The 72,089-nt window shown below is 43.2% G+C and overlaps 1 protein-coding gene across 2 annotated transcripts; it reads right to left on the reverse strand.

Moving 5' to 3' along the window:
• Positions 1-8,679: 8,679 nt before the first annotated feature.
• Positions 8,680-55,191, reverse strand: MACC1 (MET transcriptional regulator MACC1). 2 transcript variants are annotated; one of them, XM_060248629.1, is made up of 5 exons: positions 54,976-55,191; positions 30,662-30,760; positions 27,679-29,747; positions 14,261-14,449; positions 8,680-11,033 (listed from the first exon to the last, which is right to left on the reverse strand). In XM_060248629.1, the coding sequence occupies exons 2-5, from the start codon at positions 30,750-30,752 to the stop codon at positions 10,821-10,823; spliced, it is 2,562 nt and encodes an 853-aa protein (XP_060104612.1). In that variant the 5' UTR covers positions 30,753-30,760; positions 54,976-55,191; the 3' UTR covers positions 8,680-10,820. The 2 variants fall into 2 exon arrangements, with proteins under 2 accessions (XP_060104612.1, XP_060104611.1); XM_060248628.1 differs by having other exon boundaries at positions 27,679-29,750.
• Positions 55,192-72,089: the final 16,898 nt, after the last annotated feature.

The raw sequence follows: 72,089 nt of genomic DNA on the forward strand, positions 1-72,089 counted from the left end.
ATGAGCTAAACTCCCATCCAATTCTTTGGCAGTCATCTTGATGTCATACTCATTCTTCTCTTCAACTAACAGCTGTTGACAGACCATGAGTCTAGCACTTCTTCCCCTTCCTTGCAGTTCTAAGCATTTCTGACATTGTTGACACTGTAAGGGTGTTGGTGATCTAGGTGGGCTGGAAGTGGCTTCTGAAGACATGTTTACTGCTTCAGAGCTAGGAGGCATTGACTCAGCTTCAGCTATAGGCTGTGACTTCTGGTCAGCTGGTAATCTGATCTCTTGTTGTTCTTCTGGCTCAGAGCCAGCTGCTGCCTGTTCAATTAGCAGCTAAGGGTTAGGTGTAGGTAACTCTTCATCATAGAAATCTGAGTCCTCACTTAGCACAGAATGACTTATGACAACCAGGATTTCACCGCATCCATAATGAGTTCCTGATCAACAGCAGCACATTTACTAAGAAGTGGCTCACAAAGTTTCTCACTGACATCATGAGAACAGGAAGACTCCCAGAGGGATTTAAGAAAGCAAAGACAGTTCTATTCTGAAGCCTGGAAAATCAAAACATCTGGCAGAAAGTTATAGACTTAATTCCCTTCTGAGCTCCTGTTATAAACTCCTTGAGAAGCTAATCCAGAACAGCATCTGTGACAGAATTAATAAAAATGTTCCTGTAGAGCAAGCAGGATTTAGATCCCATTATAGTTATGAAGACCAGGTTCTCAGTTTAATAAATTTCTTTGAGGCAGGTTATCAGCAGTTTTTGTCAATCTAACTGAAGTTTATGACACAGGCTGGAGAGATGGTCTGTTGTACAAGTTTTTACAAATTTTCCCCTGCAGAGCATTATTTTGACTCCTAAATAACATGCTGAGCAATAGAACTTTCCAAGTAATTATGGATAAGTCAATCAGCAAGTAGAAGAAACTGAATAATGGTAAATCCCGGGACTCAGTCCTCACTCCAGTTCTTTTCAGTCTATACATTAATGCCCCTGATATCCAGGAAGTTTGTTTATGCTGATGACATGGCAATTGCAATAAGGAAGAAACTGATTGAAAGCACTGAGGAAATACTGACTAAGGACCCTGAACTTTTGGCTGACTAATACCATAAATGGTGGCTTGTCCTAAATGCAGGAAAAACAGAATGCTCCTTTTTCTTTCCCAGTAACATCTTGCCAACTATGATCTGAATGTCTACCTTAATGGCACCTGATTTACTTACAACCATATCTCTAAGCACCTTGGCATTACCCTGGACAGAACATTAAGCTTTAAACGTCATCTTACCAATGCAGAAGCAAAAATATTCATGCAGAACAACATTCTCCAAAAATTATGTGTTACAACTTGAGGTGTGTCTGCCAGAATATGTAGATTCTCAGCTTTGGAGTTGGTGTATAGTACTGCGGAATATGGTGCTTCAGTATGGTTCAACAGTCCCCATGTCCAGAAACTTGATGCCCAACTCAATACAACAATGAGAATAATCAGCAGATGTATTAATCCCACTCCATCCCATTGGCTACCTGGTTGTGTCATGTTGCTTTTCCAAGTCACACACACTTCTCAGAGAAAGCTTTTACCCATTTGAGAAAAGACTAGGAGTTCCACATTTCCAAGGTCAAGATGCTCTTCCTCTTGAATATAAAAGATCTTTTAAAACACAGAGTTGCCTATCCACAAAGACATGGCTGACACAGACCTATCCAGATGAAAGATCCAACACCCAGGAATAAGATCATCACAAATTCAGAACTGGCAACTTGACTCTCATAATTTTGTTAGCAACTTTATAAAATTTAATTGGCTGGAATATATGGTCTGTCTGTCTGGAACATAAAATAATAGGCCATCTATGATGTGGACCATTTCCTGATTAAAGATTTGGTCAGCCTTTGTCTAATTTTCTGACTACCTTTTTACAGTGACATCCGCTCCCCCTCCCCTTTTCCCCATTCAGCTGTACTGCTGCAGTAATAAACAAAACTAAGCATATTTGTGGTAGCTCACTGCTGAAATAGAAACAAAGCTTTATTTTAAAATGGGTTGGTATTGTACATTCCTTCAGGCTGGTGTATACCCTTTTGGGGCTGACACTGTTTCTGTGGGGGTTGATGTCTTTAGTTCATAAAACCTCAGAAATTGAAGCACTACAGCTTTTGAACAGCACACAGCATAGATCAATATTCACACAAACACAGGCAGGGTTGGAATATTACAAAGGATGGGCTTTTGTTTCAGTTCAAGACGCTTCACTTTAATTTACTCTAGGCAGATGTTATATTGGTATAGCTTACTTTGTTTGTGGCTTTGAGAACACACAATGTTATTCCACTTCTCCTGCTAATATCTCTTGCTGTTCCTAAGACTCTCTTAGTCTGGACTTCCAGGCAATCTCTATACACCATGAGAATTACTTCCGTTTTACCTGGCCTATGAGACTGTCCTTGCCTTTACCCAGGCCCTTTGGCCAGCTGCCTTTTCAGACTCCTAGTCTTTTCTCAACTGGGTAAAAGCTTTCTCTGAGAAGTGTGTGTGATTCTTTTAACATCAAGGAGCTTTCCTATTTGAGGCTCCTTTTATTTAACTACCCTCTCTCTCTAAAGGTAACCTGCAAAATTTGGTCTCTAGCAACAGTTTCCCTCAAACTGGCTACTTCTTCATAGATCCGCTCTCCAGGTTCAAACGCTCTGATTGACCATCTCCACTAACTGCTTAACTGCCCTCCTTTTTTCTTTTTCTTTTTTCAAATTCCTGAGGATTCTAGGCAGTCTGACTTCACAGTTCTTAGTCATGTGACCTAGCAGCTCTCTTGATTCATTGCTGCTTAACTAAAAAACCCTGCAGTCCATCACACCATCGTTAAAAAATATGCATGAAAAGTTAACAGCAGCACCTGCTTTTGCCCCCCCAGTCGGAAGAAACAAGACAACACGGTATATTGGGTAATAAAACAGGGCAACTTTATTGAACAAAAACAGCCTGGGGCAACCTAAAAAACTCCCGGACAGGCCAAGGAAAACACACCAGACCCTTCCCTGTCCAGACAGGGCGAGCCACCCAGCCTCCAGCAGCAGCCAGTTTGAACTGGCTGGCGAAGGCCAGGTATACCCCTGAGTGGCAATGCCGCCCACCCAGGAACGGCCTGCCAGAGGAGGGAAGCCTATAGCGGGCAACACAGCAGAGAGCCATACAGCCCAGCTGCCATCCCATCCCACTACTTCCCTTGAAACCAGGAAAACCGAGGGTGCACACCAGATACCTAAATACCTAATTAAACTCCAGCCAAATAAAGTTACCAAAACATAAACCCAACCTCAAAGCAAACAGTACAAGGTAGGCGAAACACATCCCAACCATAGCCAATCAGTTGAGATGAAAAAATTCCTACCTGGCCCCGTAAAACTCGGCGACTGGAGAAGCCTGTACTATTGCAGGGTGGGCCGAAACCGCCGTCAAAGTGCATAGCTCCGGGTGCGGCTGGGCTTATAAAGCCCCAGACCACGCCCAGCAACATCCCCAGATAAATTGAGGTCCGTTTGCCTCGGCTCCATCCGGGGAGGCAAAAGCGCCCCCCGCCCTATGCCACCGAACGGCGGCGCGGGCAGGAAGGGGCCGGATTCTATGTTAGTTTTTTATTTTCTATTTTACTTCATTTAAACTCCACTTTTCTCTCCAAAGTATGTATCAAACTAAAATCTGCAGTCTTTATGAACTGTGAAAAATACTAAGGCACAGTACATAATCAATAATAAACCATTTCTTAATGTAAGCTCTCCTTGTATTGTGCTATTATGCAAGAGGGAGTGAACATATAACACAATATATGAATTTATATACAATATCAAAAAATTCACACTAAGTTTCTATTTGCCAAAATTCATAATGCAACAAAATGTCTTTGAACAAGAAGTTTGCAAGGCTACAAGGTATCTATATTCCTCAGTTTAGAGAAGCTTGCAAGACAACAGGGGGGGGGGCAGTCACAGAGATCTTGTTTCTAAGACTTCATCAGGTCTTACAGCTTCAGTGAATTTGTCATACTTTCAGGAGTATAATATAAGGACTAAAAAAGCTTTACTCAGCTCAAAATGTATAATATTCCTGTACTCAGAGGGAATGACCAAAAAGTTTCTAAACATGGGCACAGCCTACTCAGATACTCACAATGGCAAGGTTCTCAAGAGTCTTTATGATAATCAGTTCAACACATCTCTTAAATTACCGCATAGATCTCATTGGATCATGTATTCATTTTGATTGGATGGAGAAGAACAGTGGATCTTCGGGTGGATCTAGGATAAACTTTCAGCTGATCAGAGGCATTTCTCCCAGCAGAGCAAAATTTTCCTTCCTCCTACCACAATCCATCGATCCTGTAGAACAGGGGATCCTCAGGAATGGCATAAGAGACAAACTGGTGGTCTACAGCAGGAATGGGGAAATTACACCTTTCCTATTACTGGAAAGTTAGTCTGAATCCAATCCTGTGGTTTCTCCTATCTTACAATTACAGTGCATGAAAACACCTACATGGAAATCATAAAAGATGTCAGAATGGTTTTTATTTTAAACTAAACTTAACCCCCATGGCACAGAGTGGTAAAGTTGCAGTACTGCAGTCCGAGCTTTCTGTTCATGACCTGGATTCGACCCCAGTGGAAACTGGGTTCAGGTAGCTGGCTATAGGTTGACTCAGCCTTCCATCTTTCTGAGGTCGGTAAAATGAGTACCCAGCTTGCTGGGGGGAAAGTGTAGATGACTGATGAAGGCAATGGCAAACACATAAAAAAGTCTGCTGTGAAAACGTCGTGATACGACATCATCCCAGAGTCGGAAATGACTGGTGCTTGTACAGGGGACTACTTTTACCTTTAAACCTAATTTTACTTCTGCAGAAATCTAATGTTAGACACATAAACTGAAAGACCATTACAATGAATATATCAGATACAACAATGACAACGTCCCTGGAATGCTGTTCATCATCAAACTGATAACATAAGAAGTATAGTAAACTCACTTTGCAGTCATTTCTTTTTTACACTAACAATAGTAAGACAGACAAATGCTTAAACTGAGATTTAGGCAGCCAAAACCAAATGTTTGTGAGGGCCCACACAACAGTGATCATTTCATGCAGCGGATAGATACATACTATTCTGAGAATCATGTGAACTAGCAAAAATGTTGAAAATGACACCTGAAGCTCTAAGACACTGTTTTGCGGTGAAGCACAAATTCCCAAACTGTATATTGTGTTTTGGCCAGAGTTCTTTCTACTATGTAAGGAAGGGATTAGCATCTTTAAGTGGGAGCAATAATCCTTCAGCAGTAAGACTAGCCTGGTTCTGTGAAACCAGAGACCATTCTAGAGAAAATTTTCATTAGACCAACACTCAACTGAAGCAGCAGAAGGCATTGTTCCAGAAACCACAAGTCCACAGATTTAGGATCAGGTAGCTGTTAAAATGTGCAGACGCCAACCAACAGGCCTTGTAGACACAACCAAATATCGGTGGATTAATTCCAGGCAACTGCTGGTCTGCATTTAGCTTTTACCTTTTGTCTTCCAACAAAAATTAACCCCATATTCACCATGTGAAAGTATCTGTGGGCAAAGATGAGACTTCCTTCACTTTTGAGAAAACCAATTACACTAAGAAGCCAGAGAAAATATACGTTTGCACTGTATATTCAGTGCAAAGGCACATATTTCTGGTGATGTAGCACATAGACCCAATCTTAACTAACTGTAGAAAGAACTTGTATGTCTTTGTAACCACACACTTATTAAAATGTATGCACCAAAAACTGGGTGTGTAACAGCTGACACTGGCAGTATTTCAATACATATTGCCTGGTTGTATGCTTATGAATGTCTAGAAAACCTTACAAAGATCTTGTTAAGCAGTCAGATTCTAAGGCTTAGCTTTAGTTGCAGGTAACCACAGTTAAGATTTGAACAATCAGTATGCTTCAGAGCCTACCCATTTAAAGGATACAATCAGTATGCTTCAGAAACTACCCATTTGTGGGGAGTGGGCTATCAAATCCACTCTTGAATCCATCAGATTCCTCCTGGCCAGTTTCAAAATTTGTATTCACACTTGCTGTGACAGTGAGCAAATTATTAGGTACAAGTAGCAACTGCTTACTCTGGAGTTTAGTATTTCAGCATACCTTCGGAGTGTAGACAGGACCAAACAGAACACTTTCAGTGGCATGAAATCGCTAGGTGAACTATCAAATGAAAACGCAATTAATCTAGAAGAAGAATCCAGCTGGGTTAAAACAATGGTCCATCTAATCCACCATCCTGCTTCAAATACAGGCCAACCAGTCACCCCTAGAAAGCCTACTAATAAGGCACTGAAGGCTAAAACTGCCTCCTGTTGTTGCGCCCAGCACCTGTTTTCAGAGGATTTCAGATTCTATTTAGTCATTGAGGCTAGCAGCCTTTAGAGAACCTGCTCTCAATGAATTTGGCTAATCCTCCACATCCCACAGCTGTTAATTCCACAAGCCAGTCAATCCTTTTGTCAGTCTGGAGTATTACATACCACTTCTTTCACACATGCAGTTGTACGCATGGCGCAGAGCATAACATCCACTTATATGTAAGATGCCAATGTACAGCTAGATTTGCTAAGGCACTAGCCTAATGGATTTAGAAATCACAAGTGTTTAAACATGGTATTGCAGGTCACTGTGTCAATAAAGTAATTCAGAATAGGCATAATAGCTGTTGTACCAGTACATCATTAGGATGTGTAGAATCACCTGGAATGTTTTGGTGGCATGGGAGAATAGATCCTTGCCACAAATGAAACAGGAAGTTTGTTTCATGGCTCACAAATATGTTAAGATAGTGCATCCCACTTTGCCATGCACAGACTACAAACTCCTATCAGTTAAACACACCATTCAGTTAATCATCATAACTTCTTTTGATATATTTAGAACCAATAGATGGCAGCAGAAGAAGGATGGCATCGATGGAGACACTGACCAGCATTTGTGGCAGCACCAAGACTGTGAATAATCTCATCCTGCCCATCAGGCATAGATTCACAGCCAGAAGTGAAAACATGGCATTGCTTTGATATTACCACTTCTCCATTGGTCCCGTTTCAAGGCTAATGGTTAATGCTTTCTTTACATGTGGAGAGAAGCTTTCAATTCTGTGCATCTATGTGTATGTGTGACTGTTTGGGAAGTATGACCACACAAAGCCCAGCATCCTCTCTACCCATACATCCATTTGAATCTCTGGTGGGGGGGGGGGGAAGACATGGAAGATCAGGTGCAGGATTTTTAAAGTTTCGAGCAGGTTAGCAAATTTGCCATGTCCCATTTCTTCTTTTCTTAGTCCACATCCTAGTCCTGTAAACTGTATTTATTCTAGACCTGTACCTGTAGAATAAAGCTGTATTAATTCAGAGATAAGTGGCTACCTTGATTCCTGCTTACACACCTCACTGCAGCTGATGCTATGAAAGCACACACACACACACCCAAAAAAATTGGTGTTTCTCCTGACAACACACTAGGGAGCAGTGCTGGATTCAGCCCTGTGGAGGCTCCTAGGCAGTCAAAATCTTGGGGGGGCCCTCACAAATTATCTCAAGAGTTGGAGCATCCACCCCACCACCTGCAGCTCCATTGCAGCCTGCAGGTACCTTCTTAAAAGTCCCTTTTACAAAGCTGTAGGGTGAGGAGGCAGAGAGAGGCAAACTTGGGGAGTACACTAGCAGCAGACGCACCAGGAAAATCGGACAAGGAGTGGTTCAGTTGCTGGCTACACATGCAGGCTGAGAGAGCTGCAAGCAGGGGGAAAACTGGTGCGGGGAGCTGGCCTGGAGCCCCTAAAGGCATGGGGACCCATAGGCCAGTGCCTAATTTTCCTAATTGTTAATCCAGCCCTGCTAGGGAGGGGTGGGCAGAGGCAGGAGGTAGTGGCAGCCTACCTTAGGAAAAGATTTTGAACATTCCTTAACAAGGGATTGAGGAACGGTAAGGGATTCTGGCTGAGTTGAATGGATTCCCTCCACCAAAATGGCTTATTGTCTAGCTTCTGGGCAGGGCTGCACCTCACCTCTCTGACTCGGTCTGTTTGCCTGAGGAAGTTGGGCTGTCAGGCACTGCAGCAAAAGCAGTACAGTTAGGTTCTCTCGGGGCTTTTTTTGTTAAAAAGAAAAGGCCCACCAGGAACTCATTTGCATATTAAGCCACACCCCCAACATCACCATTGTTTCACACAGGCCTTTTTTGTAGAAAAAGTTCATCAGGAACTTATTTGCATAGTAGGCCACACCCCCTGATGCCAAGCCAGCTGAAACTGTTCCTGTGCATTCCTGCTAAAAAAAAAAGTCCTGGGTCCACTGCATTGTCAGACATCAACAAGTTGAGCCTAACCAGGGTTCCCTTCCCTTTTTTTTAGCAGGAGTACACAGGAACACAGTTCCAGCTGGCTTGGCATCAGAGGGTGTGGCCTACTATGCAAATGAGTTCCTGATGGGGGTTTTTCTACCAAAAAAGTCCTGAGCCTAACCATTTTGTCTTCAGTGTTGGGTGCTTCCACACAATGGCAATAAATTAAACTATTTGCAGATGGCAGTTCATTGGGTTATTTAGATTCACAAAAGATGCCTGAAGTAAAGAAGGCTATTTGCCCAAATTAAAGATGAATAAATCCATTTAATCAAAATACATGATACATTTTCTTTTTGTAAAAAAATATATATACATATTAGCTCAGACTTTTAAAAAGCCATCATCATCTCCAAAAACTACAATTTGAAAACACTATCTCAGAACAGAACCACTCAGCGCATCATTGAGAAGACCCATCTCCAACCTAGAATCTAAAACATTTTAACTAAAATTTCTTACATTAAGGCAAAATACTGACTACTCCAACATTCCTATGCAAGTTCAAAACAGCCACTGCACAACATTCTTAGCTGAAAATAGTAGTCGTAACAAACCTATCAAATTTTGACAATGAATTAAGAAAACTGGCTAGAATAAAAATGAATAATAGCCCTAATATAGAACTATAGTTATTAGTAGATACATAACCTTGATGCCAAGTTATCCTTGAAGGAATACCATCCCCACACAGAGATATGCAGTCCCATATAAATGGCTATACATACATACACATACAAGTTTTATCCCAAAGGTTGCATGAACAGGCAGTACTAGGGGTTCAATAGTTATGCATACAACTACATTTATTTTATACTAGCAGCTTTTTTCAATGGTAGAAGTGTTCAGTTGTATGCATCATTTCCCCCCAAACAGAGCCTTCAACCTTTTGTTGCTTTGTAAACTGCTGTTTTCTGCCAGTTGCGGAAGTGGCACATTAGATGGAACAAATGCCACATTTCTTCTTGCATTAATTATTTACCATCAACTTTTCTTGTACAGAACAGGGGAAGTTTCCAAGGCACAAATGTGTACATCCTATTTATTTTCCTCTTTTACAGGAGAAATGAGTTTTACAACAGGCAAGTAATAATGGCCTGCACAATAATATTTATAAATCAACCTAAAAGCAAATCTTCCTTTCTATAGCTGCTTTGGCTAGATGCTCTAAGTGTAATGAATAGCACCAGCCTTAAAAAAAAAAAAAGCATCTAACTAATGCCCTGCTTGTACTTCTGTTTTTAAAAAATCAGCTGAGGAAGAGGTATACCAGCCATTGACCCAATAGATGCTGTTGACCTTTCAGATCTGTCTTTGCTTGAATTAGAGCCCATTCAAATAAAATATAATGAATGGGAACAAGAGAGAATTATAGCTATACAAAGTTTCTACTTACAGAGTGTCACAGCTGTAACACCTGCTTCAGGAAGTGCATGAGTGAATTTGAACAATTAATTCCCACATAAATATTATCTGTTCTAGTTATGAAGTGTGGATTCTGCAGCTGCCGTTTTTTGGATGAAAAACTATTTACCTTCTCAAACTGTGATGACTGATGAGCGTTTTTTTTTTATTACCTCCGTATTATATGTAGCCTCCATTGTATCTCCTGCTCCCCCAATTTATTTACCCACTTGGTCCTACAAGAACAGACCAAGAGCAGAGAATAAAAATAGTTTTGAGAATGTTGCCAGTGCTCTAGAACAATAGGTAAGGCAACAACAGGAAAATCAGAAAAGTGCTATGAACTGCTAGGATTGAGAGAAACATTGAAAAAGCCCAAATGCCTAAAACTGAAGGGACAAGAACCACAAATTGACCAGGAAAGGGCTATTTCACTGTAGCTGGCAACAGATTCAGAGTGAAACTAGTTGTTAGAATTACTAGAAATGGTTGATAGGGTTGGCTTACTTACTTGTGCCAATGGCACAACCTCTCTTTGTTCCTGCGGAACTGTGAGAACAGGCTAAACCCTATATGTTTAGTTCCACAGCAATCCCAAAACCCAGTGACCACTAAATCCCACAAAATACATTCAACTAATATATGCAATTATATACCATCCTTAATTATCTCACAGCAACCATATAAATGCACATGTCCATATGAGGTTTCTCAACTGATCTTTATCAGAAATGAGACTAGAATCAGTAGGGAGGAATATCCCAAGCTGGAGTTGGCAACCCTATTTGAAAAAAACTGCACTTTAAATACAAGAATATGTAAAAGAAAGATACAAGTGATGCTACTGTTTAAAATAATTTTTTAAAACTACAAACTATTAAAACCAACACAGTAGGTGTCATTTTCACAGACGGAAGCATTCATGGTTCGTAATGCAAATGCTCAGTTTCCCTTCTGAGAGCATGTTCATAAATCAGACAGATATTATTCTTCATCTATCCTTGAAAATGCATTTGCTCGGAGGACCTCCATGCAGTTTACCAGAATCAGTGCTCCAGTTAACTCTCGCCACTGTTTGGTTACAGGATTTTTCAGTTTGTCCAGTGCAGACTGCAGGTCTTGCAACATGTCCCTGTAGCTGTCTCCATAGTGAGCTCCCCACGTGTACAGAAAATCATATGCTGGCTTCCACATCATCTGTAGCATGAATATGTAAAAGTGATTGCATGTTTAGATTTCACAGCAACTCAACAGTAAATATGAAAACACATACTCTCTCTCTTTTTTTAAAGATATTTATTTCCAAGCATACTGAAAGTATTCTTACAAAGCATATTCCAGTATAAGAGGCCAGGTCTAAACTCAGGTTTACAAGGGTCATTAAATTCTTAATGGAATCAGTAACCACAAACAATTCTAAAAGAGTTGAAGGATATATCCCCCTCCCCCCCTCCCCGAAAAGTACCATTATATTTGTAGGTAACAGCTGAGGTTTCTTCAACACTTCATTTAGATTAGTTCTCTAAACAGAATCTTTCCAAAAGATTCAGGAGCATAAATTTGGTCACTCACCACCCTTATGCTAATTTCAGAAAATGATCTTATGACTTTGGATGAAAGGAAGTACCATTTGGCTTGAGAATGAATGATCAAGAAGATTGCAGTTGCCTTTTCTGCATGTATTAGTTATTCTTTTGAAAAAGTTGCCATCACTTTTTCAGTAAATTTACTCTTTGACATACACACTTCATATTCTGCTGTTGGACAGAACCATGCAGAAGGGGCTATACAGTAGTACAACATAGGCTTTTTACAAGTGGAGGTCCCCAAGTTCAGTCCTAAATTATCTCTTTTCAACAAAGCTTCAGATAGTAGGGCTGAGAAAGAAATTTCCAGTCACTAAAAAATAAGGAGGACCAATACAAGATCTTGTAAAATATATGATATACTACAGAAAGAAAGAGAGCATTGCCTTACAGTTTGTATGCCAAATAAAGCATAGCCCATAAACCAAACATAAATCTGTTGAGTCTTCATGTGCATCAGCAGAATAGTCCTTTTAGCTGGTTACTGTTAGCTTCAACTCACAGCAGTTCTCTAATCACTGAAAACAGGATAATCCAGAAATTATCTGGATTCAGTAGGCAGAAATTAGTAGTATCTCTCATCCATAACAAATGCTGGATTACTAGACATGAACACTAAGATCTTGATGCTGTATTAACCCTTTGCAGCAGTATACTGGAAGGTGCAATAGCAGCAAAAATGGAAGAGATCAGCAGGCAAAGAAGATTGGGAACAGTCATGCAATGCAAATCTGCATGATAATACTTTCTCTTAGGTTTCAGCTTCAAAAAGACATGTTACATGAATGGTTCAAAGAGCATTTATTTCCAAGATCTGATCTACAAGAGTGATGTAAAGAGTAACTGTAAAGGATTTGGCTTAAAAATACTGGGAGGGGAGCATCTAAAAGTTGCTATTTCAAGAATCCATGTTTGGAAAAACATATTCTTTTTAAAGTATATCTAAAAAACCACAAGTAGAGAGTGGGATTATTACCAACAGTTATAGAGTCAGAATGTCACTCTTATTGCTGAAGACATACTAAAGACCTGTGACTGAGAGGACTAAAAATAGCACTAAACCTCTCAAGGACTTCCTGGATCAAGTGTGTTCGGTTAAGCTTGATTTGCAAATAAAATGATCAGCTTCCTTAATGGCAGTTCTGCAAATTCAGCCAGGGCAGAAAACCAAGCTGTATTTTTTCTGTCTTCATCTTCATCAGTTTTACAATTAGACCCTAAGGCAGGACGGAGTGCTACTCATGCTTAGCTCTGTTCTGAACAGCAATGAAAAGCTACAGAGGGTCAAAGAAATGTGATAAGAGTCTCTACACACATAGACTGCTTCAGTAAGCAGTTCTTTTTTTTAAGCCTTTTAGAGAATTCTCTGAGAAAGTTTTTAATTGAAGATACTTGCACCACAGCCATTAAGATTTTTCTGACAAAGAATCTACATTTATATGCCACTGTTATTAAATGGTATGAATGAGGGATGATCACAGATGAAAACTGTGAGATTAAAGACCATAAAGAAAGGATATTTGTTCACATGACAAACTAATTGTTGACTGGTAGGTTCTGAAATATTGCAGAGGGAGTGACCACTTATCCATCTGGCTATGAGTCCTGGTGCAAGAAAGTTACTCAGCAACAGCCTTTACTCTTTACTGTGTCCCTTGTCACAGAATGGCTTCTTTCCATGGTGGAAAGTTACTTCACTCCTCTCCCTAATTTATGAAGTCATACTTCCCTGCATACCTTGGGAGTTCCAAGTATGGAAAAATCTCCACCTTACCTGTGATAGATGATTTTTCAGGTTTCATTATCAAAATGGAGTTGAGATACATTTCTATGAGACATCACAAATTGGGGGGCTGCAAAGGTATATAGGAAGGGGCAACATTTGAACCCCCCCCCCCAAGAATCTACTCCTGAAGGATTCTTTAAGCTCTCTTCCCTTTAATTGACTCTAGTTGCTCTCAATATTCCACCCCTCCTGGATAATTTTCAGTTATCTAATCTGTTGCCAGGGGATTAGTTCTAATTCGGGGAGATCTCCAGGTTCCATCTGGAGGGTGGCAACCCTATGTACAGGGAGCCTAGGGTCCAACATCTATTCCACTACTACCATGTTGGAGCAGATAAAGATCCGCCTAACAAGGATAGCACATAGATCCTGGCTTTTTGCTGGAAAAAGCCAGCCAATAAATCAGAACCACAGAACAATGAAAGCACTATGCACAGAACCATCAAAGTTCAAGTGATAAGCTTTGCATGCTGATAGACCTCCAAAGACCTGTAGTTGCTGCAAATATTTCATTTAATTATTTCCATTGACAGCTTAACACACTGCTGTAGCAGTCTATATGAGATTCCTATGACTGTTTGTGACAAACAGCTCTAAATAAAAATGTTGCTAGACTCACAAAGAGAGGATATCATTGTGAAATTTCGCCTTTTGCATGACAAAGAATACTTTGTGTGTAATGCACAAATCGACCTAAGAATAAATATCCTTCAGAGTTTGAAATTGGTTTAAAAGCCAGGCTGTGCCATTATAACCACACGAGGCCTAGAATTGCATAAGAGAACGTAAGTTTGAAAGCCTAAAAAGCCATTCTGAGCCTCTGAAAAAACAAGGTAACTTTCTTAAACCAGATTTCCCTTTTGCAAACAGGTCTGACATATTGTGTTATCATTTTAAAAATCTGAACAATATATTTAGCCAGAGGCCACTGAGGGCTCAAAGAAACTTGTGTACTCTCTCTCAAAACACTTTCCACTCTTAGAAACTTTTCTGACTCCCAACTAAAAATGCATCCTAGCCCTTTTAGCAAAAGAAAGATCATGAAGTCTCACCTCTGGAGGAACATCCCCATTTTTCCCCCGGTGGGGAATTTCATAAGCTTCAATTTGTTGTTTTGTGAGTCGGGCTAATTTTTCTGCCAGCTCTCTCCAGCCTTTCCCTAGTTTTACAGCTGCAGTAAACACAACAGTGTCCTGCGTAATGCGTGCTAGTAATCCTTGGCAATCCAGCTTCAAAAGCGCCTGCAGACACAAATTTGATAGTTATATTCTCCAGCAGTCTTTAACAACAAATAAGCCTACAGCTCATCATCGCAGCCATTCAGAAGATTAATGCTTAGAAACAATTTTGTTCCCTTACTAAACCATTTTTCTTATGTTTTCATTTTTTTACTGAAGAGATGAAACATTAAAATTGACATCATATTGCTTTCCTATTTCAAATCTCTGTTAGATCCAATAATATGCAGCCCTGAAGAAAAAAAAGTGATTTTTCCAATTTTTTTGAGATTTCAAATTTAACTGCTTAAAATATACAGTGGTTATTGAAAATGCTGACTTGAATTATCCTTTTATTACTATTGGCAAACAAGGAGCCTTCCATTGGAAAGAGCTAGGAAATGTTCAGCTATAGTAAAATATTTTGTATGGTGGATAAGAATATAAAATTTCTAAGCTTCAGAAGATTGTTATTTCAATATTATTCTGTGTTAAGGGTTGGAATGGGGGAAAAAACCCTCAAAGACATGAAGCTGTCAGAAAGTGATGGAGATGTGGAAATCTATCAGCACTGTGTGACCCAAATCCCAGGTACATGCATTGCTGGGGATTAGGCTTCCCAACCCCCCCCCCCCGCCCTGGCGGGGGACCCCCCATTTGCAGCCTCCTCCCCCGCTCTCCAAAAATCCGGAAGGGGGGGAGAACATGTGTGTAGGCATCATGTAGTTGTAGAGCTCCTGATCTGTTTGTAAAATGTGTGCCTTTAAGGCTGCACAGGAAACAGGAAGGGCTTCATTGGAAAGGGTCAGTAATAGTTTCCATGGAGAATGGCCCCTTCCTTTCTTTTGCTTTCGTTTTCACAGCAAGTAGAGTTCTGCAGGAAGAAGATCTAGTAAGTATTTGTGTGTGAGAGAGAGGGAGGGGGCAGGGGATTCCCTGGTTTGGAGGCCCTCACCCCTCCCTTTAGAAAGCGTGGGTGGGGAGGGAAATGTCTACTGGGCACTCTATTTTTCCCTATGGAGAACGATTCCCATAGGGAATAATAGGGAATTGATCAGTGGGTATTGGGGGCTCTGGGGGGCTATTTTTTTGATGTAGAGGCACCAAATTTTTAGTATAGCATCTAGTGCCTCTCCCCAAAATACCCCCCAAGTTTCAAAACGATTGGACCAGAGGGTCCAATTCTATGAGCCCCAAAAGATGGTGCCCCTATCCTTAATTATTTCCTATGGAAGAAAGGCATTTAAAAAGATGTGCTGTCCCTTTAAATGTGATGGCCAGAACTCCCTTGGAGTTCAATTATGCTTGTCACACCCTTGTTCCTGGCTCCACCCCCAATGTCTCCTGGTTCCGCCCCCAAAGTCCCCAGATTTTTCTTTAGTTGGACTTGGCAACCCTACTGGGGATGCCATTGGTATCATACACCAAAACTATAGGATCTTAGCGTACAGCTGTGTGTCTAGAACAGATATCTTTGGAAGGGCTTCTTTTAGTTCCATGAACTAAATACTGGACTACTGTCACTCCTTTGTGATTGGAAACACTGCTTTTGAACTGTCTTTTGTTTATGTTTTTTTTTTTGCTACATGCTTTCTATTTGAAGTTCTATGTGCAAGTTTTGTCAGTACACAATTGACCTCTAGATTACACAGTCTTGTTTAAAATTTATGGTGTCTCTTAGCGGTTTTTTTATTTACACATTGGTATCATACAGGTTTCCAACAGCTGCTTGGAACAGATGACTTGTTTGTGATATTACTTTGCTCATATGAAACATCTCCATGCCAACATCATCACACCCTGAGCAGATGAAATGTGAATCTTATTCAAAGTCAGACCAGCAGTCTACCTAGTTCTGTGCACTATGCTCTGATGGGCAGCTGCTCTCCAAAATGACCTCCAGAGACATCTGGATTGAGGCAGATCAGCATTGCTGTTATTGTTAGATCTGACAGCAGCATTCAATATGGTTGATTATGATCTTTTGATCTACTGCCTCGCCGACATAGAAGGGGACTGCCTTACAATGGTTTTCCTCCTTCCTCCGAGGTCGGGAACAGAGGGTGGCAATTGGTGACACGGTCTCCCAGCAGTACCCATTAGAATGTGGAGTGCCACAGGAAGCAATCCTGTCACCAATGTTATTTAACATCCATATGTGCACCTTGCCCAGTATGGAGATATGGGTTGAGTTGCCATCAGTATGCCGATGACACCCAGCTCTATCTGTTGATCGACAGCCACCCAGACACTGCCCTGGAAAATCTTGGCTGTGCACTTGAGGCCATGATGGGGTGGCTGCAACAGAACCAACTGAAACTAAATCCATCTAAGATGGAAGTCCTGTGTCTGGCCCGGGGCGGAATAAGGCTCCCAACCATTGGCGGGGCGCTTCTGTTGCCAGTGCCAATGGTTCGGAGCTTTGGGATGATCTTGGATGCCTCATTGTCTATGGAGGCACATGTCATCATAGTAGCCAGGTCTGCCTTCTACTATCTACAGCAGGTGAAACAACTGGCTCCCTACCTATCCGTCCAGGATCTGGCCACAGTGATCCATGCAACAGTCACTTCCAGACATGATTACTGCAATTCGCTCTACACAGGCTTGCCCTTGAATCTGATTGAGAAACTCCAACTGGTGCAGAATGATGGAGCACGCCTGCTTGCTGCAGTGCCTATACAGGCACATATGCAACCTGTGCTCTGCCAGATGCACTGGTTACCAATTGAGTACAGGTTCTAGTTCAAGGTTTTGGTTCTGATCTTCAAAGCCCTGAACAGCCTGGAACCAGCATATCTGCAAGACCACCTCTTCCCGTATATGCCCTGGAGAGCCTTACGCTCCATGGATCAACATCTGTTGGTAATCCCTGGCCAAAAGAAGTCCATTTAGCTTCAACCCGGGCCAGGGCATTCTCTGTCCTGGCCCCTACCTGGTGGAACAAGCTCCCATTAGAGATTAGGGCCCTGCAGGAACTGTTGCAGTTCCACAGGGCCTGTAAAACAGAGCTGTTCCACCAGGCATTCAACTCAGGTGGTGGACATTTTGTTATTCTGTGGCCTTCCTGCTGCAGGGACACTGAAGATATACTCTATTGACCCATTTATCTTATACCAGCTGGGGAATGTATGGAAGGAGTGGAGGCAACTGATACTACCAACTGCAGAATTGGAGTTTGTTATATTGGAGACTGTTATATTGCTTTTAGATTGTATTTTGTTTTATTATATGTATCTGATTTTAACCTTGTATTATTGACTGTTGTTACCTGCTCAGAGCCCATTTGGGAAAGGGTGGACTATAAATTTTAAAAATAATAAAATCTCAGGCAATTGCCCTTTTCTGTTCTGTACTGGCGATGAGATGGCTGGACAGCGTTACTGATGTAACTAACATGAATTCGAGTGGACTTCAGAGGATGGTGGAAGACAGGAGGGTCTGGCGTGATTTGATCCATGGGATAGCAAAAAGTCGGACTCGACTGTATGACTGAACAGCAACAGCAACCTGAAGACACCAGGTACACATTTCATGCAAAACATATGCTCAACCACAGGGCCGGATCTAGGCGGAGGGCAGAGGGGGGTGCTTGCCCCGGGTGCCGACGAAGGGGAGGTGCCAAATTGGGTATGGAGTCCATTGTATTCTATGGGACCATAAAATAAAATGGCCCATAAGGGGGTGCCATTTCTTAATCCCCCCCCCCTCAAAAACATGTAGATCCAGTCCTGCTCAACCACTGAGCAATGTTTCATGAAGAAACATGGCAAACCACTCCCACATGTTCTATCTCATCATCAAAGTGTTTATATTTACAATCAAGGAATTAAAAGCACATGGCCCATAGGGGATCCATACAATGTTGTATTGGGAAAATATCTGGTAGCTCTCTTCAGCCACATAGATATTATATTTTAAATCCAAACGGATATGGATTTTCAAAAGTTTACATAAATTCAAATGGCTGGGAACTTCTCCCAACAGCACACTAATTAAAGTCTGGCTACTAGATAATACTAGTTTGCAAGCAGAATAACAAAGAAGAAACATTAAGGTTCTTCAGCATGAAGGCTACGCCTGTACTGTCAAAAACAGGTGTTGCTCCTGGAGTGAAAAGAAGATTGTTATGCAATAACAGACTGCATAATCACATTCAATCAATAATAGTATTTACTCATTATTCGTGATTAAGGAGATCCAGGCAGTGCCGCCTATACTAATTACCCAAAGAAAACTCCAATAGAAATCATTGAGAGTTCTGCCTTGAGTAATGACTTTATAACGATGTCACAATTGAATAAGCTTTGGGTTTTTTTTGGGGGGGCAGGGGGATGTTTGTCAGTAGTTTGGCTTTCAGGGCTTCCATGATCAATTAACACAAAAGAAGAAAAAAAGTCTTCAATTATTTACCTCTCTCTGAATGCTTTCTACCACTTTGTAAATACATCATGGGAAAAGTCAGCTTTTGCTCTGCTGGGTCAAAGACCCAATAAAAAGAACAGCATTCCAACTGAGAGAGATTACAAGTCTTAAATTCTGCCCCTTGAAATAATTCACTATTCAGTGCATCTTATAAGAGACATATAAAATACTCCTCTGACCACTACAAAAATGGCCAATGGATGGTTTATGAGAAACTGCTGTCAACAGAACTCTCTTTCACCTCAGCTCAAGTATTAAAAAGAGGGCACTGCCCTTCACAGAACTGTACCAGTCTATGGATTCTGTAAGATATAAAAGGTATTTCTGGCTGGTAACAGCAATACAAAAGAACATAATTTAATAACTGCATCACTTGTAAAAAACCAGCATTTCTTGGTGTTCTTCATAATTCCTCCCCTGTGAATACAATTACAGCTATCCTAACTCAGGAGAACACTGTTTTAAGATTTAATTTTGTCCCTTGAGGCTTTTCATTTTCATCCATGCTAACATCCTCACAATATTTCCCGAATTATCAAGAAGGGGAAGGGAGCATGATATACAAGCATGAGGATACCATGCAGGGCTTTTTTTGTAGCAGAGACTCATTTGCATATTAGGCCAAATGCCCCTGATGTAGCCAGTCCTCCAAGAGTTTACAGTAGGCCCTGTAAGAAGAGCCTGTAAGTTTTTGGAGAATTGACTACATCATGGGAGTGTGGCCTAATATGCAAAGGAGTTCCTTCTACTAAAAAAGCCCTGATACCATGGATGAACTGTGTCTTGCCATACCTTTATCAAATAAGATTACCAAACAGAAGAAAGTGGGAACAGTAGCCCAAATCCAATCACTCGGTAGCAGTAAATCACCTTCCACCCTCTATAGAATACCTTTACTTCATCAACTATTGCCCTACCTCTAAAATGGGACTACTTATAGGGAGTTACAAAGCATTCCAACCAAGGCTGGCCCTAGGGCAGCCTCACTGTCCTGCCGCCTCCTGCAGGGTGGCACTGCCCCCGCAGCACCTCCTCCCTCCCTTCTTCACAATTTACTGCCCAGGAATGGGCAGTGAAGTGCTGTATTCCTGGGCTCCTTAACGGCTGACCCCACCCCCCGCCAATCAACTGATTGGCAGAAAAAACCGTGGAGGCTGGCGGTTCCTATGCCCCTCCAGAGTGCTCATGATCAGTGCTGGGGGCAGCAGTGGTGAGCGAGCTGCTGAAAAAGTGACACCACTCTTGCCTCCTCCCCATTTCCTTCCTGGGCATAGGGAGGAGGCAAGGGCGGCACTGGTCTTTCAGTGGCTCGCTTGCTACTGCTGCCCCCAGTGCTGATTGTGAGTGCACCAGAGAGGCATAGGAGCCACCAGTCTCTGTGGTTTTTCCCGCCAATCAGCAGAGCCCAGGAATGCCACACTTCACCACCCAATTCGGGCATTAAAATTGTGAAGAAGGGAGGCTGAGGAGGCAGACAGGGATTTGCCTAGAGGGCTGGGCAGGGGGGAGGCCAAATTTGGCACCCCCACCCTGCTGGCACTCTAGGCAAATGCCTAGTTTGCTTGGTGGGCGAGCTGGCCCTGCCTCCAACCACCAATTAACACTTCTGTTGACTCTTTATTATAACACCATCAGTTAAGCTCCAGCTTTGATGATATAAAGATGTTCATGTTTTTCTTCACTTCTGCTATCTGATTTACAAGGACACATACGTTTGATTAATGCTAGAAAGAGAGGTCTGAATTATACCTGATGCTTATTTTTTGAAGGGAAGCAGCAGCCATTTTTTGTTTATTTAGCCCTGCAGCTTTTGGTTCCAACTTAACATCTGGTTTGTACCCATCATCATCTAATTTATTAACTGAAACATTATAACAAACCTTTCTTACTTCTTTTACTTCTTTTTAAGACTACTTCAAACAAGATATGGGGTTTTGACATCATCTCTGGAAACACTCCTCTACACTCATCTTTCTTTTTATATTTAGTACTGAAAATCCACCTTGCTGAAATGGTATGGGAAACTGAAAAAGTTGGCTTATGACTTTGTGACATTTTAGCTGTATCTAATAAAAGTTATTACAATTGCTGTTTTATTTTTTTTTTCTCATGGGCCAGCACAGCCACAAATCTTTGTCTGTAGAGTTTTAATTGCTATTCTTAGGCAAGAAGCTGTGGTATGCATTTTTTAAAAAAGCAGGGACTGCTCACTTTATCAAAAGCAACTGCATGTGGATTCTGAAAATAGCCTTGGAAAAGAGAAGCTAGAAAAAAAGAGACAGAACTTTTAACTGTGAGCCTATGTTTAAATTTACAACTGCAGAGAAATATGAGAGGTCTTTGTGGTAGCATCTCAACAGTGACAAAAACCCATTATTCCCAGTGTTTGCCATGTTCTAACAATGTGGGTTTTGTCATATTAGGCCACCTGCAAATGAGCACAGAAATAGGAACAAGTCTGGGGCCTGGGTATGTCTTAATCCAACCATGATTCCCTACGGAGATTTATTCCCATAGAAAATCATGGAGAATTGATCCGCGGATATCTGGGGCTCTGGGGGGGGGCTGTTTTTTGCAGTAGAGGCACCAAATTTTCCATATAGCATCTAATCCCTCTCCCCAAAATACCCCCCAAGTTTCAAAAAGATTGGAGCAGGGGGTCCAATTCTGTGAGCCCCAAAAGAAGGTGCCCCTATCCATTATTTCCAATGGAAGGAAGGAATTGAAAAGGTGTGCCGTCCCTTTAAATGTGATGGCCAGAACTCCCTTTGGAGTTCAATTATGATTGTCACAGCCTTGATCTTGGCTCCACCCCTAATGTCTCCTGGCTCCACCCCCAAAGTCCCCAGATATTTCTTGAATTGGACTTGGCAACCCTAACAAAGGGTAGAGTTTGAGAGGAAACTTCCATTCCTTCCTTCTAAGGGTCAGAGGGAACAAAGAAACAAGATGGAGTAGATTAGAGCTAGAAAGATGAGTTAGAGTGTTGTTTTCTTTCCAAGTAATCCTTTCCCTAATTTTGGAATAAACCTTTTCTTAGAAGTTAAATAGAAGTTCTACTGGAGCCTTCATTATCAATGGAGGCCCAGATTGCAGCCACTGCCAAGTCAGCCTTTTTCCACCTGAGGCGGGCAAGGCAGTTGGCTCCCTTCCTAGAGCGCCAAGATCTGGCAACGGTACTTCACGCAACGGTCACCTCGAGACTGGATTACTGTAATGCCCTCTACATGGGGCTGCCTCTGTACCGAACCCGGAAACTGCAGCTGGTGCAGAACGCAGCGGCCAGGCTACTGTTGGGGCTCCCTAAATGGGAGCACATACAGCCTGGACTGCGCGAGCTGCACTGGCTACCAGTTATATACCGGGTTCGTTACAAAGTGCTGGTCATTACCTTTAAAGCCCTATATGGTCGAGGACCTGTCTACCTTAGGGACCGTCTCTCCCCATATGAGCCCCAGAGAGCACTGAGGTCAGCTGGAAAAAACTTGTTGACCACCCCCGGACCAAGAGAGGTGAAGCTGCAATGCACCCGAAATCGGGCCTTCTCCTCTATAGCCCCGAACTTATGGAACCAACTTCCAGAGGAAATGCGGGCCCTGCGGGACCTTGAACAATTCCGCAGGGCCTGCAAGACTTTCCTCTTCCGACTGGCTTTCGCTGACGAGGAAAGTAATTGCTAATGAGACCGCCATCATAATAAAGAACAAATAGCAATAGCATTAACATTTTTATTAAATTAATTAATTTTAAACCTATTAGAATTTTTAATGTTGAATGTAACCTGTCTCTGTATAATGGAATGTTACTGTTAGCTATCTATCTATCTATCTACCTACCTACCTACCTACCTACATGTGTCTGTGCTGTATTATTCCACTGTGCTTCATTTACTCTGCTAAATATTCAGCAGATGTCACCAGCAAATATTAGGACTTATTTGGTTCATATATGCAGGGGTGGAAATCTAGCAGGAGCTCCTTTACATATTAGGCCACACACCCCAATGCAGCCAATTTTCCAAGAGCTTACAGGGCTCCTTTTTGTAAGCTCTTGGAGAATTGGCTACATCAGGGGTGTGGGCAAAGAAGCTCCTGCTAGAATTCCACCCACGCCTATATGCATCACTTTGCACTTACACTGGATCTCACTTGCCATTTAGTTGCCCATTTGACTGGATCTAGCTCAATATAAACAGGAAAAAACACACTTATTTCCTGTCTAACACTATAGATCCTTAGAGCAACACTCTGTGTTTGTTTCAGCTATATAATGAGGACATGTCCCTGATATAATAATAGGGATCCCCCAAGTCTCATCTCAGTGCATTTATATTCAAGACTGTATAATATATATCAAAAAAAGTATATATGCCCTAGTTAACAGACATCAAAATAAACAGGTAATGTGAACTTTTTATGGAACTGATTTCTGGTGTCAGAGTATGCAGCATTTTGAGTTACACAAACATGGCTGTTCAGTATTCATATATAGTTTTTTCTCTCCTGTCAACATCTATATAACACTAAAGTCAAAACATTCACAGAAACCTTTCAGATAAGTCAACCATTCACTTATAAACAGTTTTTGCTTGCCATTCTGTCTTTAAGAGTTGTCAGATCTGAGTTGGGAAATATCCAGAGATTTTTAGGTGGAGCCTGAGAGGGCGGGGTTTAGGGAGGGAAAGAACCTCAGCAGCATATAATACCATACTGTCCACCCTCCAAAGCAGCCATTTTCTCCAGGAGAACTGATCTTGGTCATCTGAAGATCAACTGTAATAGTGGGAGATCTCCAGGTACCACCTAGAGGTTGGCAACCCTACAATAGATTTATGTTAATCATTATGAGCCCAGAACATTTCCAGGTCTTGATCACCAGGGATAATTTCTACTAACTATATATGGATAGCAATATAGCTGTTTACTGTGGGGGGAGGTCTCAAAGACAGTTCAAGACTTAGATGTGTCCGGTAACGGCACGGTGCTAACAGACGTGTCTGTAGGAGCTCCGGCTCTGCAGCGTCTGTGCTGGTCTTTTTGGGGGGGTTCTTCAGTTGGTAAGAACTCGGTGGTGCCTCTGTTGGAGGGGCACTCGTGCGGAGGAGTGCTGGGTGCTCTGTGCCGGTTTTTCTGAGTATAGAGCCCGTTCAACATATTACTTCAAGCCCGGATAGACCAGACGCCTTAATGGCGAATTAGCTGTGACCACCGGAGAAGGAGAGTAGGCGAAGCGGCATTTGGAGGACAGAATAAATGGTGAAGAAGGGGGGGGGAAAGTATATCTGACCCTAAACTGAAGATATAAACGAAAGAAAGAACTTACTAAGTGCGTTGTTTTGCCCCTACTCTCAAGTGGAATCCGACGCTGGGGGGAAAGAGACCTGGTTTGGCGAATGCACAAAGGTAGAAAGCAGAGGAGTGGTGGAGGACTACCTTGGCAGCAACGGCAGAGGTTGGGAGTCGTAGACTGGCTATGATTGTAAAAGTTTGTGAAGAGCACTGAGACAGAGGAGGTGAAGAAGGGGGGAAAAGAGGAAAGAAGCAGGAGATTTCTGACGATTTAAAGGGAGCCTTCACGAACCTCTTTTCCTCTCCCTTTTCCCATATGCTTGTGCATGGCGATTTTCTTAAAGAGACAGGGAGCTAAATAAAGGCTCAACAGTGGTTATAATATACAGGGTGGAAAGAAAGTCACCGGACCTTTGAAATGAGTTGAATCTGAAGATGGGAGACTTTTGATGTAGTATAGAGTTTCCAGGAATGCAAGGGCGGAGGTGAGGTGGAGAGGCTGGAATTCCGTTGGCAGAGATGTGGAAGAACAGGAATGGATTTACTGAACTGGCTTTTTGAACTGGTAGCAGAAGAGAGGAGCAGAAATTGAGATTAAGAAGAGGAAGAGGAAGAAAAAGGAGAAGAAGAAGAGGAAGACAGAAGGATAAGCGGTTGGGAAACATTAAGGATTCAAAAGAGACAGTTAACAAATAATTAATGGATTGAATAATTAACTATTGTTAATTTGATTACCGCTGATTTTCTGTATGATTTTCTATATGTAATGAGTTAATGTGAATGTTCAGGTGAAGGGTGTTTGGTGGTAAAGAATAGTAATTTAAGGATATAAAAACCAACTGGTATGTGAGAGTGTTAAAGGAAGGTGATGTATGAATTTTGAGTGAAGTAAGGCGAAGTAGTAGTATATGAATTGGAATTGGGGTGTCAGTAAGACCTTGGATAAAAGAAAAATGAGTATGACATACAAGTAAGACAAAATAGATAGGTTAGTCCCACTATTGGCAACTTTAAAACTGATGGAGATAATGTCCTTACAGGAAGTTATAGAGGAAGTGCAGAATTCTATGCAATTGTATTTTATGAATGCATTGAGTCAGGTGCAGGCAAATCTGACAGAACAATTAGATGGAGTAAATAAGAAATTAGATGGCCTGCAAAAGCAATTGACGGAAGTAAAGGAAGAGATTCATGGCTTGACACAATCTGCAAAATATGTGGAAGGAAAGTTGGAAGTAGTGAATGAAAAGTCTGAGGAGATTGAAAAAGTTCAAAAATACAAAGGGGACAGATTAGTGAGAATAGAAACGGTGCAGGTAGAGCATATTTCAGGAATGCAGAATATTCCAGAGGATAGGTATGACCATATAAAGGAGGTGATAGTAGAGATCTTGACACCAGTTCTTGGTATGAAGAAAAAGGAATTGGAGAAAGATTTAGAAAATGGCTATAGAGCTTGCCTTATTTTTTTCAAGGAACACCGCCTGCTGAGAGAGGTTTATATAAGGTGTATTAGGAGGAAAATGAAGGAATTGGTCTGCCAGACAATGAGAGACAAATCATTAAAGTTATATCGTTGGCATATTACACCAATAAAACTGAAGAAAGTGTATTCCGAAACTGCTGGTTGCTTTGTTGCAGGGAAACAAATTGATACCATGCAATTCACAAACAAAGTAAGATGATTTGAAATGCCAATGTTTTTTTTTTCTTCTTTTTTGGACCACAGTTTAGAAGAAAGAAAGTTTTCTTTTTCGTTAGTTCTAGACTTAGCTGAGGTAGATACTCTGATGGAGATACTAAGAGAAGAAATTAACAATTAGATAGAAGGAAAACGGAACTTATTGTATTAAAGTGTATTCCAAACTTGCTGGGGGTTTTTTGTTGTTGTTGTTGCAGGGAATTAAATTGATGCTGTGTAATTTATAAATAAAGTAAGATGACTTGAAATGCCAAATGTTCTTTTGGATCACAGTGTAGAAGAAAGAAAGTATTTTTGGTTGGTTCTAGACTGAGCTGAGGTAGATACTCTGATGGAGATATTAAGAGAAGAAATTAACAAATAGACAAACAGAAGGGAAATCGAACTTATTGTATGAATGGTTATGGGGGAAAGATAATAAGAATATAGTGTAAAAAGGGGTTAACTGTAGTATGTATGATTTGGTTTAGTTTAGAACAAAGGATTTGTATTCTAATGATATAAGTATATAATGCATCCCGCTGTCTACATCCCTAAGTTTATGTTTTGTGTATATATATATATCGTTATTGTTGTTGTTAAATGTAATAAAAAGTTAAAACTCAAAAAAAAAAGACTTAGATGTGACTACCGATACTGTACATGTACAGAAGAATAAGAAAACAAGAAGTGCCCTCCCATTTCATAAAAGGTCAGCATTCCCAGTGGAAAAAAATGCCACACCATTGGCTTCAGTATAGTGGAAAAGGTTTAAGTGTGCACACTGGAAGCAAACATGGGATAATTCCAAGGTGAAGATGGGCAAAACATGATGTGATACAATGCCAACAATTATATCATGTCAGAGATAGATTGGAAGTTGCTTGCATGATCCTGAAACCCAGGGTGGTATGATACCCTTAGAAGAACCATCATGGGAAACAGCATTTCACAGGGAGAGAGGAGATGCAGGGATGACACAAACCAAGTGTGCCAGCAAAGAGCAGCACGATCTGGCTGCAAGTGATGATCATGCAAGCCTGAGGAGAAAGAGCTTCCACACATTACAAAACCATGGTGCATCTAACTCATCAGACGATTACAGGAATCTGTTGCCAACTTTAGATTCAAACAGCCTACCTAGCTTCACGCAGGGCCTTGAAAGCATATGGAGCAGAGGTTAAGAACCTATTAACCACCATTAGTAATTTTAAAATGTAACAAAACATGAGAAGCCACTAATCAGCAGTGACCCACTTTCCAGTGGGCAAAACATAAACCTTTTTCGCACACAGCTTACCTCGCAGTCACAATCCTGTTCCCTCTGCAGCGTCTGTGGGATTTCCCACCATCTGCGCCAGAGTTACAGGAAGTGCCACGGCTTTTGTGTAGCAAACATAAACTGGGTTTTAGCGGTTTACGTTTGCTACGCAAAAGCTGCGGCACTTCCTGTAACTTCAGCGCAGATGGTGGGAAATCCAACCAGACGCTGTGGAGGGAACAGGATTGTGACTGCGAGGTGAGCTGTGTGCAAAAACGGTCATGCTCTGATCATTTTTTATTTCTTCTGTTATTTAAGAATTTACATGTTTTTCACCTCCAGGTTTCAAAAAGATCTTGATTGTGAAGCATAGAGGAGAACCAAGCAGGAAGCCAGAGGCTTCCGGAAAGTTTCCATTGCAGCTGCTTCTTGCACTACTACAAAACTTCTCATTTTCAAACAGCTTTATTGGGTTAAGTCTACCTGCCCAAAGGCCTTGAGGTGGTTGGGGAAACCTTAGCCAGAAACAAATCACCTAAATTTATTAGGACCAAATCTCTCATACATGAACTAAGGAAATCCATCTGACCATACTTACAACAGAAAGCTCATATAGGAAGCGTCTCCTGCTTCTGTTAGTGTGGCAAACTTCCTTCAGCTTTTTCACAACATAAGCTACTTTTTCTGATTCCTTCTCAGTCTGTGCCTCACTGAAATCGGCCAGAGACATGTGTGAAAATCCAAGGGCATCAGCCAAAGCTTTCCAGTCATACATTTTTTCTGACACAGTGGATAAGATTGCTGAATAGATGTAGGTCAGTTTTTTAAAAGGCAATGTAATTTGTTCAAGGAGGCTGCTGGTCATGATTGCACTGTCTTCAAAATCTATAGCTTGATCTTTGGTTATAATTTTGATATTTTTGCAGTGTATAAGGCCAACCTTTCTTCTAAGAACTCCCACATACCACTCTTTTATTTTAGCTTGTCCGATAGCTTTTACCTTATCTTCTCCAAGTAGTGCTATTGTATCACCCTTAAAATACTCCAGCAAATAATCAATTTTGGTTTGACGTAACACAGTTTTTAAAGCTATGCCATAGCTGGTAACATTTAGAGGCTTATTTTGAAAGGCAGGGTATTTAATTATTGGCACTGACAGCAAAGGTGCAGATTTGATCTCTTTGCGTTTTTTAAATCGGTTTGCCTGCTTAGCTATTCCAGGGAGTAGCTTTAGAGCTGGCTCAGGGGTAGTAATGTAGAAGTGGCAAACCAGGTTGTTGTTTGGGACTTTAATCTGAACACGAAAGACAAACAGATGTATTTTCCTTGTGTTGACAACAGAAAATGGAAAATGTCGGTGAACTACCTCACCGCCCCCTTTCAGCATTTCCTGCTTAATTTCTTTGCTTTGATCTTCTTCCTTCACTTCAAAGTCAGAATCACAAGAGGCCACAAAAATGCTCAGGTCTTGTGGCTTCTCAAGGATAAATGTGTACTTCCCCCATAACTGGAAGACAACAGGGGGCATACTCTTTCCACCTCTTTTAATGTCACACACTCTGAGCTTTTCTGGCACGTAATTGTGACTAAACAACGCAAACACAGCAGTGAAAGATGGGTGGATATGTTTGGGTCCATAAATCCCAACTGAAAGTTTTCTGTGGATATATTCCCAAACACTTGCTGAAGGAGAATGAATGGTGTTTGTTTGGGCTACAGCCACAATGTACATCAAGTGACTTAACTCTGTCAGCTTCACTTGTATAGTATCTTTGTAAATATAGCAGGTGTGTATTTTTTCAAATGGACCTTCTTTACTGCCACCACACAGACAAAAAATTTCAGTCACAACCTGACTAAATGGGTCTTTTTTCACTTCAGCTGCAATTTTCATTTCTAATAAAATGGCTTCTGTTGTATTGAGATTACTTAATGTAAGTTCTATCAGGGGGCTTATAGTGGTTGAATGTTCATGATTAAGTGATGATGGAGGGTCGAGGAGAGCCTGTAAGCCAACCTCTTGAAATTCTCCAAGTGCTACATGACCTTCAGGGAAATGAACAGCAATATCTGAGTCTGGAAGCTGCACTGAGCCACCTTCATGACTCACTTTACATACTATATGAGTTTCTACAGACTGGGTTTGTGCCCATCCTGGACTCTGATTCATCACACTCAGATCTAGGCATGATCGGGCCAGCTGTCGTTGATTCAGCCATGCTGTTTTATAGGCTTCTCGATCAGTCTGAAGTGATTCACTATCTAGAGGCAGGTGATGATTGGATGAAACTGTATTAGGAGGTTCAAAAACCTTTGCCCCAATGATATCCAAAAGATCTGAAGCACTCCTGTATTTTGCAGGTCTCTTTGAAGTTTTGTGAAGGAAGAGAAAATCAATATTTAATTCATCTCCAGACGAAGCAGCAGAATCCCTGTTATTTGAATCCCCATTATTTAAATCCCTAAAAAATAAATAGGGGTCTTCTTTTAAGATAGATATACTCTTCTTGTTTTTTTCTTTGTGGCTTGATTGAGCTACATCATCAAGAAAAGGGTTGGATGCAGATAGTTCATTCCAAAAAGGATTTGTCTTGAACATGCCAGGGGCACCTTGCTGAAATTCTCCAGGCCAATGGGACTTCAGACGTAATTCATTTTGTTTGTCATCTGCTAAAAATAAACACAGAGAATAAATATTCCCATTTTGGTTCTTATCCCACTCTAATTGGTATTTCACTTTTTCCAAGTTACTTCTGTTCCCCCTACTAATTAATTTTACAATACCAAGAGCAATGTAAAGAAAAACATCAAAACTTGTAAGTTACAAGTTGTAACCCTTTGACTTGCACTGATCCTAAACATCCATGTTAAAAACTGGCCACAAGAAAGATTGTGATTAGTAAGGTTTCCATTTTTAAAATTTAACACCCATATAATATTCCTATTGTTCATAACCTATTTCTGACAGAACTTGCTGATATTTTTGAAGGTTCTGATACTTGGCAAAGCTTCATAAAAATCTCTCCTAGTTTAGATTTGAAATATAGGAAACCAAGAAGACTTTCTTATCCTGTTGTTTCAAAATTCCTTGAGGAATTACTTTTATTTTATATTTTAAAGAAAAAGGACGTTCAGGGCTTGTTTTACAGCAGGAACTTCGTTGCATATTAGGCCACACACTCCTGAAGTAGCAAATCCTCCAACAGTTTACAGGGCTTTTAGTACAGGGCCTACTGTAAGCTCCAGGAGGATTGGCTACATCAGGGGTATGTGGCCTAATATGCAAAAGAGTTCCTGCTACAAAAAACCCCTGGACATTGTAGTATAATACTTTGGATTATTTTTTTCCTCACTTGGTAGTTTCCAAAAGATTAATCTAGAGTAGCTCATGTTTTTTCATTGTTTGTGCTATATTCTATACAGTTTACAGACTTCTGTCTTTTGGTATTGAGCTTCCCATGTACAGGATATGCTTGAGAAGAAGGGGACTTTCATAAAGCCATTGTCCATCATATTATTGTGGAGCACTTCTTAAAAAACACAAACTAGTGACTGAACTGCCTGAAATGCTAGCCACATACCTGTCCAGTTAGGGCTTCCATCATCCAAGTCAATCAGAGATCCTTCTGATTTACTCCATGAAATCTCCTTCATATGACAGGAAACAGACATTTTTCTTCCTAATGGATATAAGACATGTTAGTTCACAAAGCAAGAAATGTCAGAAAGAACGAACACCAAATTTTGTGTTGTTGTTGTTGTTGTTTACAATCCACCTACTCACTGAGACTAAATGCAGATTACATGATGTAACTAAAGTAAAACCAAGAGAATGGCGACATCCAATGAACAATACAGTAAGGTTTGGACTACAGCAATCTGAAAACAAACAGAAATCTCAAAAACAAAGCTGAAATGAAGCATGAGCTTTTAAGCATAAGATTTGTCTTTTCTTTTTAAGTCCTCATTCTTGTATTAGCTGCTATTTACCGTACTTCTGGGTTATTCCCCCAGTGAATAAATGTAAAAGTAATGAGAATTATTATTATTATGATTTATTTATTATTATTATTAGAGTTTTATACCACCTCCCTGCACAGTGGTCTCATGATGGTGGACAACTAGGGTTGCCAAGTCCAGCTCAGCAAATATCTGGGGACTTTGGGGGTGGAGCCAGGAGTAGGATATGACATCACCTTTGTGATTTCATATCCTGTGATGTCACTTCCAGGTCAAAGATCAAGTGATGTCACTTCCACTTCTTTTGATGGTGTCACTTTCAGCACACTGCACCCAAACGCCTTCCCTTCCTGTGATGTCACTTCCTCCTTCCAAATTTAAATTTATCTCTTTACATTGCTTTCTGCTACTCAAACATTTGTTGAGTAGCAGATCTCCAGCCACCACCTGGAGGTTGGCAATCTTAATTTATATCCTACCTTCCATGGGAACCCAAAGCTGCTTCCATCAGAGGTTGAGAGTATTCCAATGTTACCCAGCAAGTTTCCTTGGCAGAGTGGGGATTCAAATCCAGATCTCCCAGACCTTAGTCTAGCACTCTAGGTTAGACTTTACCCTTTTAAGCTTAGGATCCCCAGGTAGTTCCCTTCTTTAGTTTCCAAATAGTTAGCAAAACTGATTTACTGTGTCTCTCCCCACTCACCCCTCTCCAAATGGTTGTGGAATATCTTTGTTGGCCACTGGAGAAGGGTGAGCTGGGAGGTAAACATGCCTATCACCTTCTCCTCTCCACATGATTTGGTACTCTCTAAACCGCTACACTAGAGTGTTGAACCAGCCCTTTATGTTTTATAAACAGTATTCAGAAATATGGAGAAGGCCATTTAATAACAAAGAAATCAAAGAATGCTAATTAGACATCAGCCCACAGAATAAGCTGTCCTATTAATTCTGAGATTCTCACTATATGGATTGAGAAGTCACACCTTTGTATGCATGGCTAAGAAAGCAAGAAGAGGAACTGCTAAGTTTCCTGAGACAGTGAAATCTTGAGAAAAAGATGACATAGCAGAGCCCTAAGAGCCCCGTGGCACAGAGTGGTAAAGCTGCAGTACTATAGTCAGAGCCCTCTGCTCACAATCTGAGTTCGATTCCAGCGGAAGCTGGTTCAGATAGCTAGCTCCAGGTTGACTCAGCCTTCCATCCTTTGGAGGTTGGTAAAATGAGTACCCAGCTTGCAGGGGGGGGAGGGAAGTGTAGATGACTTGGGAAGGCAATGGCAAACCACCCCATAAAATGTCTGTCATAAAAACGTTGTGAAAGCAGTGTCACCCCAGAGTCGAAAAACGACTGGTGCTTGCACAGGGGACTACCTTTACCTTTTTAATGAAATCCACCGCAATATGCTTAAACTTTGTTAAGTTCATTCAGTAGTAATAGACTTAACACTGTAGCCAATATACTGTTGAAGTAAATATAGGAATGGCTTAAAATCTATTGCTCTTCAGTTACACATTTTTTAAATTTCCATCTTCAGTTTAACAAACTTTTAAGAAATGCTAAATATATAATTAGTATCCCATAAGTATTTCAAAAGGGAAACCAATAGTTTAAAGGTTCATTTCATTTGTAATGAAATAGTAGAGAGTGAGGGTGTCATTTTGAAATAAACTTTCCTCTTCTAAGCATAAATAGAGGCACCTTAAAGTAGTGTCTCCTCTCTACTGTATTACCAGAAAACTCAGTTGCAAAAATGATAAAACTCTTGAAAAGGATGTACAGAATTACTGCACATACCAAGACCTTGGTGTGTTTTTGGTGTTGTTTCTCCTAGAAGGCTGGCTGCATTAGTGAATATTTGATTTAAATTACTAGAAAACAAATTCATCTGTGGACAAAACATCCTTAAAAAACAAAGATAAAGGAACCTGCATAATATCAATTTATAATGGTGTGTTCTCAGCAGCTATTTCTGGCAGCTGAGAGGGCACAAAATATAGTAGTCCAATTACCAAATTAAAATGTACAAACTACAAATTATAAGCATTCCTAATTTCAGAACACATAGAACTTTTAAAACACAGAGAGACTAAAAATGAACACAGCCAAATATACTGAAACAATTTACCATCCATGTTTACAGTCTCTCATCACACCAGAACATTCACAGAAGAGGGGGTGGGGAGAATTTGGTTAATCTTAAAAGGTGCTCCTGCTGTTAAGTAAAACACTGGCTGGCACAGCCTTCCCTCACCTCCAGCAAACACACAAACACGGAAGAGGAGGGGAAAAGTTTGTTGATCTTAAAGGAAAGGTGGCGGGAAGCATGCACAGTCTTCACCCCCAACACACAGAAAAACTCAAGGAGGGGGGGAAGCCTCCTTGATCTTAAAGGTGCAGTGCTGCTGGGGAAAACAATCACAAGGAGAGTGAGAAAGGATGGCATTTATAGCTCCCCTTCACCTCCAGCACGCACTCGCTCGCTCGCTCACAGATGAAGAGAGAAAAAAAACTTTGTTGATCTTAAAAGTGCTCCTGCTGGGTCAAATGCGATGGTGAGGAGGACAGACCCAGCCTCCCTTCCCCCACTTGCAACGTCGGTTGAGCGGACAGCTGCTCGTGCTTGTCCCATTCTGTGGCTCTCTTTCCCCCCCTGCCTCCACCCTCCCCTTCTCTCATTTTACCTCAGAGGCGGAGCAGGTGACGCTGCTGTGCTGCCGCCTCTTGTCGGCTTCACACCGTAGCTGCTGCACTGAGATGGGCTCGGAGAAGGACTCGCTGTTTCCCCCCTTCCCCGCTCCCGCTTTTAGATTTTTGGAGAGCGGGGGATGGGGGTGCAATTCCAGGGGTCCCCCGGCAGGGCGGGGGGGTTGGGAAGCCTATGGACAACAAGTTTAAACCACATACATCATAATTTAAAGGTCTACACAACAACAAGGTTCCAAATCCTAAGGTGCCATAATTATAGGTCTCCTAACCCAATCAGCAGGGGAGGGAGGAGGACTAACCATACCAAATCTATGTTACTGAATTAAACACAGCAGAAAGCATCTATTCCCCAAATGATTATGATTTTAAAATTACAGTGTTTCTTCCTGTAATTGATCACACTATAAGTGAACTTACGAGAAGATTTACAGACAATTGCAATGTTTTAAATTGGGTTATTGCTTTCAGGCCCAGGTGATTTACTTTCATAATCCAGAAAAACTCAGATTTGCAAGACATTATCATTAGGGCTGCCAATCCCCAGTCGGGGCAGGGGATCCCCTGGTTTGGAGACCCTTCCCCCCTGCTTCAGTGTTATCAGAAAGTCAGGGGGGGGAGAGAAATGTCTGCTGGCATTCCACTATTCCCTATGGAAAATGGTTCCCATAGGATACTGTATCTAGGACTTTGTGGGGACTGGTTTTTTGTGATAGAGGCCTCAAATTTTCAGGATAGTATCTGGCGGTTCTCCTCAAAGCACGCACCAAATTTCAATACTATGAGCCCCAAAAGAAGGTTCCACTATCCTCCATCATTTCCAAATTGAGAGAAGGCTTTAAAAATGTGTGCTGTCCCTTTAAATGTGATGGCTAGAACTCCCTTTGAAGTTCAATTGCTTGTCACGACCTTGTTCGTGGCTCCACCTCCAAAGTCCCCGGATATTTCTTGAAATGTACCTGTAAAAGGGGCATTTGACTTTATTCCCAGGGATCTTCTCGGGAACAAATTGGACACCATGGGTCTGGATAAACACCTACTTTTTCTTATTCGTAAAATGTATTCCTTTAATAGCTGTCAAGTGCGATATAATGACCTAGGTGCTCTAACTTCAAAGATCATTTCCAATTGGGAAGTCAAACAGGGTTGTATTCTAGCCCCTTATTTGTTTAATTTATTCCTGAATGATCTGGCCCCCTCTCTAAATGCTATTGATGGTCACTCCCCTAAACTTGGGCTGTTTGTTATCCCTTTATTGCTCTATAGCGGCCCTGTGGGACAGAGTGGTAAAGCAGCAGTACTGCAGTACTGAGGTCTGAACTCTCTGTTCATGATCTAAGTTTGATTCCGGCGGAAACTGGATTCAGGTAGCCGCTCAAGGTTTACTCAGCCTTCTATCCTTCCAAGGTCGGTAAAATGAGTACCCAGCTTGCTGTGTGGGGGGGGAAGTGTAAAAGACTGGGGAAGGCAATGGCAAATCACCCCATAAAAAGTCTGCCGTGAAAATGCTGTGAAAGCAACGTCACCCCAGAGTCGGAAACAACTGGGGCTTGCACAGGCGACCTTTCCTATTGCTCTACGCTGACGATGCAGTTGTACTGTCACATTCGCAGAAGGGCCTCAAGCACCTGTTACTCGCTTTTACTTCATACTGTGAGACAAATTTCCTGTCTATAAACTATGTAAAATCCATAATTATAGTATTTTCAAAGTCCTGGAAACCACAAAGCTGGTGCCTCAAGGGAAATAATACTAAACTGGTGAAATCTTTCAAATACTTGGGAGTCTTTTTCCAATATAATCATAACTGGACAGTACAACGCAAGCAAGTGGTTATCTCAGCAAGGTGCAGTTTGTCTGCGGTGGTTAGCTTTTTTTACAAGAAGGGCAACTAATTTGTCCCAGCTGCCATTCATGTTTTTAATGCTAAAACAGTTTCTCAGTTGTTATATGGGATCCCCACTTGGGTCTGCACCCTCAATTTCCAACTTGAGCAAATTCAGGCAGCATTTTTACGCCATATTTGGGGGGGGGGGGGTGTAAGCTATGTGGCAATGTGCCTAGAGGCTGGAACCCATTTGATTGAGACCAGGGCATGGCTACATGGCTACTAACTATAAAGTTTTGGCTATGCCTACACTTTAGGGCAGACCCTGCTAGTTATATCCATATGATGCTAGCGGATTCCTTAGTTTCCAATTGGTATAGTTGGATCCAGAAGAAAATATATTCATAGGTGTACCCCTGGACAATCTCTGTATGCCAGGCCTGTAGCCATGAGGGGGCCTCACAGGGCACAGCCCCCTGACTTATGAGCAAGGCCCCCCGACTTTCAAGCCCTACCTGTCCCCCCAACTTTTTTTTAACCACCGCCACTGCTGCGGCACCTTGCACCACCTCGTTGCACTGAGCCATTCTCTCAGAGTCAGCCTCCCTCTCCCACCCCCACAAGTAGCCTGTGTGTGACCAGTGGCTGCACTCTCCCCACCTCAATCAAGGCTTGCAGCTTCATAGGCACCGGAGGCTGCTACAGCCGCTGCCACCTGATTTGCCTCCCAAAAATCCATATAAAGCCTGCCCCCCCAAGCCCTCCTCTCCCATGCCAAATTGCACTGCCTGCGGTCAGTGAAGAAGAAAGTACAGAATATTTATTTAATGAAAAAAATCCAAGCCTCTCACACTTCTGTTGTAGCTTGCAAAGCAGCCCTGCCCCAGCAAGAAGGAAAGTCCCACCTCCAAAGCGGCTCAGAATCCAATATGTTGCTCTGTTGTGCCCTTAGCCCTGCCTCCAATCGAATCACATGCTGCTGCTTCTGTTCTGCCTAGTGAATTTTGTTTGCAGCAAAAAAACTTCGGCTGCCTGCTCTCTTTCTCACCACTCTTGCCCACTCACCTCTAGTGCATAAGCCTTGTAAGTTGATCCCAGGCTCCACGTGGAACCTGGGGATCCCCATTCAAAAGGGGGGAGAGGGGGTTGGAATGGGATGCTGCCAACTTGGTGCCAAATTGAGGGTTAGTCCAGCCTCCAAGGCAGTGTAAACTGTACTCCAATCTATCCCAAAGACTATCTGTGGGGATGCCAGGCTCTAAGTGGGACCTGGGAATCCCCATTCAAGGGGGGGGGGGGTTGGAATGGAATGCAGCCAGACTCAGTTCAGTTTCAATCTCCTGGGGATCCTCATTTTAAAAAGTCATCAAATTTCTGCACTGGAGGGGGGGAGGGTTGGAATGGGATGCTGCCAACTTGGTGATCCCCATTTAAAGAGCTGTGATATTACTACTATTAAGCTGACTTCTGTTGAATCACTCCACTGAGCCATCAAAGTCTGTATTATGTGCTCAATTGGCGGGGGCTCTCCAGGGTCTTCATGGGGGAAAGGGGAAAAGCCAGATTTAAGCTTGGAATGCCAGACTTCAATTCATGGCGTGCGGGTGCTTTTCTTGAGTTATTGTGTCTACTGCTACAGCTGGGTTTTCCCCACATTTTCAGCTTAGTGCCTTATCTGAGGGGTGACATGATAGAGGTTTACAAGATTATGCACGGAATAGAGAAGGTAGAGAAAGAAGTACTTTTCTCCCTTTCCCACAATATGAGAACTTGTGGGCATTCAATGAAATTGCTGAGCAGTTGGGTTAGAACTGATAAAAAGAAGTACTTCTTCACTCAAAGGGTGATTAACATGTGGAATTCACAGCCACAGGAGATGGGGGCAGCTGCAAGCATAGACAGCTTCAAGAGGGGATTGGATAAACATAGGGAGCAGAGGTCCATCAGTGGCTATTAGCCACAGTTTATTGTTGGGACTCTTTGTCTGGGGCAGTGATGCTCTGTATTCTTGGTGTTTGGTGCTAAGGGGGGGGGCAACAGTGGGAGGGCTTCTAGTGTCCTGGCCCCACTTATGGACCTCCTGATGGCGCCTGGTTTTTTTAGCTACTGTATGACACAGAGTGTTGGACTGGATATGCCACTGGGCTGATCCAACATGGTTTCACTTATGTTCTTACGTTCTTCTGCCTCAAGGACACAAAGTCAAATCAGAAAGTGCTAATAGATTTAAAAATGCAGCTTATGTTTGAAGTCTCCAAAGTTTACATGGTGCAAATCCTCCCCCTCCTCCATTTTTAGTGAAAAGGTATGCTATATTGCCGGGAAATTGACAGGTTCATAACCAGACGAGTATCCACAGCTATATGTGAGGCAGCATTCTCTTGCCTTAGTCATGTTTTGAAACTACAACAGCTGTTGATATCCCATCAGCAGAAACACAATCTAGTACTGCTGCACTCACAAATAACATTGATAAGGACCAGAGCCAGAAACTTTTTTGAGAAACAAATATGACAAGTAATGCAATGGTAGCATCTTTGCAAAAAAAACAGATGGGTGAATGGATGGACAGACAGACAGATATTTGACAAACCAAAAGATCTGTAATGGTTAACATTTTGAAATAAACTGGAAATGTACTTGATTGATAAACAAGTGGAAAATGACTTAATTATTTATTATTTATAAGTCAAAGTCTAACGGGGGGGGTTGCCCCCCGACTTTTAAAATCTTGGCTACGGCCCTGCTGTATGCTAAGTGAAATGCAAGCATTCAGAATCCTGAAACAGAGGATTTTAGATGTTGAGAAACAGTCCCTTTGTTCTTCTGGACATAAAACTTGTTCCCCTTTAGCATTTGATATCCTCCCAGATCATGGGCTGCTTACTACCTACCTTTCCCAGATTACTTAACCCCAGTTGCACCACTCCTTTATGTTAGTGAGATTGAATGTTCTACCGTCAGCGGTACTGTCTGGGAGGTTTTACAATATCCCTTATCAGGATAGAGCCTGCCCATGTAATGGAAGGCACCTTGAAACAGTCGCCCATGTCTTTCTTCACTTTGATTTTTATGGGGAAGTGCAGAACTGTATAATCAAACCTATTCTGTCTAATCTTTATGGATTACCTGAGGTGAAGTTGGTTTTCTTTCTACTATCTGACCTATGTTCCCATATCACAAGCCTAGTTGCAAAGTACCTTTTGGCTGCCATAACAATCAGGGGGCAAAAGACTAGCTCCCCTTCTTGATGTTTGACTGGTTTTTTATAGCTGAAACTCCATGTAAATTTGCTATGCTGTACTTTTTATTTCTATGCCAATAAAGGTATTTGGATTGGATTGGAATTGGACCTGGCAGCCCTTCTGCAAGGTCCTGAGGTTAATTTGCCTATATATGTTTTTGCTTTTGTATGTAAAGTTGTCAGCATCTTGAACTTTCCTAGGGATTCCTAGAGTTTATACTTCAGTTCTTAGTAGTGATTTGGACCCCTTTTCCAACTTAGCTAAAATTTGTATTTTCCCTGGCAGATTCAAACAATCAAGTTTTTATCACCTGTATAAATGGTGTAATATTAGCACAGCTCACCAACACAAGTAAAAGAGCAAAAAAACCCCCTCAGAAACACGTTATTATAATGTTATTTTTCCGAATCAGTGATGCATGGCTGCGTTTACAGACTGTCCATCACCAATCCAAAATACTCACCTGATATTACAATATCATGAAGTCATCAGGCTTTCATCTTATATAACATTAAAAAGCCTTACAAGAGACACTTGGTTCCAGATGGCTTGATTTTTATTGCTATGACTCTGTTAACCCTAGTAAAATATTTCTGACATAAATGGATAGGAGATTGGAAAGCTGGTACTATGAAGCATCTCCTGGAATTTAATCTAGTTCTTTGTGCCATTACATCCATTTCAGATTAAACGTGGGAAGAAAAGATAGGGAATTGTTCAACTGTTCTATGTGATGAGTAATCCATAGTACAGAGCAAGAAAGTGAGAAAGAACAGGAAGAACGATGTGCCAGCCAGTACTGTCTTGAAATGCTAAGAGATTGCAGAGAATAAAGGGCTCCACAATGGTATTCTGCGCAAGGGAAACAGGACATTGAACAACACTATGACAGACTTCTGTGATATACCCAGGTTTGAATCCCCACTCTGACATAGAAGCTTGTTGCGTGACATGGTGAGGCCAGTCCAACACTTTCAGCCTAATCTACCTCACAGGCAGGGCTTTTTTTCACTTTTTTTTTTTTTTAGCAGGAATGCAGTTCTGGCTGGCTTGGTTTCAGGGGGTGTGGCCTAATATCCAAATAAGTTCCTGCTGGGCTTTTTCTATTAAAAAAAAAAAGCCCTGCGCTGTGGTAAGGATAAAATGGCGGGGAGAAGACAATGTAAGTCACTTTAGGTCTTCACTAGGGAGGAAGGAGGGGTATAAGTGAAATAAATAAGCAGAAAGCAGAAAAACAGCTGATTATGTACGATAGTCTATTTAGATACAGATTTTTCTTCTCATACATACTCTTTGTAAACTGTCACACAAGGGACAAAAAACAAAAATCTGAAACAAAGTTTGCTGGAGGGGGCTGTGGCTCAGTCTCAGAGCACCTGCTTAGCATGTAGAAGGTTCCAAGTTTAATCCCTGGCATCTCCAGCTAAAAGGATCAGGTGGCACTTGGTGTGAAAGATCTGAGAACCTGGAGAGCTGCTGCAAATGCGAGTAGACAGCGCTGACCCTGACAGGCCTGTGCTTTTCCTTCGTTTCTGTGGCCAAGGTCTTTCCCCGTTTTTAAATTTTTTTCCTGATTTATAAATAAGAACCACTGTGGTGTAACGGTTAGCCTGTTAGACTAGGATTCGGAACGATCCAGGTCCAAATCCCCACACCATCATAAAACTTCCTGAGTGACCATGGACAAGCCTCTCTCTCTCTCTCTCTCAGGCTGATCTAACTCACAGGCTGGTTATGAGAGGTGAGGTGAGGATAATTATATATGACATCCAAGAGAGCTCTGGATAAGTAAAAGAATAATAAAGCTGATAAATGTTTGACCACTTGTGGCTGTTTAAAACCATGTTTTACATCATTCAAGCGGCACAGTTCCTGAGGGAATTTCTAGGGAAGTTCACTAGTATGACATTTAAAATCATTGAATTTACCTCAAAAAGTAGAGTATGCTTAACATTTTCTCATCACTTAGAAAGCTTTTGAAATAGATATCATGTCTTTAAAATGCAATTTCGGGTGGTTATTTTTACTCTTTGAACACAGAGAAACACACATGAAACTGCCTTATACTGAATTAGCCCATCAGTCCATCCAGATCAGTATTGTCTAGACTGGCAGCAGCTCTCCAGGGTCTCAGGTTGAGGTATTTTCACATCACCCACTGGGGCTGGGGCTTTCAGCTGGAGATGCCAGAGACTGAACCTGGAACCTTCTGCATGCAAAGCAGAGGCTCTTTCATGGAGCCACAGCTCCTACCTTTAAACCTTTATGTTTTACAGGTTGCATTTAAATAAAATAATCTGTGATATACACAAGAATCTTGGTGTGGTAGATAAAATCCATCAAAGGAACTACACCAAACCATTGGCATAACTGTAACTAGGAAGCATTCCCTGCACTGGTCTAAACTTTTTAATTGGATGGGTGACATCAGGCTGACAGACTTGCTATCAAGTTTGATGAAATGGACAGTACTTCCTCACAGTGGAAGATATTTCCAAAGTAGTGCAGCTGAAGACAGCAAGAGGCTCTTGGCCTGCTTGTGCTGCTGTGGCAATAATCCATCAGCTCAACTGGCCTTTGCCAGAAGCTTCAACATGACCATGCAAAATCCTGCAGGACATTGCAATACAGACTGGCTCAAATCTTTAGGAAAGCTGACATAAATGAAAGATGTTCCATGCAGACATTAGAACATCCCTATCAAGCTCCCAAAGCAGAATGGCTAAGAATTAGAGCAAAATTAGTCAACAAAGAAACCTGGCATTGAAAACAGAACAATTACCCACATCTATGCAGTATTATAGCTAGCAACAACAGAATATCAAACATTGTCTCCCGGTGTTACCAAATACAGATTTTACCCCCTACAGAAAGGGATTAATGTAGCAGGGGGAAAAACACTGGTACACAAATTGCAGGATGCCAGGAAGGCCTATCCAATCTCATCTCAGTATCTCTCAAAATGAAGCAGATAGTGTGACAACTTTAAAAGTGACATTATCTACTAGCTATGCACAAGAATGAATACAGTCAGTCCAAATATTGTACCATTAGATAACAGTACTATTTTCTGAGTAGAAAAGCTCTCTGCTGATGCATTCCAGCTAAAGACATAGTGGTAATTTACAACTGACAAATTAATTGTTAACGCACTGATTTTACTAGTTTTAATTCTATTGTTCTTATTGTTCAATTATGTTGTAATCCACCCTGAGTCCATTCCCGGGGCTGGGCGGAATATAAATTCCCTAAATAAAACATATAAAAACTTGCATACTAAGTACAGGTTCAAAATACACGAGCTTGAGAATGATAAGGCAGGCCAAGCATCACCTCCAGAAGGGCTGATAATGAACGATGCTACACTAATCTCCACTTCTCCCCTTCTGGAGATAAACCATGGGTTTATTTCTATATTGAATACTCTACTCCAGGGGTGTCAATCTCATTTGTTATGACGGCCGGATCTGACACAAATGAGACCTTGTCAGGCTGGGCCATGTCATAAAATGTAATGCTAGGTAGCAGAGATATAAACTTTATAAAGGACACAAACAAACATAATTAAAGATTTTTTAAAAAACTTAAAACGTTAGCATTAGAGCTAGTTTGGTGTAGTGGTTAAGTGTGCGGACTCTTATCTGGGAGAACCGAGTTTGATTCCCCACTCCTCCCCTTGCAGCTGCTGGAATGACCTTGGGTCAGCCATAGCTCTGGCAGAGGTTGTCCTTGAAATGGCAGCTGCTGTGAGAGCCCTCTCAGCCCCACCCACCTCACAGGGTGTCTGTTGTGGGGGAGGAAGATAAAGGAGATTGTGAGCCGCTCTGAGACTCTGAGAGGAGGGTGGGATATAAATCCAGTATCTTCTTCTTAATGGTGCTTTCTTTGTATCTCTCCCATGGGATGCAGGGAACTGGGCTCTGGCTCTTTCCTTCCTTCCCCAGGGGACCAGGAGGGGGAGAAGCTTCAGCCAATAGAAAGAAGAGAGGCTTGTCTCAATAGCTCTGCTGTGTGATTGAGAGATCCTGGCAAAGCAAGCTCCTTTTCCCCTCTTCGTCCCCAAGGGAGAAAATAGAGGTTTTGCTCTGTGGCTGTGAAGCAGAAGGAAGCAAGAGAGAGGGAGAAGGAAGCAACAGACAACAGCCCATTGCTCAGGGGCCTGATAGGAGCCCTCCGGGGGCCTGATTCAGCCCCTGGGCCGCATCTTTGACACCCCTGCTCTACCCCATTGGCAACCTTCTGTTAAATGGTTGTTTGTTTTCTGAAGAGGCATGGCAGAGTGAGATGGGCTGAGTGGAATCCAGAAAGCCCAGGTGTGCTGCTGATGGCATCTCTGCAACCCTGAAGAGCTTTGTGGCCATATCCTGGAATGTTCCTCTTCTACGGAAGCAGCAGCACCACTTGCCAGCAGCAAGTCAGGGGACTGGAAAAATGAGCAAATCAGAGGCATTTTCCCTATCCTCCTGTCTCCTCTTATCATCCCTCTAAACTGATGCTGAAATATATGAAACAACTTAAGCAAAATGGGAAGATGAGAGAAGAACAGCTCCGCATGTCCTTCATTCTAGCTTGGAAAACATGTAACAGTGCAGAATTTCCTTTTTGTTGCATCTCCATGTCAGGAAAAGCATCACCTATTGGGCTTTTGCCTGCCACGTGTCTGTTAATGGCAGAGGAAACAGACTACAGAAAGTAGCAACCCAATGTGATGTCTGTCTGTCTGTCACTCTCCTCTCCCCCACCGCCTGCTTCCCACAGCAATTTCAAGAAGTCTAGGCAACGGTGTATACCCTGCCCCTTCCACTTTATTTTTTCTGCTTTAGAAACCTTCCTTGTTTTTCACTGGAAGAGAAATTATTGCCTCTTATTAAATGGACTATGTGCTACAGCTCAGTGACTTTAAAACCAGTTCCTGCCAGTCCTACATAGCTCTGCACTTTACTGAGTCCTTTACATAGTAAATCTATCTTCACAACAAAAAACGGAGGCCTCAGCATGACTTGGTTCTGTTTCTATGCCCTCAGATTCTTTCATGCTAGTACTTTACATTTATAAATAGTTAGGAGCTTGGACAAATGGACTGAAGATCCAAGATGTTCAGAAGCATAAAGTGGGACTCTACAGACTCTTCCATCATGGCTCCCCACCACCACACACACAGCAGCTATGCTCAAGGGGGCAGAATGTGGCTCTCTTGCATTCAAGAGTTGTGGCACCACTCCTTCAAGCATGTCTCCTGTTACATAATAGGAGACTATAGGCCCTCCCTAGGAACATCATAGAGAACCTCTGTGATGATTTTCCATTGCCTAATATGAATGGTGCTTTGAGGAAGCAGCCGAGTGCAATATTCTCCCATCACTTAACTGGCCAACTGCCTGTCACTGGCAGCAGACCCCCTGGCAGCCTGGCACCTTCCCTGGCAAGCACCAACCATACTAGCCTCCAATACTGATTCTGTTGCCAGCTAATTTTGGGACATTCAGCTCATTTGCAAAAGAAATCGCTGGGATTTAGCAATATAACTGTTACATATTTTGCTTTAATCTAGCAACCTCAGCTTTCAGAAGGCTACAAATACTGAACTGCTAGATCAAAGTATGCTTATGAAAGCAGGGCCAGCCCTGCCACTAGGCAAACTAGTCAATTGCTTAGGGCACTGAATTGGGCACCCCGCATGTAACTCAGTGACATTATCAGTGCGAGGGGGTGTGCCAGAAGTTAGCCTTGCCTAGGGTGCCAGATAGTCTAGGGTTAACCAACAAACAGTTGAAAGTTAACCAATAAACAGTTGGCTATATAAGAGCTGGTTTCAAGTTTTTCCAATCTCATAGGATACTCAGTTTATACACTTACTATTAAATTTTCAGACATGTCACTGTGAAACTTCTTAATGTTTATGCATACATTTAAGAACCTGAACCAACAGAAATGATTAAATCCCCTACCTTTTATTGGCTTTATTCCACCAGGGCTCTTTTTCTAGCAGGAGCTCCTCTGGCCATGCCCCCCTGATGTAGCCAATCCTCCAAGAGCTTAAACAGCTTTTATTATGGGGCCTACTGTAAGCTCCAGGAGGATTGGGTACATCGGGGGCGTGGCCTAATATGCAGAGGCGCTCCTGCTAGAAAAAAAGTCCTGATTCCAACCATGGGTCAGGATTTGAGATTTAAAAGCCAAATTGGGAGAACTTCTTTGTTATCTGTCAGGATAAAATAACTCACTCTGAACTGTGTAGGGAATACTTACATTTCACTGGCAGGCATACTTTAGTTTATCTATGTTTTTAAAGTAATTTTCCCAAAACATTGGTTGTCTTTAACTGTATTCATGATAAATAAGAATAGGAGCAAAGTTCACTGAGTCAAAACCATGTTTAATTATAATATCATTGTGAGCATGTTTAATACATGCCTGCACAATAGTAAGTGAAGCAGGTTTGCCTGGAAGCAAACTAAGAATATTGCATCACTTGAAACATAGAGAATGTGGTTTTATTGCGAAACCCTATCAAGAAGGCATAAAGTGAATGAGGAATTTAAGATACTGAAATATAGATATATACAAAGAAAAAGATAGAGAAAGGGTGTCAGTCTTAATTGTTTAAAGAAAGAAAATCATTTCAAATTTTAGAAATCTATGCACAGACAGCAAAGGCATAACAAATTTCATTGTGACATGTCAAAAAATTTAAACAATGCACTGTGAGCTGGGCATTCCAATAAGTTCTGAAAGGTTTGAGAGCAGCTCTTCTATCCCCAAGTATACCTTAGTTAATGGAAATTAGGATTCATAAAGAGTTTATTTTGATCTAGCAGTTCAATCAATTTTGATGATGGACCCTAATTACACAAGGAATGGAGTAGCCAACTTTTCTAGATATTGATGCCTGCTGGACCAAAATCAGGAACAGCCACAGACGGCATATCAAGATCCTTGGTAAAAATCTTGATTTTTTTTTTTAATTAACATGTGTCAACACTAGTAGACAAGACAAGAAGGACAGTCAAGAAATGAGCCAGATGCACAGCATGGGTCACACAGGATGAAACACAGAATTCACTGACAAAAAAATACCCACACAGCTAGATTCAAGTCCTGTAACACTTTAGAGAACAATAAAATGTTGGGGGTATAAGCTTCCAAGAGTCAAAGTTCCCTGATGAAGGGAGTCATTGGGAAAGGAAGCTTTCTTGTACCTCCAAAATTTTATTGATCTCTAAGGTGCTACTGGACTTGAATCTAGCAGTTTTGCTACAGACCAACATGGCTACCCTCTGAAACGAAGAAGACAACGGCATGGGCAGGAGCGTGTTTCGGCGCTGTGTGCCTCAGGCCTCTAGGCAAAGTGTTTTAGCAGGGTTGAGGCTGTGAGCGGGGTTCTTTGCGCTCCGTGCTTCTGGTCCTGTTGTGATAAGCGTGTTCACGCTAATTGGAGCTTATCTTTCTGATCAGCGCTTTTGGCCCCAGGCAGCATCCCGATCGGTGGGGCGAGGGCGGGGAGCGGCGGCTCCTCGTCTAGTGGGGGTTCTTGCTGCTGCCTTGAGTTTGTTGGGACGGCGTTGGACGAACGGAGGCTGGCATCATTATATAAGGCCTAGTATCCATGGGGGGGGTTGTCTACCTGGTGGGGAGGGAATCACACAGGGTGGGGGAGTTGCCCCTCATTTTCTCCTGGGGAGTGGTTCCCTTATTTTTCTGAGGAGGGGTATTTTTTGGCTCCCGGTGGCTCTCATTTGTGTGCCATTTCATCCCCCCTCCCCCCCCCCTTCTTGTTAGTCTTCTGGTGGCACAGGGCTGGGGCAGCCATTTTATAGCCCTTCTTCTTCTTGATCTGTGGGCAGCCATTTTGGTGACTGTCTGTGGGTGGCCATTTTGTAGGATCGGTGGTTTGTTCTAGTATTTGGCAGCGGTAGGTAACCAGTGTGTGCTGCAATATGTCAGGAAGGAAAGGGGCTGGAGAATCCAAGGGAAAGCAGCCGGCTCCTAAAGCCCCTGCTAAGAGGCCACCAGTTCAGAATTCCTCTTCAGAGGACGAGGTGGATGAGCTGGTCAATGCTAGCACTGTTCAGAGGCTCAGGGCTTTGGAGGAAGCATCAGGTATGCCTCCTGCTGAGGGGGTTGGTGCTGGAAAAGGGTCAAAAAGGGTGGTTCAAGTGAATCTTTTAACCCGTTTGTCCATTCTTAAGGGCAGGTCCAGTGTGCTCCTTACTGGCGGTGTCCAGGGTCTCGGCGACGCAGATGGTGGATCTGGGTCGTCGGCTGGAACAGTTGGAGCAGGGTCATTGATGGTGCCGGCTGGAGTGGTTGGTAAGGCTGGTGACATCTCTCAGGAGTGTGCTGGGTCTGTGTGGCCTTGGGGTCCTTGGAGTCAAGTTTCTCATACTGGGCAGGGCATCACAGCAGGGGGTTCAGGCCTGGGTCCTCCCACAGGTGGTGGTGCTTTGTCCAACTGGGCTTGGCCAAGTGGGCAGGTTGGCCCATGTGGATTGTGGCCGGGTGCGGTGCAGCAGAGTATGGTGGTCCCTTTTGGGGGGGGGGGGTGGGGTGTCCCTTCTCCTTATGGGGTGGTTCTGTTTGCCACCTTGCCTTTCGGGGAGGTGGCCTTGCCCCTGGGTGATCATTTGCTGCCGGCAACCAGGGAGAAAATTTTGAAGGGCGAATATGTTGACATCTTTTCCCTCATTTTTCAAGAGTTGGAAAAGAAGGACAAGGAGGAATTGGGTGAGAAGGAAAAGTAAAAGTTGAAAAAGCGGAAAGTAGAACGGACCTGGGCCAATTGGCTCCCTGGGTTTCTCATTTACGCCGGGGTGATTGCGCGGGCGCAGCCTTGGAGGGCTGCTGCCCTTTTTCAATACTTAGATATAATCTACAAGGGGTATACGACTTTTAGCGGACCTGCGTGGATACAATACAACGAGGAATTTTAGATGAGGGCCGCCTTGTATCTTTCTCTACAGTGGGACCGTATTCATCAGCAGCTCTGGCTGCAGGTTATGTCCCCAGCGCAGCCAAATTTGGGTGACTAATCTGATAGTGGTCATTTGGTTAGCAAGTCATCCGCTAGTTCCTCATCATCCTTAGGCTCTCCCCGTGGTTCAGTGGGGCAGGCGGTTCAACCCCGCTTGCTCTGTTGGGAATTCGGGTCCCAGGGGGTGTGTGGCAGGAAGGCCTGCCAGTTCAGGCACAAATGCTCCATGTGCGGTGGGTCCCACGCCTTTAATAACTGCCCTAGAGTGCGGGGATGAAAGAATTCAAAGAAGCCTGGTGGGGGTGGAGGACCACATCAAGCTGGAAAAGGGGGCCAGCCTGATAAGGGTGGGGCCTCTTGAGCATTGGCTAAGTTATCCTTGAAGGGCAGACAGTTTTTATTTGTTGGAAGGTTTTAAAGTTGGTTTTAGGGGCCTCGGGTCCCATTTATGTCTGGGAACCTTGTCAGTTAAGGGCTTAGAGCAGGTCGTTAGAAACAAGATTGCCAAGGAGTTGGCAAAGGGTAGGATCTTGGGTCCTTTTCGCAACCTCCAGTATGTACTCTTAGGTTTTCGCCATTGGGCGTGGTGCCAAAAAAGGCACCTGGTGAATTTCGGTTGATTCACCATCTCTCCTTCCCCAGGGGGAAGTCTGTGAATGATAGGATTCCTGAGCACTTATGCTCAGTTAAGTACACCAGCTTCGACCAAGCTGTAGCCATGGTGAGACGCTGAGGGGTGGGTGCAGAGTTGGCAAAATGCAATATTAAATCTGCATTTCTCCTTCTTCCAGTCCATCCTGATGATTTTGAGCTTTTGGGGTTTTCTTTTGAATTTTACATGGATAGAGCATTGCCTGTGGACTGCTCTGTATCATGTTCTGCTTTCGAGCGTTTCAGCACATTCTTGGAATGGGCTGTGCGGGAGAAAGTGGATTTACAGGATGTTGTTCATTATTTGGATGACTACCTTTTTGTGGGTCCCAAGGGGACTGATCGTTGTAGGCAGTTGCTGTCTGGCTTTATTGAGCTGGCTGCAGAGCTTGGGGTCCCTTTGGCTCCAGAGAAAACAAAAGGTCCGACCCAAAAGCTAACGTTTTTGGGGATTGAGATTGATACCGTGGCGCAGCTGTCTAGGGTACCTCTACAAAAAATAGTTGAATTGAGGACTAGAATTTTTGCCTTTCTTTGTAAAAAGAAGGTTACCTTGCTAGAGTTACAACAGCTAGTGGGGCACCTCAACTTTGCGTGCAAAGTGGTTGCTCCTGAGAGGGCTTTTCTTAGAAGGCTCTGTGATGCTATGACAGGGTTACGCCCGCCTCAGCATAGAACACGGGTTACCTGCAGCATGAGGGATGATTTGAGGGTTTGGCAGGAATTTTTGGAGTCCTTCAATGGAGTCTCTTTCTGGAGAGAGGATGAGGCTCGAAGCTGAGCTCCAGGTCATGTCTGATGCTGTGGGGTCTTTGGGTTTTGGAGTCTATTTTCGCGGACATTGGTGCACGGATAGTTGGACGGACTCTTGGAAGCAGGTGGGAGTGAATCGAGATCTTATGTTTCTTGAGTTCTTTTCCATTTTAGTTGCGGTTTGGCTGTGGGGGAAGGATATGGCCAATCACACCATTCATTTTTGATGTGATAATATGGCGGTAGTCCATGTCATTAATTCCCTTTCATCCAAATCCCAGCGGGCTATGAGGTTGGTGAGGGCTTTCACTCTGTGTTGTTTGCGGCTTAATATTTTGTTTTTAGCCAAGCATATGCCTGGGGTGAGTAACAGGGTGGCTGACGCTCTCTCATAAACAGACTGAGAGGTTTCGTCAGCTGGCCCCAGATGCCAACAGAGAGGCGGTGTCAATGCCCCAGGAGTTATGGCTGATTGGAGAGCTGAAGCCTGCAGAGCGATAGGCCTAGCCATTGCACCAAGCACCAGGAAGTCTTACAAATGGGCTGTGCAGCAGTTTGAAGACTTTAGGGCTGAGGTAGGGTATCGCATTGTTTGGCCCCTCCCGGTGGAGCAGTTGCTCCATTACTGTGTTTTGCTTCGAGGTAAGGGATTGGCCGTGCGATCCATTAGGGGACACTTGTCTGCATTGCCATTTGCCAGTAAGGCACTGGGTTATAGGGAAGTAACAGCTGAGTTTCATCTTCGAAAGATGCTGAAGGGGTGGGCCAGAGAGGCAGGACCCAGGGTAGATACGCGAAATCCTATGTCTCCATTGATTCTGCAAGGTCTGAAGGGGATTTGGGACGTGGTGTGTGCTTCTTCTTTTGAAGCATGTTTATTTCATTCCACGTCTTTAGTAGCCTTTTGGGGGGGCCCTCAGAGTTAGCGAGCTGGTGGCACAGTCCAGAAATGATGTTTCTGGTAAGGCTCTGTTGTTAAGGGACCTGGAGCTATCTGTGGGTAAGGCTGTGATTACTGTCCGTCGCTCTAAGACGGATCAGTTGCAAAAAGGTACAGTACTTGAGCTAGGTAGTTGTTCAGAGCTTGAGCTGTGTCCAGTTACCGCGTTGGCTGCTTATTTGGCAGTCTAGGGGCTTAAGGATGGGTTTTTGTTTTGCCATTATGATGGTAGCCCATTGACAAAACATCAGTTTTGGGCGGTGACATCACGGGCTTTAGGTGAATTGGGGTTGACTGGGGTGCGGTTTGGGACCCACTTCTTTAGAATTGGGGCAGCCTTGACGGCTGCCGCTATGGGGTATCCTTCCTCTTCCGTTCAGCAGTTGGGCCATTGGTGTTCATCGGCCTACAAGTCTCACATTCGACCTTTTCTCAGGCCTTGAGTAATTTTGTTGGATGTTATTGGTTCTGTTCTTGTTTAACTGTTTTTTCTCTTTAGATGCTGTTGTTCCTGGCCAGAGGAGCCGAGTTCTTGTCTGTGGCCATAGCCACGTGTTTTGGGCCGCTCATCAAGTGCAGAGAACTTCGGTCGGCTCTCAGCTAAGACTCAGCCAACATGTTTGCATTGAGTGGCGGGGGCGCCGGAGCCTTCAGTGACCGGGCCTGCTGCCTTTGTTATTTCAAGATAGTGTGGGTCCTCCTCCTCAGGTTTTAATTGTTCACCTGGGAGGTACTGATCTAAGGCTTTTAAAGGGCAAGGCCTTGGTTTGGCAGGCCCATGATGATTTTCAGTATATTAGGGAGCGATGGCCTGGGACCACCATAATTTGGTCAGCCATGCTGCCCTGCCTGGTTTGGCGCTGACCTTGGGACCCTGCTGCTATTGAGAGGGCCCTGTATAAGGCTAATAAGGAGATTAGCAAGGTGTTGAAAGGGGGGTTGGGCCACTATCTACCCCACCCAGATATTTCTCGGAAATTTCCAGATCTCTATAGAGGGGATGGGGTTCATCTCTCAGAAAAGGGTAATATGCTTTTTCTGAAAGAAATAGTTTTATTAAGCAAGCAAACAAGCAAGCAAATAGTAAAAAAGAAACAAATACATCCAAAGCAACAATAAACGAAGAAATACAAAAAAAACAAATCAAGAACACTATAAAGCACAATAAAACACTATGAAACACAATGAACACAATAGAAAATACACAACCATACAATTAAGAAGAAAAACCACTACAACTACAAACTCATTCACACTAAGGAATGGAGAGGATCAATAAACTTCTGTTACTCCAAATCAACACCTTTACTTTTTACCCACTTGTATATGGGATCCCATTCCTCCAAACATTTTTGCACATTACCATCTCTTAATCTTATGGACATTAAATCGGATTCTGCGGCATCTAACAGTTTGGTAATGAATTCCTCTCTGTTGGGGATTTTATTGGTCTTCCAATACTTGGCATAAAGTATTCTGGCAACAGTAACTATGTATAGTAATAGTTTTAGTTTTGTCGTAGGGAGGTTTTGTCTGCAGATATTCAAGAGGTATAGTTCTGGTACATGACTAATTTTTATTTTCAAGATTTTTTGTGCCCAAATATTGACTTGGGCCCAATATTTTCTGGCATCTTCACATTGCCACCAAATATGAAACAAGGATCCTTTAATTTCTCGACACTTCCAACATTTGTTAGAATATGTAGGATATATTCTAGCCAATCTATCTGGTGTGAGGTACCATCTGTATACCATTTTGTACAGATTTTCTTTAAAATCTGCTGGTTTTATTAATTTCAAGTTCTGTTTCCATAATTTTTCCCACTCAACCAAGTCTATGTTAAATCCAAAGTCTTTCAACCAACGGATCCATGATTCTTTTACAGTCTCATCTTGCATCTTAATTTGGAGCAGCCAATCATAAACCTTGGAGATAATCTTCTGCTTGGCCTCTAAGGTAATATGCTTTTTCTGAGAGATCTCTGGCAAGGGCTGCGGGTGGCCTTGGGGCTCCCGGTGGGTACTAAGGCCTAAGTAGAGACTTGGCCCTAGTGGTGGCAGGTTTTCCTGGGTTATGGTACTATGCGGCTAGGGGAGGACCATGAAGCATCCCCCTTTTGGGGAATTAGGGGCTTGGCATGATCAACCCTGGGGTGTGATGCCCTGGGGTGGGGAGAATCCAGACTGTCCTGGAGGCTCGACAAGATGGTGCCTTTCACTGAGACGTGCGTCTGGGGTTTGGACCCTCTGGGGCGGGCCTCCCTGCTGGGCTGGCCTGGTGGGAGCTGTGTCACACAGCTCTGGCTGGGGGCTGGGTCTCTCGCCCGCGAATGGCAGGGCAGCGGTCTGTTGAGACCCCTAGCCCTGACCAGGCCGCTGTTGGGTGCCTTGCTGGGGTGTTATGAGTATAAAAGTGGCCCATAATTTTTATCAATTCATTTGTGTCCGACTCTTTATTCCGACTTTGGGAGGCAAAGGGCTGCCAAGCCCCCACTATAGCAGAATACCTCCCACTGGCAGCCTTCTTTGCCCACCACCACTTCAAGCAGTGGCACTGGTGGGAGAGGAATTAAAAACAGTCACATCAACTGTGTTGCTATGTCACTCCCAGGAAAAACCTGGATATGATATAGGGTAGTTCTAGGAACTGCTGCTGGCCAGCCAGGCCCCAGAGAGGCCGCTGCAGAGCGTGGCTGGACCCCACAATCCTTGCCGGCCAGCCAGGCCTCAGGGAGGCTGCCGCTTGGCCTGACCTGGCCCAGCAATCCCTGAGGGCCAAACCAAGTGATCTCAAGGGCCGTAAATAGCCCTCGGGCCTAGTGTTCCCCACCCCTGTCATAAATTAACTTGAGGTGAGCGGAAATTTAAATTAATAGAGATAGGGCTGAAAATTAAAACCACAAGGGCCACTCTGATGTATAATAGGGAAGGCAAAATACAATTTTTGAAATTTTCCCTATTCAGACCATTGGTGATAACTTTTCAACACAATCTTCATCTGCCTTATCCAGAAATCAACCTATTTGCATTCAATGGGAATTACTCTCTAGCATGTATCAGAGTAATTCTAAACAGAGGTACACCTTTTTAAACTCCTTGACTTCAATGAATTTATATGGGTCTAATCCTGTTTAGCACTGCACTGTATGTTTAAGATTACAGCCTTTATTCATTAAATTGCAAGTTACCACACACTACTTTTGATATTTCCAAAGGGTTCATGTATGGAGGTTTTAGCTGTACATAGATTTATAACTAATGTTTTTGTAAGCCATCTTGAAATTGTAGAAAGAAACTGAAAAGATAAGAAAGGCCTTTTCAATAAGTAAATAAATTACATTGATCAATTTAACTGGTAAAAAACAGCAGGTGATTACATCCTTCAGTCAGTTGAGTCCCCGGGTCTACATTTCCAACATTCACCTTGTTTTCATGTTTTATATGTAATGTCACATGCCATATGGAATACACTGCCACATCTGGCTTTGTTTGCAGCATATAAAAGGTGTAGCAATAAATAATGCATAAACTTGGTGATTTTGTTTAGTTTGGGTTTTTTTCCCATTCTCTTTTCTGGTGTGAGATTGAGCCAGATAGCAGATTTTAGGAGGCCTGTTATTTGCCCAGGGCTGAGTACTTACATTGACTGAAGCAAGATAGCATATTTTAAGAACACAGCATAGAAAATAAAAATATGAGTGAAGAAATACATCCATAGATAATATTATTTCTTAAATCAGAGGTTTTTAACCTATGAATCATGACTCAAATGGGTCACAGAAACACACACACCCTAACACGCACGCATACCTGGAGACCCTATAAAGCAGCCAAAGTTAGGTCTGGAAAGGTTGAAAATCAGAAACAGGCCCATAAAATGCTATGGTTTTATGTAGTTTATCAGACTCTCCTCTGATCCTGATTAGAGTGTTCTGTGAAGCAGGAACTTTCTTAAATTAACACAAGCTTGGGTGTGTGTCTTGCTCTGCCCATAGTTTACAGAGTTGGGCCTTGTTTTATAGACTATGGCCTTGTTTTATAAACTAAAGCCCTGTATAGTTTTTGTTTTGTTTTTTTAACATTAAGCAGGTAACATTGATTTATGCTGGAATTTCGCGTGGGCTGACTGAAACCTAATACAGAGATTCTTATGAAGAAGAACAGGCGAAAAGAATGTGAAATGCTCTCCTGTGAGTTAATGTATTGCTCTTTCTTTCCCGGTATAAGTTGAAGTATTTGAAAACAGTTGGAGTCCAGTGGCCCTTCTTTGTGCACGCACACGAAAGCTTATACACAGAATAAAACTTTGCTGGTCTCAAAAGACCCACTGGACCCAAAACTTTGTTCTGCCGCTTCAGACCAACACGGCTGCCCACCAGAATCTATGTGAAAATAGTTTTACAATTGATACAAACATACTGTAAGGATTAGTTCTACGCCAGGGGGGGCGGAGGGGGGGTGGGCATCCCAGAACTAAAATTCCAATTTGTGATACCCAAAGCTCCCTTCTGAAACAACTAGTTAAAATTTCCACAATGGCTTAGAACTTGGAAGAGATCAAGAGAACGTGACCTCGTTCTTTAAAATCTCAGTAACACACGCAACCTGCCCCCCCCCCCCCCACGGGATGTTTGGGCTTTACATGTTTCTCCTACAACTTTGGTTGTTCAAGTCCCTTTCAAAGTGTGAGCCGGACGCCAATTTTTCAAGACGCGATTTGTACCCTAAGCCCCCTTTCTGTCTTCTTATGGGCAGATCTAATTAGTTCTTCCTCCTCTTCTTTCCCCCACTGCGTTTTAAGTCATGCAGAGTCTAAAACTTATAACTTTAAAAACATACCTTTTCTTCTGCGTAAAGATGCAATAGCTGCTTATCTTAAGGCACACACAGGCATTGTCTTGAAAACCTCCATATGTTAAAGTATCCCCGATGTTTCCATGCTGACTTCAAAAAATGCGAATACGGCAAGTACTTAAACCCAGAACACACGCCTTCTACCTGTGGCTTCTTGTGGGTGGGAGCGATTTTGTCTGGGACTTTGAGTCCGTCAGCTGCTTCATTACATTCATTGAAGTAGGCGCTCCAAGAAGCCCGAACTACATTACCCATGATTCCATTCGGTTCATACCTGAAACCAGGCGAGCTGGTTTCGTTATGGAAGTTTCACCTTAGGGCGGGAAGGAGGAGGAAGCGTGAGAGAAAGTACGTTCCGTTTCTGTAATTTGTTTTGTTTGGCCACCCTGTAGATGAATGCCTATTGCATTATGTAGGCTACACACTGGAAGGGAGCAGCCAGGCAAAAAGAGTGGGTCTGATACTCCGGTTGGAAAACAGTGAACGTCAATGCTGCGAGTGCAAGAGGTTTATAATAATATCAGAACCTGAACAACCAGATTCTGGAGATGAGACACTCTGAGCTGTCTGCAGGTGGACAAGTTGGGGGTGGCACTGGCACCAGTTGTCAGCAGAAAAGGAAATAAGAAAATATGATTTTGTTATTTATTTGAATATTTATACCCTGTGTTCACTGGTTTACCCTCATAACAATAACCCTGTAACCTGAGACTGAAAGAGGAGTGACTAACCCAAGGTCACCTTGCAAGCTTCCATGGCAGAGTGGAGATTCAAACCTTGAGTCCTCCCTTACAATGGAGGCCCAGGTAGCAGCCACTGTTAGATCTGCCTTTTTTTCATCTTCGGCAAGCACGGCAGCTGGCCCCTTACCTGGAGCGCAACGACTTAGCGACAGTAATCCATGCTACGGTCACCTCAAGAATAGATCACTGTAATGCTCTCTACATGGGGCTACCCTCAATGCTAACCCGGAGACTACAATTAGTGCAGAATGCTGCGGCACGGCTGTTAATGGGGCTGCCGCGATGGGAGCACATTCAGCCAGTGCTGAGGGAGCTGTACTGGTTGCCTGTTGTGTTCCGAGTTCGCTTCAAGGTGTTGGTATTAACCTTTAAAGCCCTTTATGGTCAGGGACCTGTCTATCTACGGACCGCCTTTCCCCATATATCCCCCAGAGAACACTGCGATCAGGGACAAAAAATCTGTTGTCCGCCCCTGGCCCAAAAGAAGCCAGGTTGTGTGTAACGAGATCTAGGGCTTTTTCGGTGGCAGCACCAGAACTTTGGAACACCCTTTCAGAAGCCATAAGGGCCCTGCGGGATTTGTCTGCGTTCCGCAGGGCCTGTAAGACCGAATTGTTTAAACAGGCTTTTGCTGTAGATTGAAAAAGGGCTGCCACCGGACATCTTATAGAATGCTGGTGATCACAGTCGAGAATTCAATACTGCCTATATTGTACTGAAACAGCGCCATAGTATGGTTTTAAAACTGAAATAAGTAAATTATGGTTTTATATGTTTTATTGGAATGATTGTATTTTATGATGTTGTGAGCTGCCCTGAGTCCGCTTGTGGAGAGGGCGGGATATAAATTGAAAGTAATAAATAAATAAACCTGGATACCATGAGCCATACTGTAAGGACTCATTCTATAAGGAGGGGTTGACTCCAGAACTAAAATTCCAGCTTGTGATACCCAGAGCTCCCTTCGTAAACAACTAGTTAAAATTCCCACAACTGTTTGGGAGACATAAAGAGAACGTGACTTGATTATTTAAAATCACAGTAACACTTTTGCTATTTGGAGAACCAGAAGTAGGGTTGCCAATCCCCAGGTGGGGGTAGGGGATCCTCCAGTTTGCAGACCCTTCCCCCGCTTCAGGGTCATCAGAAAGCGGGGGGAGGGGAGGGGAATGTCTGCTGGGAACTCTATTATTCCCTATGGAGACTTATTCCCATAGGAAATAATAGATAATTGATTCATGGGTATCTGGGGCTCTGGGGGGGCTGTTTTTTGAGGTAGAGGCACCGAATTTTCAGTATAGCATCCAGCACCTCTCCCCAAAATAATTCCCAAGTTTCAAAAGGATTGGAACAGGGGGTCCAATTCTATGAGCCCCTAAAGAAGGTGCCCCTATCTTTCATTATTTCCTATGGAAGGAAGGCATTTAAAAAGGTGCGCCGCCCCTTTAAATGTGATGGCCAGAACTCCCTTTGGAGTCAATTATGCTTGTCATGCCCTTGCTCATGGCTCCACCCCCAGTGTCTCCTGGCTCCACCCCCAAAGTCCCCAGATATTTCTTGAATTGGACTTGGCAACCCTAACCAGAAGTGTGGGGGGAGGAGTTATTGGTGCTTCTGCTTATGATATTTACTACTATTGCTTACCCCACTCCTAAATAGGAGTTGCAGGTGCGATAGAATACTTTCCCAGATAACCCTTCTGGGATAATATTCTTTAGGGATGAAGCCTGCCCAGCTATGCCTTACAGAGAATTCTGGACTTCTGCAGCCTAGCCTGCTTCCCCAGTGCCATCTGCTTGCCTTCTCTTTGCCCTGGAGTTCATGGACTCAACCATGCTTGATTTTTGCAGTAGGTGCAATTCCACTCTGGACCTGCTCTTACAAGGAGGATCGTTCTTAAAGCTCCATGCCCTGGCTAAGGCATATTAATAAAGTGCTAAACTCTCCACAGACGAACCTGGATGTCAAATAGGAAGCTTACTGTTTTGTCAATGGACCATTCCATTAGCACGTCTTCGTTGTGCTTCTTGCTAATGGTATAACAGACATTTCTGACTTTGGATGGTCTCAGATATTTCCTCTGCTGTACAACTTTGAAAGCTGATTCATTGTGATTTTGTTTTCTCTTTTGAATGCCAATCAGGGCTTGAATTCAGCAGGAGCTCACAGGAGCACAGCTCCTGAACCTCCAGCCAGAGTCTGCATGCAGTGGGGAGTTCTCCCCCACCCCTGCACACAGATTCCAAAGCATATGCAAATTAGATATGCTACTGAGCTCCTGCACCTTTTCCCCTACAAAATGAACCCCCTAGATATCCCACATCAATTTGCCTCATTAGGCCTTTGGTATGCTCACTGTTGTACTGATGGCTAATAAGTAATTGTGTATGCGTTTAATTGATTAATCAGAGTATTTGTGTGCAGGGGAAACCACACACTATATAAGAGGACAAAAGCAACAGCATCTGTTTGCTGATTCATCTGGCTATTCTTTCCACATTTCTATTGGGTAGACAATCAGGCTTATTGCTGCTATCATGCCACTATTATTAGGCTGTATGAGTGTCAAACAATAAACTGAAAGAAACAGTCAACAGACAGACTCGAATTGCAAAAGAACAAGGGTTGGCCCTGAGTATACTGCAGCAATAGCTGGAGAATAAATGTGCTAACATATTTGAGCATATGAAGCTGTGTTACAATGAGTGAAATTGTTTAGCTGGCCTACTATTATTTACTCTTACTGACAATGGTTCACCAAAGCCTCAAGCCGGAGAAAACAAAATGTAAATCAAAATGTATATCCTACCTTCTAGTAATATTTTGAAGATAGGGTACAACAAGACATAAAAAACAAGATTTGTTTAAAGCAAAAATAATGCTTATACATTTAATCCACTTCTCTCCCTAGCTGGAAACCAAAGTGGCTTATCACTTTGTTCTCCCTACAGTTTATCCTCACAACAACCTTGTAAAAGGTAGATGAGGCTGAGAGATGGTGACTGGCCCAGGATTACCCAATGAGCTTTAGTGACAATGAGGATTTCAACCTGGTTGTCCCAAGTCCTAATCCAACCACTACAGTATGCCTGCTTTCGGTAACGAAATATAAAATAAACCTGTAGATAAAGTTACAAGTAATCTAATAATAAATAACAATCCAGCACTCTATAAGTACTGAAATTTGTAGACTTTTTCCAGTCACAATCACCAGTAATCTGTAATAAAGCCCATTTAAAAAGGATGCCTTCACATGCCTTCTAAAATTCAAACATCTCAGAGGTGGGAGTTCATAATGCAGCCACCAAAAAGGCCCTGTCACAAATGCTTACATTTTTAGCCTCTGGTAATGCTGGAACATAGACCATGCCCTATGGTTGCCAGGTCCCCTGATGGGAGATGCAGGGGGTACAGTTGCCAGATCTAGGTTGGGAAACTCCTGGATATTTATAGATTGAACCTAGGGGGGACGGGGACCTCAATGGGGTACAATGCCATATAGAGTCCACACTCCAACGCATCCATTTTCCCTAGGGGAATGATCTCTGTAGTCTTGAGATGAGCTGAAATTCCAGGGGATCCCCAGATCCCATCTGGAGACTGGCATCCCTATGACTTAACTTTTCCTTATTTTTATTGATACTCGTCTCCCGCACAAAGACCCAAAGCAGCATACAACAGTGAGTTTCCATGGCAGACTACAGGTTCAGACCTGGATCTCTCAAATCCTAATCCAACACTCTAACCACTGTGACATGGTAATATGCATGTTGATGTTAGAGAAGGCATCTTTTGCTACATCAATTCCAAACCTTTTAGGGGTTTAAAGGTTGACATCATCACTTAAAATTTAATTTAGAAACATAATTGGGAGATAGTGAAACTGGATCAAAACAGATGTAAAATGCTTAGAGCAGCTTGTCCCTGTTAGCAGAGGAGTAACTGTATTCTGGAACACTATTTTATGAGAACTTTCCAAAAGTCAGCTCTTTGTAAGCCGGTTTGAAGGTCTCCAGGCATGTGTAGCTGTAATGTCAAATTTCTCTTGACAGTTGGTTCAAATGGCCAGATCAAGAACTACAATACTCCCCCAAAGAGAATATAAGCTCAACTAGAGATGACATCTTCCAGGTGGGACCTGGGGATCCCCAGGAATTGCAGCTTATCTCCAAACTACAGAGATCAGTTCCCTTGTAGAAAATGTGTACTTTGGAGGGGAAACTCTATAGTATTGTATCCAACTGAGGTCGCTGTCCTCCCCAGGCTCCATCCCCAAATCCCTAGGAGTTTCCCAGACTGGAACTGGCAACACTACCCCCCACCCCCTGCCAGTGGCCAACACTACCCCCCACACCCTCTGCCAGTCCTATAGAGCACAGACTGTGCCCCACCTCCCAGATCAGTTGATAGCCTAATTTTCATTCTTTCATTGGACAACCAGCACCCATCATGTTGTTCACATATGCAAATTTAAACAACCTTTGTTAAGTTAGGGAACAGAGGAGGGGGTTGTTCTATAATATGTACTGTGAAAATTATAATTCTGCAACTTTAAAAGAGAAAAACAGAATTTTCCTTGACCCATAGTAGATTGGATTTGAGCAATTGATATACTAGAATTCTTTATTTCTTTTTGAAATTGTTTGTTTTCCTAAATAAATCATTCTTTTGTTTCTTATTTTTTGTTGCTTTGTGGTCTTGCCACATACAAAGCTTTGCTGGAGAACTGTCTCAGTGTAACGTAATAGAGGAGCATAAACAGTGAGGTGCAAAAAGTCATATGTAATATCAAGAAAGCTTTGAAGAGCCCCGTATTTTTAGTCTCATTTTGGATACCCAGGAAATGCTACCAACCTTAGTATAATAAGGGGGTGAATTAACAGGTTCAAAAAGTGAGTTCTAATATGGAATGTGATTGATCTTAGCTATCTTTTGAGTCTTCCAAAAATGTTTGATCATGTTGGCAACTGTATGTATATCTAATATATAATGCTATAACTGATCACTGACATAGGCAGCAGACAGCTCTTGTCGCTTTCTGAATCACTTTAACTAACTTTACAAACAAATCCAAAGAGGTTCCGCTAGCTGGTAAGAAAGTATGTCTGCCAGTGGCTTGCTACTTCCTTGACAGAACATACAGTTCTAAAGTTAGCCACAAGTTGGAGCTGTTGTAGCAAGGGAAACAGTCTCATTGAACAGTTGTTCCTCCCTGCCCTCAACTCTTTAGTTTGGGAGCAAACTCTTGATTTCACTATTTCTATGCAAGGATGAAGAGGAGGGCAGCTTTCATTCTTTCTCTTAGATAGTAAGGCTTTGTAGTGCAGTATGGGACTCTTGCTAAAGCTACTTCTGATGACAGTAAAATGAATTCAGCTTATAAGGCATGGTGATCCTTAATAAATGTTGCCACTGTGCACTTGGAATCTAGTCAAAGGGGCAAACAAAAGTACTTCAGTATCTAAATTCTAAATAATTTGAACAGGTACTCTTTTTTACCTAGCATATCATTTATAATAAAACCATAGTGGTGTTGGCGAAATAGAGCTCTCCCATTGATTGAAACCTGAGCTCCAACAATCATTAGCCTATCACCCATCACTCTGCATCTCTGCACACCTATTGGCTCACTCCCCTGTCACCCACCCACATCAGCTCTGGAATGTTGAAAACAACTGCCAAAATCCTCACATATGTTCTTGCTTCTGACAGGCACATATTTCAGACACTCTACTTCAAAAGCTCTCACAAATGGCTCCTGCTGTTCTACACCCTCCCAATCTGCCTCCAGGCCACCAATGGCTATGTAGCTCTGCTGGCCGACAACAGTGTACAGCAACCCCCCCCCCCACCAACAGCTTTAAGCCCTCAGAGCGGCTACTGCTGTCCTGCGCCCTCACTAATGGCCTGCAGTCCAGCCAGTACCTTGGCCAGTCCCTAAACCACCCACACAGGTGGCCAACAACAGTGCTCAGCCCCCCCCCCAACAAACACCCTTAGCAGGCTTTTCATGGGGCCCTGCCAGTCTGCCACACACTCCACGATGACATTGGGGCCTCTGCCACCAACACCATTCTGACTCCCCCTGCAAGGCCCACAAAACAGCCCTCCAGGTTGCCGCTCACCCTGGATTGCCTCCCAAGTTCAGGCATTACCAATCACCCTGCTCTGCCCTTCCAAGACTGCACTCACAGCCTGGCTCCTGTACATCCACTTCTGACACCACCTCAGAGCTGCCACCACAAAGCCATCTCTCAACCCCTCTATGACACACAACACCTCCAAGATGGCTCTCCCAACGCATCCTGACAACTCCTCACTGGCCCAACCTCTACCAAGGTACACAGAAACTGCTGGAGTCATTAATGCCTATGTCAGCCAAACTGGGGGGGGGGGGGGTCGCTACCATGCTGGATTGTCCAGAGAGGATTTTGTGCTGAGGAGGGAGAGAGCTGGCCTCTGTTGAGAAATGCTTTACCTTGCATGACACAGGCAAGGGCTGTGCCTTGGGGATGGAACCAGGCCATGGAGGGGTGGGGGGTGGCTTTTGACAGCCAGGATACTGTGTGGGTGGGGAAAACACACAACATCACCAGCCTCTGCACAAAATCCCACAAACGCTAGCTTCCTACGACTCCAGAACAAAATCTCCAGGAATTTCCCTCCAAGCTGGAGCTGGCAGCTGTAATCCAGAGTGGGCCCAAGGAGAAGAGGCCTTTTCAAGGCTTATTTTGCACTTTGAGGAGGGGAGAAGCCTTGACTTAATATAATGCCATAGACTCCAAAGCAGTTCTTTTCTCCAGGATGGGGACAGAGAGATCTGTTGTCTGAAGTTCGGTTGTGATCCCAGGAGATCTTCAGCCTCCATGAGGTTGGCTCCCCTAGCACACTGTGGGTGACTTGATGCCACCTCACTGGTTTGGCTTAACGAGACCTGATTAACGAGATATGAGGGAGTGGAGCCTGGAGAAGGTGGGGTTGAGGAGGGGTGGGACCTCAGACAGATGCAATGCCATAGTCTCCACCCCCAAATCAGCAATTTCTTCCTGGGAACCACTGTTGTCAATCTCCAGGTGAGGGCTGGAGATCACTCAGAATTACAGCTGCTCTCCAGATGGCAGAGATCAGTTCCCCTTAAGGCGGGGGGGGGAGTAAATGCCTTCACTTGGGTGGATGGGGGACACTCACCCACAGCCACTTTCTAGAGCCCACTGTATTTTTCTCCACAACAGGCCTTACTCCTAGTAATATATAAACAAGCATATTGATAGCTTCTGTCTCATACACATGGATGGTATGAGCATGTCCATACTTAAATATGTCCCCACTGCTGACTACCTATTACTAACTACTTACCAACCCTCCAGCCCCTCCCCCATCCTTCCTATCTGCCATCTTTACCTGTGAGCTAGATTAGACAATGAGGTCACCCAGCAAGCTTCCATGGCAGAGTGAGGACTCTGGGTGTCCTAGATCAGGCAGAGACTGTCAGCCCAGATGAGGCAGAGGGCTCTAGGGATGAGGAAGAAGCAGCTGAAGCAGACTCCAGCTCACAGTTGCAGGCAACCTATCTCCTGAGGCTGCTGCTACTCTGTCAAATGGGGACCCACAGTTTGAGAGCAATGTCCCAGCTGTCCAGGCTCATGACTCAGGATGAGGCAGGAAGAAATATAATTTGTTACCATATGTTACCAAATAAAATTGTGTTTACAGAGTAAGGAGGAATGCAAATGCACTGGCCCAATGCAGTCCAGCTGTGAAACAAGCATCTTGGTCATAAAAAGCATAGAGGAGAAGAAGCAACAAGGCAAACTACTTCTGACTCTGCTGTCACTGAACCTGTACCCATGACCCATTGGACTTGCCCTAAACCTGCTCTTGTGATGACCCTCTGACTCTATTCATGGCCAAAGGACTGGATCCTGACCACACTATTCTGGTTAGCATCATCATCTTGCCTCACTTGTGTCTGAATGCCTCTGAACCACTCAATACCCCTTAGGACCTCGGATACCAGGTTTCTCAGATCTTACTCTACAACTCTGAGCATTATGCCATGCTATGTGTAGAATAAGTACCTACACCTATGTTATCAACAATTGCTGCTCCCCACTACCAAAAACCAATATCACACTTACTGCCCTATGAAGAAGTGTGCATGCCCACAAACGCTTACACCCAGAATTAAACTTTGTTGGTCTTAAAGGTGTCACTGGACCCAAACTTTGTTCCACTGCTTCAGACCAACATGGCTATTCTCATGAATCTACCTGCTGGCAACTGTCCAAGTATAGCTAAGGATTAGCCAGCCATCAATGTTGAGGACTGAGAAGTAACAGCTTGTTGCGTCTTGGTTGTGGGTCCCCCTCAGGCCACTGAGACCTCAGCATCTGCCTGAGTGTACCAACCCCTGAAAACAACCCCGTTCCATTGTCAAACAAAGCTGGGACTGAGTATTTTGATGTAGTCCAATATAAGCACTGAAGTTTGTTTTCAGTTTAAGCACTGACATTTGTTACAATATCCAGCATGATGGCAATTGTCAACATTATAACGTAGTCTAGCAAAGGCCTTAAATAAGGAGTTGTGAATTGATCTTTGGGATCACATCAATTTTTTTTAAAGGGGCTTGCTAATTGTATATGCTGTGATATCTTATTCAGTTTGCATTAAGCCATTTTGAGATGCCATACTAAATTTACAGTGACAGTAGAAAGGGGGAAAATTCTGATTTAATAATAGCATAGATGAAAGAGATAAATGGGCCATGATGTTGAATGAGAGCACTGCAGTCCAGCCAAGGGCATAGTTGAAGTATTCTGCCTGGAAAGCACTAAGGGCTTGGTTCGACCAGGAACTCCTCACAAGAGAATTGCAGAGGATGGTTCCAAACAGCTGAGCGTTGCTCTGTTGAGAACAGCAAAAGAAAGCAAGTTCTGGAAGACCAGTTTATTTGTGCAATTGGGGGAGGGACAGTGGCTCAGTGGTAGAGCATCTGCTTGGGAAGCAGAAGGTCCCAGGTTCAATCCCTGGCATCTCCAAAAAAGGGTCCAGGCAAATAGGTGTGAAAAACCTCAGCTTGAGACCCTGGAGAGCCGCTGCCAGTCTGAGAAGACAATACTGACTTTGATGGACCAAAGGTCTGATTCAGTATAAGGCAGCTTCATATGTTCATATGTTCAATGTTTCTCCTCTCTTTATCGGGCGAGCTGCATCTTAGAGTATCTGTTATCAAAAGTCTTCCAGTTCAGGCATTCTGTTATCTGGCAGTGTTGTCATTCCAGTGCAGCAACCAGTTCACCAGGCGGAAACTCTTCCTTTGAAAGATGGCCGTGACTTGAACCTTTTGTCACCATCAGTTCACTGCCACAACGGCCTGTTCCTTTGGGCACAAGAAAGGTTGTTTTGATAGGAGATGCAGGATCTTCTACAATGCAAGTTCCTCTGTTGCTCTGAGGGGCTCAGATTCTTTTGTAACCATCAGTTCACTGTCACAGTGGCCTGACCCTTTGGGCACAAGAAAGGTTGTTCTGATAGGAGATGCAGGATCTTCTACAATGCAAGTTCCTGTGTTGCTCTGAGGGGCATAGTCCAGGAATATGGCTTGTGAAACAAGTTATGAAAGAATAACCAGGGCAGATCACATCAGAGGTCACAAATCACATTTCTTCTATTTCCAACAGGTCAATGCTAAAGTCAGAGCAATTTTAGTATAAAATAACTGATGTCCCATGTATTCCCAGCAGCAAAACTGAAAAAGAAAAAAAAGTGTCACTTTCAGCAGAGTCCTTTGTCACCCACTAATCCCATTGTGATTGCTGAAAGTAACAATTATCACTGAAGACACCTGTACATTAGCTAAGTGCAGATGGAACCCACCCACACATGGCAATGCTAGTACACACCCCTGATTTCACCAGATCTTACCACATACACAAAAGGAAACCTGAATAACACAGAGGAAGCACAGCAGATTTTTTTGGTATGAATCACTGTGGTGCCACCTCCATATCCATTGTGTTACCACATATGCTCCCTTTCATATGTATTCTCTAACTTGGATTCAGGACACTCACACAGAAGAGCAACCAAGCTCATAAAGTTGCAGTCATGTGAATTATAGCTGTTCACTTTCCAGGATTCAGTCCTATCTGTCACCTTATTTGTAGTCCTTATTCTTGTCATTAAGTTAGACATTTGACAGGCTTGGTTTTTTGTTTTGTTTTTTTTGCTTAACTACATTTACAGAACTACTTGAAATCCTATTGAAGTTAATGTTATTTAAGAACAGAAGAAGTAACTCTGTGATTGCATGTGGTTCATGAAGTCAGTGCAGTGATACTGATTTATACCAGTCAATGAGCTGGCAATGAGCCCAGACTATATATTCAGAATGGTTACAAAACAATTGTTTTCTCTTTGAGAGTTGCTGTTATTAACTTAAGAAGCAATGGACACTTTTATTTTATTATTTCTTCTTTCAAGAAAACTGAGCCCAGGTCTTCCAAATGCTGTGCAGTTCTGGGAAAATTGCTTAGATACTGGGGCTTTCTCTGTGAACAAAAATTCTTTATTGTACATGTGTTTTCTGTGTATTTGACATTCCTCATATTGGGTGAGAATAATTAATTAGATTAATAGCATTTCCTTGCAGATGCATGAATGCTTTCAGGAAACAGTTTGCAGATTAGGTTTTGTTTTGCCTTTGAAGCTAATATCATGACAGGTGGAGCCAAACTGTCTTTGGCATTTTTTAAAAAAAAATGGCTGTTCAAGAGGAAACTGTAAAGTCTGAAGGAAGAAAAAAAATGAGAAAAATATACTTGTGTCAGTGGAAGAACTGCAGGCCAAATGTAACGGTAACATCACAGTTTGTACACCAGGCTTGCCAGCCTTAGTTAATTTCCTTTGGGTCTGACCAAGGGTACAGTCAATTTACTCATTGAAACAAATTAGCTGTTCAGTACAGTATAAATCCACAAAAGACACAGTCCAAACTAGATTTGGAAGGATGGAAATTTTATTTTATTTATATAAAAAGCTGTTTATGGTCGTCACATTTTTGCTTAGTTAACAGTCTTGTCACAACCCACAGCACACCTGTGAACAAACATTGTATCTCTCAAATGAAATCCTTTCAATGCATGCCTTATATCAGGAGTGGCCAAACTTGCTTAATATTAAGAGCCACATAGAATAAATGTAAGATGTTGGAGGGAGGAAGGATGGACGGCAAATAGATGGGGGAGGGAAAGGTGAAAAGAAAGCAAATTTAGCTTTAAATGCATTCTCCACACTGCCAGCTGGCTTGGCTTGGATAAGTGATTTAAAGAGACAAATGCCTTCTCCATCAGTTAATGTTAACACTTAACAATATGCACTTCTTACATGTGACTGTATTTTCACATAACTGCATATTCATTATTCCTTGATTTAGCAGGCAGTGTCCCTTCTAACCAGGTAAGGGTTGGAGCCAGTTCCCCTGGAGAAAAATGGCTGCTTTGGAGGCTGGACTTTATGGAAATATATTCCACTGTGATCCCTCCCCTCCTCAGATTCCACCCTCCCCAGCCTCTTCCTCCAAAATCTCCAGGAATTTTGAAGTCCTGAGTTGGCAACCTTTCTAACCTTTGTCTATCACAATATATATGAAAACAAATATGTACTCCTTGAAAATACCTTATGAGGACCAATCCAGAAGAGACTTTATTTATATTGTCATACTAATTTTAAGCAGTCACTTATTTAAAACAAGGCCTAAAGTAGCAATTTTATTCGTCTGATGTATTTTAAAAATGAATAGCAAGCCTATATGGAATAAGTTCCCTTCTTTCCCCAGACCAGAATTACTGCTGTCCCTGTGCTGTCCTGCTCCAGATGTTAGAGCCAGAGTGGTGTTGGCCTGGAAAACTAGAGGCAAATATACTATACTCAGTAACTCCAGCACAGAACCACCGTCCCTTATGCAGAAGGGACTATTCATCCTCAGCTAACTACCTCAGAACAAGTCTATAATGCCTTTATACTGTTTTGGTTTTGCACTTCTTTATGTGGGACCCACTGATGACCTCACCAGGTTCAAGGAGCTTCTCATTGACTTCTCCTGACATCTATAAAGATTATTTTAAATGACAGTTAAACTGTGTTTGTAACTGCAAAGCTGTCAGAAGTCAGTCTGTCAATCACTAGCATGCTCCCCCTTGTTTAAACGGGATTTAAAGTATTTCAAATTCAGTAGAAACCCAAATGTTTTCCTGAACCACATATTAAATAAATGAAAATATGGTTAGCAGTTAAATGAGTGTAATCAACAATTTGGTGCACAGGAAATTTTCTTTTAATTCATAATTAATTGGTCTTTGAAAATCTGACATACGTTGTATACACAACTAGCTAAGTCCTGCTTTTAAGGTTGATGAAGAATGGGTTTTTAAAAGGATGTGACCTTCTTAAAACAATTCTATAGGATTCCTCATAAGAACCTATAGGTAAACAATTCTCATCGGTTGGACTTTTCAGGACCTTGTGCCAATATTAATCCTACATCATTTTTCTGCAGTTATCAGCAGCTGAGCTGCAGCATGTAAAATGCTGGGGTGTGCACTGCAGGGCACCTTAGTATGCCAGAGAGAAAATGTATCTGTCATGTTCCTAGGCCTAGTGTGGCTTGGAAGGGAACATGCAGGGAAGCCTGTATTAGAGTAGCAGCCAGGCCTACATCTCACAGGCAGGGCCAATCTTGCCTCTAGGCAAACTAGGCTATTGCCTAAGGAGCTGGCCTTCTGGGGGCACTGAATTGGGTGACCCCCATGTGACTCAGTGATGTTATCAGTGCGGGGGGGGGACACCCTCGCCTAGGGTGCCAGACAGCCCAGGGCTGACCCTGTTCACAGGATCTCTTCTGACCCTCTGATTGCAGTTTTGGAGGGAAAACTTGCCCAATGGAGGATAGAGGGGTGGGACCTTGGAGGAAAGGATAAGAAACCTAGCTAGAGTGGAGAAAGTGTTCCCTCTGGAAGGGCTGAGCTGGAGAGAGGTTGCAGTAGGAGGGTTCCCTCATCTAAAGTGGGGTCGGTGAGTTGGAAGCAGAAGGAGGGAATGTAGATAGTCATGTCAGGGTTTTTATTTTCTTTGTGCTCCCTTTACTGTGTTTTTCCCTTTTCCACCATTTCACTACTAATTAAAACCCACATATTTGTTCTTGAGCAGTTACAATAAACTTATTATTGTTATACTGCCTGGGTTTTCATGCCTCTTTGGTCATGGAGAAAGGCGTTGGCCAAGAAGGAAGACAGAGGGGTTGGGTAGGTGCTCTGGGCACTCCCAAACAGACCAGTACCAGAGCGGTGGCAGCCTATAGAGGCCCTCCCTGGTCCCCTGCTTGTGACACTATCCATGAGTGATTAAGTTGTGGCGAGACTCTAGGGAGGGAGCTGAACCCTGAAGAACTTTAGCAACTTATTAACAAGGTATCCAAAAAATAGGAACAAAGTAAGGACAGTAATAAACCAGTGACCAGGAAAAATAGACTGGCACTGCACTCCCAAAGGGAGTTGCACCTTTCAAGATCCATTGGGTTGAGAACAGTATAACTCTGATTAGGACTGCACTGTAGGCCTGGTAAATAGGAACCACTGGAGCATGTGTGCTCCTCACAGGGAAAGGATTGCCATATGTTTCAAATGTCATTAATAGCAATACTTTTCAATGAGGAGCAAACAGACGGAAGTTGATTTTCGATTAGTGGAATAGGATGTTAAAGTCTTTGATTAACAAGACAAGTTTGGACTCATTCTTCAGTCACCAGTTCTGTTCAGTCAGGGCATTTCACTGCCAGGTTCCCTCAGAACATTTTGCTTTTTATATTCCCACACATTTCATTTTTTGTCACATGCCAGGTGTTGTGGCTTTTACAATCTCAAAGCTGCAAGGGGTTCTTGACTCTATTTCTGCCCACTCCCTCCACTTCAACATAACAAAGGATTTTTTCTTTGCTTCCTTCTGCTGCTGGCACATTTAAATAGTGATTTGTACAACTGTCTGCATAGTCTTTCCTTCCTAAATAATATTTCCCTATGTGCTCTCTGCTCCCTCAGGACAGCAAAATTAATGACAAAAAATTGCATCCAAAATTATGGGAGGAGGTGGAGGGTGATACCAGATGCATATACAGAAAAAGGGAACATAAGGTATATTGAGAATTATAATTCTGCTACTTAGTATTTATATAGTACTCTGTAAAGCACTCAAAGCACTGCAAATTCATGATTGCATTCATCATTATAATGACCCCATAAAATAAGCCAACATTCTTATCTCCTTTATTAATTATGGGAGCTCAGATGCAGAGAAAATGGCTTGCCTAAGGACACCCAACAGGATTGTGGCTGAGATGATATTTGAAGAACCAGAGAACGTCTTGTGACTCATTTTCTTAATGACTTCATTTTCCTAGAGCTACAGGAAGAGCTGAAGAAATGTGGTTTGGTTCAGACATAGCACAAAACTATGGTTTTATTTCAACTACAACTACTTTGAAAGTCTCTGGAGGGCCTCCAGCGACCAGCGGAGGCCGCGGAGAGGCCGCGGAGAGTCCGGCGCTGGTCCCTGGAGGCCCTCCAGAGACCAGCGGAGGCCCTCCCCGGCCTCTGCAGCCGCCGCCAGCCCTGCCAGCAGCACCAGCCGCCCGGAGGAGAGGCCGCCACCCACCCTGGATGAAGGTAAGCAGGGAGGGAGAAAGGGGGCCGAAAGCGGGGGGGGGGGCTGGCGGGAGGGGGCGGCCTTCCTTCCTTCCTTCCTTCCCTCCCTCCCTCCTCCCTTCCTTCCCTCCCTCCTTCCTCCCTCCCTCCTTCCTTCCCTCCTTCCCTCCCTCCCTCCTCCCTTCCTTCCCTCCCTCCTTCCTCCCTCCCTCCTTCCTTCCCTCCCTCCCTCCTCCCTTCCTTCCCTCCCTCCCTCCCTCCCTCCTTCCTCCCTCCTTCCTTCCTTTCTTCCTTCCTCCCTCCTTCCTTCCCTCCCTCCCTCCTTCCTTCCTTCCTTCCTTCCCTCCTTCCCTGCCTCCCTCCTCCCTTCCTTCCCTCCCTCCCTCCTTCCTCCCTCCCTCCTTCCTTCCTTCCTCCCTCCTTCCCTCCCTCCCTCCCTCCTTCCTTTCTTCCTTCCTTCCCTCCTTCCCTCCCTTCCTTCCTTCCCTCCCTCCCTCCTTCCTTTCTTCCTTCCTTCCTTCCTTCCCTCCTCCCTTCCTTCCTTCCCTCCCTCCCTCCTTCCTTCCTTTCTTTCTTCCTTCCTTCCCTCCTTCCCTCCCTTCCTTCCTTCCCTCCCTCCCTCCTTCCTTTCTTCCTTCCTTCCTTCCTTCCTTCCTTCCTTCCTTCCTTCCTTCCTTCCTTCCTTCCTTCCTTCCTTCCTTCCTTCCCTCCTCCCTTCCTTCCTTCCTTCCCTCCCTCCCTCCTTCCTCCCTCCCTCTGGCCACCCCTGGAGTAGACAATACTGACTTTGGTGGACCCAAGCACTGATTCAGTGTAAGGGAGCTTTGTGTTTGTGACTGGACTAGACAATACTGACTTTCGTGGACCCAAGCACTGATTCAGTGTAAGGGAGCTTTGTGTTTGTGACTGGACTAGACAATACTGACTTTCGTGGACCCAAGCACTGATTCAGTGTAAGGGAGCTTTGTGTTTGTGACTGGACTAGACAATACTGACTTTCGTGGACCCAAGCACTGATTCAGTGTAAGGGAGCTTTGTGTTTGTGTCTTCTGGTGCAATTTTGTTCTCAGATCCTGTATTTACTTCATCAGTATATGGGATAAGGCACTTTCTCAACTGTGCTGCATAATGCAGCCTATTTATTTTGTCCTGTTTGCTCTGTTGGCTCTATCTGCGCCACCTTCATCACTTTCGGGGTGTGGATCCCCCAGTGGGGTGGTCTCCCGACTCCCTCCGCCGGCTGTTTCTGATAGCCCTGCGCCCCCTCTTTCATTTGATATGTGTCCTGTGCGGGTGCCACCCTCCCGCCGGGAGATGCCGCAAAATGAGCCCCCTTGAGGCTTATGGCGGCAGGGCTCGGGGGAAGCGAGCTAGACTGCTGTTCTTTTGAGGGGTTATAGAGTGTTTCGAGCCCGTCCCTGTGGCATCAGTCCCATCGTTGTGGGGCCCAGGGGGCCGGCGCAGCGGCACGCTGAAGCAGCCTGTCGGTCACTTCCGGGTTCCTGTCCTGCATCTCGACCTGTGTTATTAGTGACAGGCTGCTTCGGCGTGCCGCTGCGCCGGCCCCCTAGGTCCCACAACGATGGGACTGATGCCACAGGGACGGGCTCGAAACACTCTATAACCCCTCAAAAGAACAGCAGTCTAGCTCGCTTCC

This window comes from Heteronotia binoei, chromosome 10 (assembly GCF_032191835.1).
Source record: "Heteronotia binoei isolate CCM8104 ecotype False Entrance Well chromosome 10, APGP_CSIRO_Hbin_v1, whole genome shotgun sequence".
Classification (NCBI taxonomy): domain Eukaryota; kingdom Metazoa; phylum Chordata; class Lepidosauria; order Squamata; family Gekkonidae; genus Heteronotia; species Heteronotia binoei.

Excerpts from the sequence above, each read along its gene's own strand:
- MACC1 (XM_060248628.1), bottom strand. The coding sequence starts at position 30,752 with ATGTCTGTTTCCTGTCATATGAAGGAGATTTCATGGAGTAAATCAGAA. Across the intron at positions 14,450-27,678 it reads TCCTATATGAGCTTTCTGTT|GCGCTTTTGAAGCTGGATTG; the intron begins GTAAGTATGGTC and ends TTGTGTCTGCAG. Across the intron at positions 11,034-14,260 it reads ATGGGGATGTTCCTCCAGAG|ATGATGTGGAAGCCAGCATA; the intron begins GTGAGACTTCAT and ends TTCATGCTACAG.